Below are 72089 nucleotides of genomic sequence, written 5' to 3'. Positions count from 1 at the left end.
CCAGTTCTAACAGTTAGCATCACATGCAAGGACTCAGTTAACACTGTGCCCCCTGCCAGAACTGCTTGGTGCAACTACAGGAAGCCTGTGGCCATTCACTATTTCAGTCTGTTCTTGCTGTGTCTATCCTCCATTCACCAAGTATTCCAACTTTTTTTCCCTCAGACATTTGGCCACCCCCCAAATTTTTGAAACTTTGTAAAATAACATTTTATTGCCATGTTTCCTAGTAGAATTTTAATTTCTGCATTGGTTAACTCAGAAAAAACATGCAAGGAAGTTTTGTCCCAAACCATAGAACGGACAAAAATGGGCTCCTGGTTGTAAATACACATGGAGAAATAGGGAAAAATGGGGAGAGACTGGGGGGAGGGGTTTCAGGGTTGTATGGTTAGGTGAGGTGCCCTGAAAATACTATAGCAAGTGAAATATCAGTTGAAATTGCAGGACTCCATAAAATATAGAGACCCATGGGGACCCAACCAAAGCCTTTATACATATGTCTTCACAGGTGTCATATTCATCCTCTTCCACCACCTTCTGTCACCTCCAGCCATCCCTGATTACCTCTGCTCCACTTGCTCATACCAACCTTGGAGCCCCCAAATCCCATCTTCCCCTCAGAGCTCCCCAATGGTCACCACCCCCCCATTTCCATATATTACTTACACCTCCCTAAGTACTGAACCCCAAACAGCTCTGATGTCCACAAGTGCACCCCTGACTCCATTGGGCCATTTAGTTGCCTGCCCTGCAAGTCTGCCTTTGGACTGCTGTAGGAGAAATAACGGTCACACTATGGAAACTCATTATAGAAATATGCCAGATAAATCACAAAACCCCATATGACAAGTAGATATGAGAAAATAGAAGGACCTGAATTTTAATGAATTTTTACGAATTTTTACGAATTATTATGACTATACACAACAAATTGAAAGAAAGAAAATTAGCAAAAATACTTCAAGCTTAGCATCAACAAGACGGAATTCTCGGGGGAATTTATACCAAATATTAAGGAAAGAATTAGGACAATCGACCAATATTTGACTATAGAAACAATCAGAGAACCTCCACGGAAACTACTTTCCCACGTCCGCACACATAGCCAAGGATGGAAGTACCACGGAACAAGGATTCCTCAGGAACTAATGCAAAATTCAAAGTCGTGTTTATAATAGGAAATGTAGATGTCCCCCAAATGGACCCAATGAAAGTAATTACAGAGAAAACTATCCATAAACGACGGAGATATGACTAAAACTCCTGCAAAACAAGGACAACGCTTAAAAAGCAAGCGCAAAGAATAACCAGTAACGACCGAGACGAGCTTGATAGCCCATTAGAAAGGAAGGGATCTAATCTTAATCCACCCAAATTTTCATAATAAAAGGATCACGCATTAACGAGATATCCAATAACGGGAATAGTGACATCAAAAGTCCGAGCTCAGGGAAAAAACGATGTTTACAAAGGATCCATAATTAAAACATACAACGAAATTTTCACGGAAATTATGAAAAATGAGAAACTATAGTTATGCAAATTTTCAGCCCAAACGGTCCAGCCGTTGTAAAGTTATACCAATGATGGGAATATAGAAATCCGCATCATGTTTAATGACATGTGAGGGTGGCAATGCGAAGGGAACCGGCTGTCGGAACCGAGATCCGCACTTCGGCAGATCACGAAGACCAATTTCCGTCCAAATAAGGAAGAGCCCGGTCAAAACAAAGCATGGAAAGTGCAAAACAACCTTAGATCATGAGGGAAAAATCTGAAATAAATCACAGAAGCCCATATGAAAGATATAAACACCCACGCATATCATAAATCCCGAACAATTAAACAGAAACAGCGCCTGCATACGAACGACTATGGGAACGATGCACGTGATTACTGAATGTGCGCACGAACTTTTGCTAACTCGACGAATACCAGGAAATAGAACACAACTTTAGTACCATTGGAAAGGTGGGAATAAATGAAAATTTATGATACCAAGAACGTGAGAAACCATCCAGAAATGAATGAGATACAAGGACATGAAGTTAGAAACCTGATAACGCGCGGGAAGACAGCTTCAAGAGGTCCAGAGCCCTAAATAAAATACATAAAAATATGATATCTTCGAGGACGACCTACTATAACAACGAACAATACATATGGAGGATTAGGATGTGATAATACAAGGGGGAATCAGGGAAGATGAATGAAATCCACGAAAACCACTAAACTACGACGGACCATGGCAGGAATTTTAGGGAACGATATTCTAATGAAGTGGAGAGCTATAATACATTCGTTTGAGTAATTCTCGACTACTAGCAACTTTTTATTTCGGTTTTAAACCTGAACAATTCACTCATTTACCATTTCAAGTCTCATTTTAACTAAATGTCGCTGAATAAAAATGGAATAAATCAGCTGAAGGTCTCAGCGCAGCCACACGCATAGTAATGCGAAGTTTGAATTCAGAATGACCGAGTCATAGCAAATTTAATGGTAAATATGAGGAATTTGAAATAGGAAACTGCGACAAATGCAGCGCAGTCAAGTTTTAATTAACCATTAAAATAGCTTAGGCGAGGAAGGACAATAAGGATTCTAGGCGCAGTCTGACCGCAGTAGAGCCACAGTTCAGCGCAGTAAAGCGCAGTAGAACTATAGCATGAAAATTTCATTTTTTATTCAGTTTGAGAAAAATACACTGTAAATAAATCCTGTAAATAGGAGGTAGAGCATGAAAAAGGAAGGCGACCCAAGGAGTATAAAAGGGAGACCCTTTCTGCGACTTTTCGCCCCCCTCAGAGAAGTAAGAAAATAGAGTATTATTTTTCTCAAGCATTTCTGGTTGTCACTCCAGTGCGAAAAAGTGATATACAGTTAAGATTGCCACTGTAGTAAAAGGCAGCAATTAAGGAGAGAAATATTAAGTAGATATTTCAACAGGAGAGCTGGTTAACACTCCAGATTTCAAAGTGTAAACACAAAACAGTTATTTTGCTACTGTTAAAACAAGCAATAAAATAAGACAAAAATAAAACAAACTTAAGGGACACTCCAGACACAATCCAAATCCATTAACTGAGTAGAATCTTTGAAACTTCACCAAGTAGAAGATTTAAATTCCAAATTAAACAACGCTACACAGAATTACACCTAGACAAATTAAGAAATTTCAATAAAGGAACAGCTCTGCAGGGCTTGGTTTATCTGTAAGTCAATTCCCAGAAACTTTAGACTAACCCATAAAAATAGAATTAGCCAAAACACTCGGATTGGTACTATATTTACAACAAATAATACTAGTACACTTCCCCATCCTTACTAAAGAACCAGGGAACAGCTTGGTGGTGGTCTCGTTTGAACCTCCCAACTGACCTTCCTTCGTTCTCTCCTTCACTGCCCTCTCCATTCTCCTTTTGGGTTGTTGTCTGTTAAACCTGTAACCCAAGTTGCATATTCAGTTGACTAATGTCACGACCCAGCATATCCGTCACTTCCATCAACGTGTCCTAGTGCCACTTGGCACGTCCCACCTGTCAAAAACCCTGAACGAGGGTTAAAGTGCATGAGTCCGAATGCAGGCAGGGCTCAACTAGAGGGGATCTGAGAGCTCCGGTAGTGAACCGAAGCTTCTCCAGGAAGCCCAGGTCTGCTGGGTGGTACAAGAGGCTCTAAGAAGGACGCGGCCTCAGTGACTCAGAGGGAGTGCTGTGCCTCCGTTACGTCTCAGTTAGTCCTTTTATTTCATGTGTCTGAGGTATCTTGTAGGAAGGGGTCAGGAATCACTCATAGAGGGACTTGGGGTAACTTTTAGTCGAGATTAGAACTGAGGTACAAAGAGTTCTAATCTACAGGTATATATATAGAAGGAGGAAGAGAAGGACTTTAGTCAAAGTCTGAGTGATACTGACAAACACCAAAAGGTCCCAAATGATATCCTTAATGGGGAACCGGGGTGTCAGAGGGTGGAGTAGAAGGCTGGAGGATGAATGGGAACGAGAAATGGGTGAGGGAAGTTAGCTGACTGAATGGAAAGAAGACAACAGTCATACTATAAATGGAAGGTGACTAATTTGTGAGCAGGATTACCTGAGGATGTGGTTAGCTCCAAAGCCGGAGTTACATATCTGAAGGATTTTGGGTGACTCCACTAAATGAAATGGGAGGAGGAATGGTTTAGAGGTATGTCACACAATGCCGGAGATCCGTCGGGAGGTCGGAGCAATCTGGAGTCTCCAAATGTTCTGACTCGGGGCCAAGCTTCCGGGATGGGAGTGGCCAAGGTCGAGTGTGCCAAGATCCAGGCTGGAGCTGAGACAGTTGGGGAGGAAGGTGACATTGGAAAGTGGGGGGGTATGGTGTAGGGGATGGTGAGGTTGTTAGGAAGGTGTAGTGAGGTGGGAGAGTGCGGGGTTGGGATTCTGGGATATGACACCACCCGCTACCATCAACCAACCATCCATCTGTCCACCTGTCACCCTCATCCGCACTTCCTCCCCCACACATGTACCTTCCAATCAAGGTCACCTGTTCAAGTGGTTCATTGTTGTCCACCCACCAGCCGGATGGCTTGCTAGACAGCTGGATGGCCTTTTCTCTTTTGTCCACTTGTGGACTATTGTTCCTCCTTTGCTACTCATTGTTCTTGCTTGCCTTTTGTTGACCAAGTTTGCTGATATTAACTATTTGTCTATTTCTTCATTCATTAATATCGCACTTGATCCGCCACTCCTTCCGGGCCAGTGTCAGGGCATACACCCTGACCTAGCCCATACCTGCATCCACACCTGCACTCGCACCCGCACCCGTGACTGCACCCGGCTGTTGCGCTCCCTGCATGCACCCTGTGCTGGATGCTCAGTGCGGCCGGATGGCCCGGACCTCGGGTCTCGGGTCTCATGTGACTTCCGGATATCTCCGGAAGTTTTCGATGTATTGTGGCCACTGTGGGAAGATGAGAAGTTAACTTCCTTCTCATCTCTGACCCACAGTGTCACGACCCAACATATCCGACACTTCCCTCTACGCGTCCTAGTGCCACTTGGCCCGTCCCTCCCACTATCATCATCATCCATCCACCCATCCGTCCACCCGTCACCCTCATCCACACTTCCTCCCTCGCGCACATACCTTCCAACCTAGGTTGCCCGCTTCATTGTTGTCCACCCCCAGCCGGACAGCTTGCTAGACGGCCGAATGGCCTTTTCTCTTTTGTCCGCTTGTGGACTATTGTTCCTCCTATTGTTCCTTGCTTGCCTTTTGTTGACCAAGTTTGCCGATATTGATTATTTGTTCCTTTCTTCATTCATTAATATCGCGCTTGATCCACCACTCCTTCCAGGCCGGTCTCATTTAGTTACTTGTGTTTATAACGTGTGTAGGTTACACCGGATGTACCTCAGTTCGTATATCGACTTGGATTCCCCCTCTAAACTCTTATCCTCATCGTAAGGCTTCTGTCTGAAATTGGGACACCAACGTAAGAACGAAGCGCAGCGCTCCACCCGAGTCACTGAAGCTAAAAGTCCCACCCCTCTGACCTTACGAGCCTGGACGACTTCGCGTGCCTCACGGGTCACCCGGATACACTTCTGGCACGTTCCTGACACACAGTAGGCAAGTTGTATATACTTGCCTCTCTTATATATACCATCTCTGACCCACAGTAGGATTGTGCCCTGGATTGGGCTAGCTAGACTTGAGGCTGTGGGCCATAGGGGAGGGTCATGGGGACCCGGGAGTTGTCCCCTGACAGTCCTATTTAGTTACTTGTGTTTATAACGCATGTAGGTTACACCGGATGTACCTCAGTTCATATATCGACTTGGATTTACCCCCCTTGTCTCTTCTCCTCATCGTAAGGCTTCTGTCTGAAATTGGGACACCAATGTAAGAATGAAGCACAGCGCTCCACCTGAGTCGCTGAAGCTGAAGTCCCACCCCTCTGACCTTACAAGCCCAGATGACTTCACACACCCTTGCAGATCATCCAGATATGTGTCTGACACATTCCTGACAACTAACCCTTGACCCTGTTATGTCAGCTCTGCCTGGTCCCTGCCATTTATGGGCCCTCTGCCTAGACTTCCCATGTATCTGCAAATTAGGGCCCCAACATGCTACTGGGCACAGCACTCCAGGCTTGAGTCATACCTCCCTTTCGAATCCAGTCTTTGACAACAGGAGTCTGTATAAATGTTAGAACTGTGGGGCTGAATTGGTCCATTTCCATAGGTTTTGGGTGCAGGATAGGGGGTCAGCATAGGGATGATTCTATAGATAATGTGGCAGAGGTTGTGAGAGCTTGGTTTACAATAACATGATTGGGTCAGGTTTTGTTGATGATAGTTGTTGGATACTGACTATTTACATGGCATGGGATACTGTACTCCACAGAGCCCATAAGAGGCTAAGAATGGGAAAATCCCATTTCTATAATAATAAATATGAACTTTGATTTTTGTGCCACAACTGTGAGTGTCCACTGAATATGTTGGTATGCTTGTTTAAGCACTGGTGTAGCCTCACACTCCCAGTCCATCAGTACATGCCTACATATATTATTAATGAGGGGATTAAGGTTAAGGGTGGGGAATACAATCCTTACAACCAATCACAGGTGCATCATACATGTGAGGAGCCCAGGGAAGCATACATCTCCATCAGTTTTGATCACAGAAAAATTTATGTAAATAGTATTGGTGAATATAGACATGTCAGTGCTGCCTGTCTTCAGTAACTTTCATCATTAATTATGCTTCACACTTGATTGAACAATGGAAACCCCCCCCCTCTGCTCTGGCCATTTGCACATCACTGTGGCAGCATTGAGTGTCAAATCCTTGTAACAGAACAAAATAACAAGCACATAGAAGCTGTTACATAAATGGCCTTTGGGAGTTCATGAGCATCCATGGGTGTCCATGAGCACCCATGGACACCCATGGGAGTCCATGAACATCCACAGAAGCCCATGACCACCCATGGGAGGCTGTAAAAGTCATGTAATTTGTCAGAAAATCCATGGAACTCCATGAAAATCCATGAAAATCCATGAAATTTCAAAAAATCCCATGCAATCCCATGCAATCCCATGAAATTTCGTGAAATTCCATGAAATTCCATGAAATTCCATGGAGCCCATGGAGCATCTATCACTTTTCACAAGTTACTGCTTCAGACTAAGTGGTCAGGGGCGCTCACCCTGCAACAGGACCGCTGCTATGCATAGCCGCTATTTGTCCCACTGAGTCCTGCACGCTGGGACCTCACCACTTTCGGAGCTGTCCCTGACACCAACACTACCTCCGGGCCGACTCCAGTTGACTCTGGGTCCGATCCCAACCTCGTACCTTCCAGACCAGAGCTTGTGATGCTCCACACCTCTGGCTCCGGACTCCTGTACTGGAACCCCATTGCACCTCCACCTCCAGAACTCCGGTCACGTCTCCACCTCCAGACTTTGATCTCCTCCTTTGTCTTATCTCCTTGTATTCCTTATTGCATTTCATTTATTACGTCTTGCCAATATTCCGGACTTAGACTTCCAACTCCGGACCTCCGGAACTTACTCTGGACCCTGCAGTCTCTACTGTATGGTGTCATTTAATCCTCTTGTTGCTTCCTCCCTATTTGGACAGCTGCTTCCTTTCCACATTAGTCAGCTGTCGTTCCCCACAACCCCCTCCACTCCTTCCCCTCTTGGCCTTGCCCTTCTGGGAAGCACCATAGAGTTCCAACCCTTGACCCTTGGGGTTGTTCCCTTTGTCTCCTTCCAGTTCCCTTTGTTCCCTTTGGATTCTCTGACTCCACTCCTGTATTATTATATATACACTCTGTACATAGTTTCCTGTTCCCCTAGTCTGAAATCAATGACAACTAGAGTCGACGACTAGAACCAGAATCAACTGGATTGTCCCCCAAGAGACTCCCCCTGCTAACCTGAAATTAAGGACCACCTTAGATGGCACAGCACTCCACTTGAGTTGCTGAGGCCAAGGTCCCTCCTTCCTGAGTCCCTCCTCCACTTCTGGACAATATCGCTGTAACTGGGCAAGAGAGCTGCCCAGGCAAAAGAGTAGGGACCTGGGGGTAGTGTCTGAGTTGGGTCAGAAAGGGGGAAAGGATGGTTGGTGGAAACAGTGCCGATACTGTGCCATGGTCCAGGTGCTAGGAAACAATCAACAAAATCTCACTAAATCAGTACTCACTCCTGGTCCTTCTTGGACAGTCGTCAGGAGTCAGAGATACTGTATAAACTCGTACATCACCCTCTGGCATCACTAAACTTCAGTAACTCGTGAAAAGTGATAGATGCTCCATGGGCTCCATGGAATTTCATGAAAATTCATGAAAATTCATGGGATTCCATGGGATTTGTTGAAATTTCATGAAATTTCATGGATTTTCATGGAGTTCCATGGATTTTCTGACAAATTACATGACTTTTACAGCCTCCCATGGGTGGTCATGGGCTTCTGTGGATGTTCATGGACTCCCATGGGTGTTCATGGAATCCCATGGATATTCATGGACTCCCATGTTTCAGAGGTCTGGACCCTCAAGGGTAGTCACAGGCCCCCATTGGTTCTATGGACACCCATGGATGCTCATGAACTCCCAAAGGCCATTTATGTAACAGCTTGCTCTGTTACAAGGATTTGACACTCAATGCTGCCACAGTGATGTGCAGATGGTCAGAGCAGGGGGGGGGATTTCCATTGTTCAATCAAGTGTGAAGCAAATATTGCCATATTAATGATGAAAGTTACTAAAGACAGGCAGCACTGACATGTCTATATTCACCAGTACTATTTACATAAATTTTGCTGTGACCAAAACTGATGGAGATGTATGCATGTTTTTCCCTGGGCTCCTGTCAGGGCACACCTGCCCACCTGGCTCCACCCAGTGCCCTGCTTCCCCCTTTTCTTCCTTCTTCTCTTTTTTTATTACCCCTCCATCCTTCCCCTTTCTTTACTTTACTTTACTCTTGTTCTTTCTCTTTATCACATGGATGGCTTTCTCTGTATTGATGTACTACTAACCTGCAACCTGCATGCATGATGTGCCCGGTCCCAGGCATGCCAGATGACCTGGGTGCACTCCTGTTGTGCACCCACAGCAGATGTCCTTGGGATCTCCCATGGAGACACCTGGATGGTTGTGTGTCAAGCACACAGCGAGGAGGGCAGTGTCCCTGGACCTTTCCCCAGAAGGAGGCCAGAGGTAGAGAACAGGCAGAAGGACCGCAGCCTCAGCGACTCGGAGAGGAGTGCTGTGCCTATGTTCAGTAATGCTTAGGAGTCTGGTCCCCAACTTCAGAACAAGGGGGCGCGAACTCTGGGGGATAGTCTTGTCGATTTTGCACTAAGGTGCCATCAACTACAGTACAGGACTTATATACATAATAGAAGACAAATAGGGGAAAACCCAAGGGGGACTTACCCACTTGCTGGGTCGGTGAGCTCATGAGAGAATCGCCTTATCAAGCATTTTGGAGTGGGTAGGTGAAGGGTGGAATTAGTGACAGCTACTGGAGAGTAGGAAAACCTTTGCAGGGTGGATGGAGGTCCTAGGAGGTCCGTAGTAATATTGGGTAGATAGAAATATTAATAAACGTTTAGGATGAGGATAAGAGGTACTGGAGAAGGTACCGGAGATCGGAGGTGGAGGTGAACTGGAGGTGCAGGGGGAGGACGGACCAGAGGTGGACCGGAGCAGTGGCAGAGTGGAGCGGAGGTGAGGCAGAGTTGACACTGTGGCTGTGTGCGAGAGTGGCATGGCACTCTGCATGTGACCCTGGGTACATGTATATAAACACAGCCGAAGTGGGAACCAGAGAAGCAACCTTCTTCTCATCTTTCCCACTTCAGGCAAGTACCCTAACCTAGTTTAGTTTCTCTTTTAATAACAATACATCTTTCCCACTTCAGTCTAAGTGGCCAGGGACAGCTGTCCCATATCAGGCCCACCAGTATGCACACCCGATCCACCCCCTGCAAGGTCCTCAGCACTGGGTGCTATACCTGGGCCACCTTGACCCTGGACATGTCCCTGACAGCTCCTCACATGTATGATGCACCTGTGATTGGCTGTAAGAATTGTATTCCCCACCCTTAACCTTAATCCCCTCATTAATAATATATGTAACCTCATTATGGCATGTGCTGATGGACTGGGAGTGTGAGGCTACACCAGTGCTTAAACAAGCACACCAACATATTCAGTGGACACTCACAGTTGTGGCACAAAAATCAAAGTTCATATTTATTATTATAGAAATGGGATTTTCCCATTCTTAGCCTCTTATGGGCTCTGTGGAGTACAGTATCCCATGCCATGTAAATAGTTAGTATCCAACAAACTATCATTACACAAAACCTGACCCAACCATGTTATTGTAAACCAAGCTCTCACAACCTCTGCCACATTATCTGTAGAATCATCCCTATGCTGACCCCCTATCCTGCACCCAAAACCTATGGAAATGGACCAATTCAGCCCCATAGTTATAGCATTTATACAGACTCCTGTGAAGACATACAGTATAAAGGCTTTTGGTTGGGTCCCCAGGGGTCTCTATATTTTATGGAGTCCTGCAATTTCAACTGATATTTTCACTTGCTATAGTATTGTCAGGGCACCTCACCTGACCATACAACCCTGAAACCCCTCCCCCCAGTCTCTCCCCATTTTCCCTATTTTTCCATGTGTATTTACAACCAGGAACCCACAAACAGACCCACAGGAAAAGTCACATGGGCTAGGCAACAATGTCACCTAGCCCATGTGACACCTTTTCCAAGTTGTGAGAATGCACCTGGCTTCTGCCCACAGTCATGCTATACACTGGCACAGTCCACTTCCTTTTATAGTAGCTTAGCAGGGATAGGGAAACTCACCCTTCTTCTCAACTCACTCCCCACTAAGCCCCCTCAGTGAGTTTGAGGAACTAGTGCCCCACTGCCCAGAACACTGCACACACCCAACTCCAAGGTCAGGTTGCCCCTGGATGAGGGCTGAGTCCTGACAAGTTCATGCACTGTCATGGACTTCTGTGGACCTCCATAAACCTCCATGAACATTCATGGACATTCATGGACCCTTCTAATAACACTCCCATGGGTATTCATGGGTATCCATGGGCATTCATGGTACCCATGGAATTCCATGGAAATTGGAAGATAATGTTGTACATGGGCTTCCATGGGCTTCCATGGGTGTTCATGGCCCCCCATGAAAATCCATGGAAGCCCATGGAAGCCCATGGAAGCCCATGAAAGTCCATGGAAACCCATGGAAACCCATGGATATCCATGGAGCCCATGGGAGATATTACACTTTTCAGATGTTACTCCTAAACTTGTCAAACAACTTGTTACTTGGTGGGGGTGTCCCTTCTCATCAGGGGAGTCCCTCTTACCATACATGGAAATGTGCACTATAAGTGAGAAATTGCAGGGCAAAGGGGAAGAATAGAAATGCACCTCTATGGCGACACAGAATAGCAAGGAAAGGAAATACAAATAAAAGCAATGAAAACAATATCAGAAACAATAAAATGAATGATGGAAATAGTATCCCTCCTAATCGAGCATCCAACAACCTTCTCCCGCCGTCCGAATGGACTCTCATCGCTTGTAGCTTTCCAATGGTACTAATTTCATCCAAATCCATCCAGTGGTTCTTGAGATATGACTGGAATTGGGTGGCCACTAGATTGACACGTGTGGGAATCTTGACTGTAGGGCTGGAAATGCATCAGAAACATTGGTAAAAATGGGGAAATGGTAGAAAGGGTATCTGGGACCATGTATAAGGTGCATCGGGTACAGGGTGTTCATCAGGGTATCAGAATCGCGATTTCTGGGCTTGTTTGTATGGTAGTGGAGATTCCCACCTACATCGCGCTCTTCTAACACCTACCAAGTTAGCTGATGTGGATTGCCTCCGCTCCTTCGCCACCAACCTTGGAGCCTCCGTTTTCTGCAATCCCCTCCGACTCCCCCAATGGTCATCACCCCCTCATTTCAATATATTACCTATGCCTCCCTAAGTATGGAACCCTGAAGGTCTCCAGACAGCTCTGATGTCTGCAAGCGCACCCCCACTTCCGCTAGGCACTTAGTTGCCTTCCCTGGAAATGCAAGCAGGGGGGAAGGCTAGACCACAGTCAAGGGTCGCATCACCACTCTCCAGCTGCTCCCTCACCAAAGGGAAAGAAGAAGGGGGGGTGGAAAGGGCACCTAGGGTTTCAGACTCACTGTGACCCCGGTCCTGACTAACTCAACCTAAAAACCAACACTAGGTGGACCTCCCTGGAAGACAAGCTAGCAGTACTGCCTGCAAAGCACTGTCCCCAAGACTACAAGCACTCAGACACCACCCCAGGCACATGGACCTGGTACTTGGCAAAGCAGAGGGGAGAATCTCTGTATCATACTAGATCCATGTTGTATATAAACCATGGTCATCCTAACTAAAGTCCGAGCAATCCAACGGTGTTAGGGACAGACAGAAATGGACAGAACAACATAGAACAAAGAAAACAACAGAAAACATAAAAAATATATAGGAACGGCCACACAATCGATAAATTCCGACGATCTCCACAACGGCTGCACCAAATATCCCGATCTCAGACTCGTTCTACTCGTCTTGATGGTAGCTTTCCAGCGATACCAAGTGCGCCCGGATCGGAGAAGAATTGGGGGAGATATGGCGAAAATACTGAGAAATCGGCCCAGTAACAGGTCCAGGTGGGCCATAACCTGGTCTGAACAAATATCAAAAAATACAACGATGATAGGGGAGGTTCAACAGGCTTTGGAGGAGGTGGGGGATCGCGTGTCGGGTCCTAGGTAATGTCTGTAGGCCATGATATAGCGGTGTTGGGGTACTACCAGCTTTTCCCTCCTTCAATGCCTCCCTAAGTACAGAACCCCAAAGGTCTCCAGACAGCTCCGATGTCTGCAAGTGCACCCCCACTTCCACTAGGCACTTAGTTGCCTTCCCTGCAAGTCTACCTTCAGGCCGATTTTTCCTTTCCACTTCTGGGTTACAGCCCATTACCCTGCTAAACCCGGTAACCTGACTTGTCAGTAATATTCAGTCAGCTAACCTGTAACTCCGTTAGCTCTGCTCTGCCGGCCCCAGCCATTTACAGGCCCACCTTCTAGACTCCCCTTGTAACTATATATACATAACTTGTAGATACATTACACCTCAGTGATAAAATCAACTAGAGTTTTCCCCCTCTTTGTCAGAGACCAGGTTGAGATGAGGGAGTGTCTCTGTGATGGAGGGCTTCGGCCTCAGCAACTTGTGCCAGGAGCGCTATGCCAGGTAACACGTCCATGCCCTAACTTACTAAACTGGCAACCAGAACTGAAAGGGGTAAACTCTAGTCGATGTTATTACTGAGGTGTAACCTATGTACAAGTTGAGTATATATATAGTTACAACGGGGGCGGGTCCGCAAATGGCGGAGCCGAGCGGAGCGGAGTTAACGGGATTAGACATTAGCCGATTGAATATTACTGACGAGTCGGGTTATGGGGTTAACGGAATGGTAGGCGTTAACCCAGAAACGGAAAGGAGGGATAGGCCTGAAGATGGGCTTGCAGGGCAAGCGAGTGTATTGCCCAGCAGAGGCGGGGGTGCGCTAGCGGACGTCGGAGCTGTCTGGAAGCCTTTGGGGCTCCGTACTTAGGGAGGCATAGGTAATAAATTGAAAAGAGGGGGTGGTGACCATCGAGGGGTACCGAGGTGGTTGCGGAATGTGGGAGCTCCGAGGTTAGTGAAGAAGGAGCGGAGGTAGAACGGAGGGATCAGAGGGAGTGGAAGTCGATGGCCAGGGATGGATATGACACTCTTCTAGAGTTCCCTCTCAGTCAGTAAATTAGGGCACTGACATGTTACTAGGCACAGTGCTCCTGGTATAAGTTGCTGAGGCCAAAGCCCTCCATGTTACGAAAATGGGGCCGGAGGCACCCATTTTCGTCCATCCTAGGCGCAGGAAGAGGGGGAGGGGTAGAAGTTGAGTTCATTCGATTTACAGTAGATATAGCAGGTGTTGTTATAGATGTTATCACAAAGACATGATTTTGTTAATGATTGATTGGTTAAACTCTATTTATTTACATATCATGTGATTTGGGCGTGTGCAGGGCCCATAAGAGTCTAAATCGGGAAATTTCCCATTTCCATAACACTCCGTTACAGGGACATCATTGTTCGTCTTGGATCTGGTCTCTGACACAAGTGAGGAGTAGTGGCAGGGGCTGCATATATGATGCAAACCTGAAATTGATAAAGCGGGTTGCGCTTCTAGATGTCAGCTCTCAGTGACAGCTGAAGAGCCAAAATACTGGGGATAACCAGTGAGGATACAGTCTTATAGACCGTTTCTACACACCCAGAATGCATTGAAATAACCACCTCAGCCTAACAGGGCATATGGTCTAATGGCAGTACATGCTGAGTTCATGATCCAAAAGACTGGAGTTCGATTCCCAGTATGTCCAACTTTTAGGTTTCCCTAAAAAGACCATGGGTACAAATTCCAACAGAATGAGTGTGAGGGAAATGGACAGTTTATCAGACTGTCCAAAAATCGTTGAAGTGCAGTTCTTTGAGCTGGCAGTCAGCAGGGACTGAGGTGCCCTTGTTCTGGCTGGTATATAGCATATAGATATAGACTGTCTGTATCCTTTCTAGATGAAAGTGGGCAGTTTGTTCAACTGGCCCAGAATTGGCTGAAGTGTGGAGCGCTTCTGTGAGCTGGCACTCAGCAATGGCTGTAGTGCCATTGATCCAGTCTAAAACAGTTGGGAGATGGTCTTATAGAACATCTCTAGCCTCTTGATATGAGGGCAAGTGGGTGGTGAGGCCCACTAAAGCATCGGCACGATTTTTCATTGTGCATTTGTTCACAGTCACTAAGGGCTGTGAACCTGTGTACAAACCATGATTTGGAGCAGTTAAAGGGGTCGAATCAAGGCTGTGAAGCAGCCTTGAGCAATGAGAAACCCAACAGAATCAGGTATGGAAGAGACCTGGCACAATCCACACATCAGCAAGTTGTGGGGCTTCTCCAGCCTAGTCAGCCATCTAATGATGGCCTATAGAGGGGGGGCTGTTTGGCCTTCAAATGGGCCTAAAAGGGGGTATTTACTAGTGGATGTCCAGGACATCCTGGTGAAGAAAGAAAAGGCCTGATCCGTTCACCAGGACATCCCCAGGATGTCCTAGGATGTCCTGGGAGCAACACCAAGAGTCAAGGGTTAGACTCAATGGTGTTTCCCAAAGGAGGAGTGAAGGGCCAAGGCCCAAGGAGGAAGGAAGGAGGTTGGGAGTTGGGAATGGCTAGCTGACCGAATAGAAGGAAGCAGCAGCCCAAATAGAAATGAGGGAGAATAGCGGAATTGAATGGGACAATGCAATAGTTGCAAGGTCCGAAGTACTGTACCTGCATGACCAACTACCAGTCATGCATCACACTGGCTTTGTGGTCTGGCTGAAATGACAGTCATGTCACGCATCACGCTGGGGTGGTGGTTCATGTTAGAGACCAGATGTGGGATGAGGGTGATGTCCCCATGGTGGAGGGCTTTAGCCTCAGCAACTTAGACCAAGAGTGCTGTGCCTAGTTACACATCCATGCCCTAATTTACTAACTGGCAGCAAGGACTAAAGGGGGATAACTCTAGTCGATTTTATCACTAGGGTGTAACCTATCTACAAGTTATGTATATATAGTTACATAGAGGGTGGGCCCATGAATGGTAGGGCCAAGCGGAGCGGAGCTAATGGAGTTACATGTTAGCTGACTGAATATTACCAACAAGTCGGGTTACAGGGTTAGCGGAGTGGTGGGCTATAACCCAGAAATGGAAAGGAGGGATCGGCCTGAAGGTAGGCTTGCAGGGAAAGCAACTAGATTGCCCAGCGGAGGTGGGAGTGCGCTAGCGGACGTCGGAGCTGTCCAGAGGCCTTTGGGGCTCCATACTCAGGGAGGCATAGGTAATATATTGAATTGAGGGGGTGGTGACCATCAGGGGAGTCGGAGGTAGTTGTGGAATCCCAAGGCTCCAAGGTTAGTGACAAAGGAGTGGAGGTGATCCAGAAGGACTGGAGGTAGTGGAGGGTGATGGCCATGGATGGATATGACAGTTCAGCAGCCTATGTCATGCAAATTCCTGGCTGATGCCAGTGGCTATGCAAATATATTTCAAATTTCCTTTTAAAGTAACATGTATATTAGAAACGAAAAATCTCCATCTCTTCATCCAAATTGCGCACCTGCCTAACTCGCTTTCCACAGCCAGCTCTGGGGGCTAGAGGAAGGGAGCAAGATGATGTCATCAAGCACACTGCTTTCCTTTTGGGTCTGTTAGAACTGGGCGAGGGCAGACGATTCCGGAGGGGAACCAGAGACTTAGCAAGGAGGGACCTTGGCCTCAGTGACTCATGTGGAGTGCTGTGCCATTGCTGTTTGTCCATTTGGTCCTTAATTTCAGGAGCAGTGAGCAGGAAGTCTCTAGGGGGCATTTCTGGTCGATTTTAGACTGAAGGTCCAAAACAAGTATGTACAAGCACCTGTATATAATAGGGAGACAAAAGCACAAGGAAATCAAAGGGGGCCTGAATCGGAACAAAGGCATCCAAATGACAAAGGGATGATGGAAGCGGATCAGCACCAAAGGTCATAGGTTAGAACCTGTTGTACATCTGAAAGGAGATAGGGAGGGTGAAGCCCAGAGGGGCAGGAGGATGAGGTGAAGTGGGGATGATGACTAACTGGCTAGAATGGAGAGAAGCAGCAGTCCAAATAAGGATGAGGGGGAAACATGAAAGATACATTACAAGTGGTGAAAGTGCTGAGTATGATCCGTGGAGCTTGGAGGTTGCAGAGCTTACGGAGGTTGCAGAGGCAGGGTTGAAAGTCCAATGAATGTTGGCAATGGTGTTTACATAGTATGAGGTCACCAATGCAATGGCCTTAGGCTGAGGTGGAGTCAAAGTCCAAGGTCGGGACTAAGACAGGATCTTGGAGTGAAGGTACAGGCGGTGTCTGAGTACGAGGTGCGGGACTGCAGTGGAAGGTCATAATGTCAGGGCAATAGCCCCGAACCCCAAGTCACATGTAAATTAGATACATATAGTCACGTGGGCAAGCAGGAACCTCCGGGTAACTGCTTACACACCACCATAAAATACACTATCTTGTATCACTTACGGCCTTGTGTGCTGAGCCACCCTAAGACCTCACACTTTTTTAAGTGCAAGAGGTGTGTTTTACAACACAACCCACAACTCTACAATCTTAACATCTGACTCGGAAGCGCCTATGGTGCCTAAACACGCCCGCAAGGGCAAGGTCGCATCTGCAGCGACACTAAAAAGAAACGAGCGGTGTAGGAATATAAAAGTTACAACACTAAAACAACCAGAAACCATCACAAAAAATTGGATAAAAATCATACAACCTCCACGGACCAGAAATAAAAATAGGAATAAAATCATAACTCAACAAAATGAATTGAAATAAAATATCGGAAAAATAATGAAGAACAGAGTCGATGGATTGAGTATCTACGCGAACTTTCAAGTCTAGGGATTAAAAGATGGTTCAGAAAATGAAGAAAAACAGCAAATAAACTCACATGAAAACAAAAACAAGGTTTCCTGTATCAAATAAAATATTAGAAATTCGTGGTAACGTGGGAAAATAGTTTTACGAACGTACGAAACGAATGACAAAGAGAAATCGGAAGGAAATCAAGGCATTCATATAATGAAAAATGGTCGGGTACGAGGAAAAGATGAAAGAATTGAAAATATTTATATGAGGAAAATAGGGAAAAATATGAATCTTTGTCGGTCTTAAAGAGTTGAAGTATAGGTCTGTGTTCGAAAAGATTTCATGTTAAAATCCGAAGAATTGAGGGAGAAACGGATTTAACAAGATTAAAACACACTTGCAGAGAAGACTGGCTCAAACATCCTGAGTTTGTGGTTAAAACGGATGAGCTAGAAATGCGAAACTAAAGAGTTCGAGTCCAGGAACGAGGCATAATTTATCCAGAATTAATTGTAAGAAAATGGATGAGCTAATGCCAAAGCAATCTGGAGAACCTCAAAATTAAATCTTGAAAAATTCATATCTTCATAAATAATCCTCGTAGTTTACTGTTGTTTATACCGACGGAAAGCTACACCCTTAAGCTAACAAATAACCCCATGACATGTGACTTAGAATAAAGTGAGTAAACAAGGGTAAACAAGGTCATGATGGGTGTTGGGCAATGCAATTGGCTAATTCCCACACCAAAACTTCCAGAAAGTTCTAGAAGCAGAATGGGATGCTGATCGCTTACATAAGAGGATTGCTAAGCTCAATATAAGATTACTCAGCAATGTAAATAGTAAAGTGACATGTGAAAACAGAGCCCTTAGGAAAGGTATAAAAGACCGCATTTTCTGGTCTGACCCCTCTTCCTTCTTTACTCCTCTCCCCTACGTGCTCTGGCTCATAGGTCATAAGGGGTCCTAATAAAAATTAAGTTTTATTAGTATAAGTGTGCAGTTCAGATCACATCTGAGTAAAAGTGATCAACCCTCAGTAAAAAGTTAAGAAGAAGTTAAGAAATAGTGACGTTGAGTCAAGTCGGTTGGAGTCGCTCCGAGTTAAAAGTGACAAGACAGAGGTGAAACAACTGAAAATAGTAGGTCTATAGCGCGATTTTCATGTGGAACAATCAGGTAGACAAGTGAATTGAACCCTGAGAATTTCATACACACACAAATAATTAGTAACACATACAAATATCAATACACAAAGCAACCAAAACGCTACAGTGGTTGAGTTAAAGTACCAATACTAACATATAAGTATCAGAAGAAAGAACAGCCTTTTATAGGATTTCTGTTCTCCTCCTTCAGCGGTTTATAAAGAAACTGCAATCTCCCATCATGGGAGATTCAAACCAAAAGCCGTCGTCAGACGACGACGAGGATCAACATGATCCGGCATTAGCAACCACCTCAGGGCTGGTCCCTGAAGGTTTTAGAAACTTATGTGGAGTAAGTGCGGGGCAAAATACCCCCAGAACTCCACAACATACCGATCTAACCCAAGCTGGGGAAGATCCCTCACCTCCTCACGAGGTGATCGACTTGCGCAAAAAATGCGTAAGTGCCGAACGATCAGCCCAAAAAGCTGATTGGATAGAGTTGCAGGAAACTCCAGGGCCCCACTATCCCCTGGAGCCCCCCTCACGTCCCCAAGTCAAGCCCCAAAGGCAGACAAAGGGAAACAAAGGGAAGAGCCCCTGCGTCGGCTATCTGAAAAACTACTGGACTTGTTCCAGGTTCCGTCTGAATGGAGGACGGAAAGTGAAGATCAACTTCTTCTCAGGCTTTCAGCCTGAGAAGGTGCGAAAATACGCCCTGAGAGCAGGATCTCCCAGAGTGCGGAAGCTCCAAAAGAACTTCCACTGTTTACACTCCCACACACCATGCCAGACAAGGCAAGGTCGCCAACCTCGGAGGAGGTCTCCGAGATAATGAAGAGGAGGCGAACTGAAATGAGGGAGTTCGCTGAGGAAGCCTTACGTAAAAGTAAGGAAAAACCAGCAAACAAACCCCTCTATGAAAGGGAAGCACCCTCCACAATGGCCTCACCTAAACAAAGCGAGCGTGGAGTGTTCACTCCAAGAACCCATTCTGGAACCCCCAGAAGCGGAAATGTCAACTGGGGAGAGTCTCTGCTCGCCCAACCAAACTTCCTCCTGGAAAACCAGGAATCGCACATAATAAATGCGATAAACTCGATCCAAAAAAAGATCGAGGAAACGAACCATAATAGCACGGCTCGTCTAGAGATAACTCTAGAAAGAATGGCCAACGCAATCAACGCGTTGACTGAAAAAATCAGCGAACAAACAGATTTGCTGAAGGAAATAAATTTCTCACAAAAAAGTGAGGAAACAAATAAACACCCCTGGACCACGGTCCAGGACATAAATAGAACTCATGAAAAATTCACGAAAAGAACCACCAGTGAAAGCACACTGGAATATCATCAGCGACTCGACAGAGACGCTAAGGAGATCCTTCTCCCAAGGATAGGAGAAGACGATGCCGAAAGAAGGCATCGTTCAGAGATTAGGAGGAGAATTGGCACGTACCAAAGGTTCGGCCAAACGTCCACTTATGACGGACCTCTCGAACAGAGAGGTAACTCATTCACACCCTCTCAAAACAATGAGAGAATACAAATACAACTTCAGGCAAATTCGCCTGAAACCAAAGAAACGCTGCGAGGAAGACTTCCCCCAGCAAAAACCCCCCCAAAGGAGAGATCTCCATTGGATAGCGACCCCATGAAGGCAGGGGAGCAAGAAGAGTACCTGGAGAAATGGTACGAAAAGGCCATAAGAATGGCCGAAGTGAGAATACTCACTCCCTACCCAGAAGGAGTGAAACCAGAAGCCCTAAAGAATGGGCCGGCATTCCCTGACAAGAAATGGTCAGGGGAGAACGACATGGAATCGTTCTGGCAGTGGTTCACAGAACTACTGGGATTCCTTGCCTCGCAAGGATGCAAAGGTCCCCAATTTGACAAAGCCCACCTGGACTGCTTGATTCGTGGATTAGGGGGGCCCGCGTTTGACCTCGGAATTAGACTCCGAGACGAAACTCTCCTCAGAGGAGACAAGGGCATGTTCCTCGAAGTTCTCAACATATTGATGAGAACCTTCATCAAAGTCTCCGCTGCCTTGAACGCGACAAAGAAATACTGCAACGTCAAATACGAAGCGGAAAAAGGCCTAAAACAGTTCTACTTAGAACTGTCAAAAGCAGCGTCCCAGATGGTGACGCCGCCAGACCAGGCGTCCTTCAACACCAGGTTCCTAAACTACATTCCCCTCAAATGGAAGAGGGAAATGATTGCTCATGATAGAATCAGAGCAGACTTCTCCTCAAACGAGGAGATGTTAAAAGCAATATCTCATGTAGACGAGATAATTGACGGGCTGAAGATGTCTTCAGCCTACAAATCAGGTTATTATACCAGAACAACTACCACGGCAACCACAAGCTGCGGCAGAGCCCTCCCATCAGGAAAGAAGGCGGAAGAGCTGAAACCCAGATGGAAAGAGGATACATCCTCGAAAAACTCGAGGAAAACTGACCAAAAGTCAGTTCCAATTTGCGGCAAATGCGGCAAAATAGGGCAAACAAAAGATTGCCCAAGACACAATATAACGAGCGATGAAAAACCAAGGTGCATAGCTGCCATGGAGATCGCGAACTCAATGGATGAAGAGTCGAAAGGCTCATCAGATGAGAAACCAGAGAACAACTCTGGTAACTCCGAAGCATCAAGCTTCGAAGTAGAGGACCCATACGAAGGACCTCAATACTCACCCGACTCAGAGGGTGAGGAAGTCAACGTCGGGACCATAAGAATGGGCCCAATATCAGTCATCGACCACGATGACACAAATTATAAAATCAAACTGGCTGTAGCACACCAGTTAGAAAACACGGCAGACGAAAAAGTCGCCGAAGCCTTGGTGGAAGCACCAAGAAAAGACGCCTTGGGGAAATACACCAAAGTACCCAAGGAAAACAAGGACAAAGGGAAGAAGGACCAAAAGTCCATCGAAACCCAGTCCCCCTTGTTTGATGCAAAATTCCGCATCTCAAAAGACGTGGGAAAATACCCCGCAAACAGACCACTTTCAACGAAGAGAACGCTAACGGCTCACATAAAAATAGCAGGCATAAAAGCCTATGCGCTATTCGATAGTGGAGCTGAAACGGATGCGTTATTGCCGGACTTTGTCCACACGGTCCACATCCCAATTCTCCAATTGGAGAACCCAGTCGCCCTTCAAATGGGGACGAAAGGAACAAGATCACAGATTGTTCGGAACCAACGTGGACGTTGAGATCAATGGCCACGTAGAAAAACACTACTTCAATGTAATTAACATCGACAGATACGACGCCATCTTCGGCGCCCCCTGGTTAAACAAAAACCAGGTAAGCTTAGACTTCCAGTCCCACAAAGTGGGAATGGTGAACAAGGGCAACATAGATACCCTTGGAGTAAGCGAAGATCATGTGACAAGATCACACGGATGGAAAACTCGAGCAAGAGCTCGAGAACAACCAAAAAAGAAGCCCCCCTGACAGGGAGGCAGGATTGAAACACACCTCAGGGTAATCGAAAGAAAGTACCCTGAAGGTTGGCCCAATCCTAGTCTGGAAGGACTAGAACTTCCAGATGTACCACATCTGGAAGGTCTCTCCATGAACAACCCCGAGTTCGAAATACTCAGGGAGTGGTGGAGAGAGAAATTTGAAACCGTAATGGCGCCAGCGCCATTAGAAATGCCTCCCTTGAGGGAGGTGAACCATCGAATCCTGTTGAAGGATCCGAACAAGAAATTTCGGGAAAACACCCCGAGATGTCCCACAGCACTGCAGGAAGCACTAGCGACCAAAATAGATCGCTATGTAAAAGCAGGATGGTGGTATCCTGTGAACAGCGAGTGAGCATGCCCGCTACTGTGCATCTGCAAAGCAGATGGATCTTTGCGCACAGTAATAGACGCGAGGAACCGTAACTCAAACACGATCCTCGACGTCACACCAATGCCAGACATGCGACTGATCCAAGAATCAGTTGCCAGAGCAACATACTGATCCAAGATCGATATGTCGGACGTGTACGAACAAATACGCGTGGATCCAGAAGACGTCCATAGGACGACATTCTCCACGCCCCACGGGATGTACAACTCGAACACGATGCAGCAAGGAGACTGCAACGCTCCCTGCACCTTCCAGCGTGCACTGACCTGGGAACTACGAGGAGAAGTAGGCAGACGCCTACACGTCTGGTTCGACGATATATTCACCAGCACAAGCTCGGTGGGAAACCACAATAAAGCACTATTGTGGTTATTTACTCACCTAAAAGGGGCGAAATTCTACATAAGCCAGAAAAAATTCCAGCCATTTGCCCCAATCCTAGACGTTCTAGGAAGCTGAGTGGACGAACAGGGCATCCACGCTCAAGCGGATAAAATGGAAAAAATCCGCAACTGGCAAGAGCCAGTAGACCACACAGGAGTCCTAAGATTCCTGGGAATGGTAGAATATCTATCGATATTCATGCCAAACGTCAGCGGTTACACAGGACCACTGCAAACAATCTGCTCAAACAAGCAGACATTCAGGTGGACACCACTCCACCAGAAATGCTTCAACGAAATCAAACGTCTAGCATGCAGGGCTCCGATCCTGAAGCCCGTCCAGTGGAACCCACCGGAAAGCCTCTCAGAAGAAGAGAGGACCAAACTCCACGTCTGGGTCATAACAGACGCATGCCCAGCAGGCATGGGTGCATTAATTGGACAAGGCGAAAGGTGGCAGACTTGCCGCCCGGCCGCATTCATGTCCAAAAAGTTCACCAACACACAACGTAGGTACTTCGCCTACGAGCTCAAGGCACTGGGTGTCCTTGAAGCACTCATGAGATGGCAAGACGACCTCATGGGAGGCTGTGAATTCACAGTAATCACGGACCACAAAGCTTTGGAATATTTCAAAGCGAAAAACCACAACTCAGGGAGACACCTGAGATGGCAAGCCTTTTTCGCAAGCTTCAATTGCGAAATAAAATACGTGGAAGGCCACAAAAACAAAGTGGCAGATGCACTCTCACGATACTACGACTCGTCAACGGACGAGGATCTGCATTTCGACGATTATGTGTCGGTGGACATCCACCTGGACAAAAATGCAGAAGACATTATCCCCGACAGAATCGAGGAATACGAAGAACTGCTACTAAGCAGTACCCTGAGTAAAAACTCAGAGAGAAAGAGACTCGCAGCGATACGCGCGAAAAACACCCTAGAGGAAGCTCTAGGGGGGAGCGATAACCTAGAGGAAACTCTAGGGGGAGTGCCCAAAATCTGGAAGAAATCATAACTCCAGAAGAGAACCTTCGAAAACAATTCGAAGAAAAAGACCTCATTGAGGCAATAAAATCTGGATACTTGAAAAGCCAGATCCACCGGGAAATCCTAGAGAACCCGGGGAATTTCAAAAACTTCTCCATAAAAGACGGGCTGATAACCTGACTTGGAGAAGGAGGAACGACCCAAATAGTAGTCCCGAAAGGAAACTACGAAAGGAAGTCCATTTGGGGAATAATCCTCAAGAACATCCACGAAACACTTGGACACCTAGGATCCAAGAAAACAGTGGAAACCCTCCGTCGACACTTCTGGTGGAAGTCGATGAGAAAGGATACCCACAAGTTCTGCAGGTCTTGTGGAACTTGTCAAACGACAAAGAAAAGCACCAGGAGAAATCCCAGAATGCTTCACCCACTCCCGACCCCGGAGACACCATGGTCGTCAATAGCCATGGACTTCACAGGTCCATTCCCAACAAGCTTGGGATATGATTACCTCTGGGTAATCATCTGGAGGTTGACGTCCAACGTCCACCTAATTCCAATAAAGACAACAACAAACACACTAGAACTAGCATTCGTATTTCTTCGTGAAGTTGTAAGACTCCACGGTCTACCACACTCGATCATATCAGATCGAGACTCAAAATTCACATCAAAATTTTGGCGTGAACTACACCGAATACTCGGTGTACAGTTGAAATTCACAACTGCATTCCACCCGCAAGGCGACGGCCAAGCGGAAAGAATGATACAAAAAGTAGTACAAATACTATGCGCGATGGTTAGACCAGACCAACACGACTGGGCAGCGAAACTGTCGATGGCGGAATTCGCGATCAATGCGAGCTCAAACACATCCACAGGATTTGCCCCGTTCAAATTAATCTACGGCCATATGCCAAAGATGTGCCTAACAGCACCACTCTCGGACTACCCAGGAGTAAATGACTTCGCTCAAAAAGCGAAGGAAAACCTCATGGCAGCACACGACGCAATAATACATAATCGCGCTGCTCAAACAATCCAGGTGAATAAGAAAAGACGCCCAGACCTGCCTTTGAGAAAAGGCGAGCTTGCATACTTATCCATGGATAAGCTGAACCTACCCAAAGGCAGGGCAGGAAAACTAAAGCCCTTATACATAGGGCCTTACGAAATTCTGGAAACATTTCCAGAAACGTCAAACTACGTCCTCAAGTTGCCACCACAACTTGAACAACGCGGAATCCACCCAAGATTCCATGTATCCCGGCTCGTACCTCACGAGCCGAATGACCAGGAAATCTTCCCAAATAGGGAAGTAAACATATTCTACGATTTTGGGGAAGACCCCGATCGCGAAGCAGTAGTTCGCGAAATCCTAAACCACGCATGGGTTCACAACGAACTCTGGTTTAAGGTTAAATGGGAACTAGGGGACACCACATGGGAACCCCTAGGAAATTGCAACGACCTCGTCCACCTGGACGAGTACCTCACCTTACAAAATGTAAGGGAACCAGAAAAACTCCCCATCAAAGAAGACAGGGGACTCTCAGCATCACTACGCCCCCAAAAATGGAGGCGGAGGAAGTAAAGCCGAGGGACGATGGCCCACAGCCAAGAGCGTGAGAAAGTTCTGGGCAAGTAACTCGCCCGGACAGCCACACCATGTACGAGAAATCACATGGGCTAGGCGAGTAACCCGCCTAGACCACGTGAACCACAGGCTCATGTGCAAAAGAACACACATCTGCGGCGAATCCCACGCACACAAGAACGAAAACCCCTCCCACCACCACGAGTAACATAACGACGAAATGTCATTCTCTGGGGGAGGTAACCCTCGGTTCGATCCAAACAAACCACCAGATATCGAAATACGACAACCTGGGGAGCAAGACTCCCCGGAACAACAACAACACCAGGTGCAGATAAGCGCCATGGATTACACGACGCACGCAGCACAAATGAGTGCTGCGAACCAACAACCATCCGCGTTGCTAACAGGCACCGCATACCCCCAGCCTCCCCAAAGAGGCTTCCAACCATATGCGGTGCAAACTGCACCGATGGCGCAACAAGCACCATTCCAGGGGCAGCATTTGCTGCTGCAGCCCCAGGCATACTCCCCAGGGAACTTCCCTGGCCAGATCAACCCCTGGATTAGCCAATTCGGCCCAGGTCCAACAACACCCCAGCCAAATGCAGGCTGGGAATCAGCTATCGCGTCAGCGGTAGCTGCTCAGACAGGTCAGCTCCGTGAGGAGCTGAAAGAGATGAAGTCCCTCATAGGAGGGAGACAAGGGAGCGACAGCGGCTCCTTGTCCAGACCGTCCAAACGGGCATGGTCTGATAACTCGAGGGCATCAGAAGACGCCTGCGACCATTGCGCCCACTGGAGGCGCGAATACAACAGAGCATGAAGAGATGCTGAGGGCATCTTTGACTCTCTGAAAGACACAGAGAGAGAAGTCGATCTCCAAAAAAGGGAGATCGAATTACTGAAACGCGAGCTCAGAGAGGCACACGCACTGGCAGACCTCGCTGCCAAACCCATCATGATGGGGGCCTCTCAGGTCAGGGGGAGGGGATACGGTGCCGGGGCACTGACTATCCCGCCACCCCGTGGGCAGGCGACCCTGTCCGGGTTGCATAAGGGCCCGCCCTCAGAAAGGCAAACCCATGTCGAGGGGAAGAGGGAGAGCGGTAGGCAACCGACGGCAGACCCTAAAACGGGGACCACTGCCAGAGGCGGTGGGCCGCTGAGTACCTCAGCACCCTATGGGCAAGCTACCCTGCAGGGAAGTGTCCACATGCTATACGAGACCGCCAAACTCAACGAGTTCGGCAAAGTCGAAGCTCCAGTCGACATAACAATCGACCCCAACTTCCCCATGAGGAGAATAGCGGGGTCAGAAGCGGCGCATGATGCCACATACGCTTGGTGGACAAGCGTGAGTGGGAAAGAATTCGTACACTGGTACGAACAGGCCAAAGCCGCCTTCAAAAGCGGCAAGGTACACAGAACCCTTCGCGAAAAAGCGAAGGAAACCGAGAAATACTTCTTGGGACTCCCAAGTATCGCAAGACTCATGGAGGAATATAATTCCCCAGAGAATAAGGGAAAAATCTCCTGGGAAAGTCTAGGCAAAGCTGCCTACTTAAAGTCCCAGTTCAAACCACTCAGGACTCCTGAGGAACGTGCCGCAAGAACTGCAGAACGGGAAGCGAAAGCTTCCAAATACCGGGAAAGAGACGCAAGTCTCCGTGCTGGACAACCAGCCCAACGACCATCCTTCCCCACGGGAAGAATGGTAGACCTACCGTACTCTACACCTGAGCCAAGCAGCTCAGGAACACAACAACCTGCTCCCACCCAGGGAGCACCCACTTCGTCGAGCCCACAGCCCGACAATGTAGCCCAGGCTACGTCATCGCATCCGACACAGCAATCGGATGTCCAGATGAACAACCCGGAGGAAAACCCTCCTCCGGGGCAATGAATCCACCCTTGAGAGAAGGGAAAGTGACACGGTAATACGCCATCGAGGCACCTGTGAAAACACCTTCCCCCAACTCGAGGCCCCGCACACAATACTGTATGCGAGGAACCGCAAGTAACAATTGCGGAAATCTCCACTCCGTCAAAAGACCCACATCCACCACCGCTCGTGTGTAAACACCACTTACACATGAACCCTCACAGAACAAGTGAGGAACACCAAAGACATACAACCTTTGGGTTGAAATTCATTTTCGACAAACCCCACCATTTTTTCTCTTCTCTCCCTGCGATACCAATGTATCGCTGTTCACTTCAAAGTAATGGCCCACACTCATTCATTCCTTAAACCCCCTCTCTTTTCTTCACCGACATGTACAAAATCGCCCACTTTAAAGTGGCGACAACAAAACACTCATTGATAATTCCAAACTCAATGTAAATCAACTATTAAAACTCTGTTTTATTCACTATCAACCTTGTATGCGTTGCAAATGCAATGCAAGGGGGAGAATGTCAGGGCAATAGCCCCGAACCCCGAGTCACATGTAAATTAGATACATATAGTCACGTGGGCAAGCAGGAACCTCCGGGTAACTGCTTACACACCACTGTAAAATACACTATCTTGTATCACTTACAGCCTTGTGTGCTGAGCCACCCTAAGACCTCACACATAACTTGGCAGAGGTTTGACAGAAGAATGACAGGAGGAGAGTGATGAGAGGAGTGGGGAGAGGAGTGGAGGAGGAATGGTGTCAGGTCTGAAGGTGAGTATCAGAGTGGACAGAGGTAGGGTAGGAGAGGGACGGAAGGGTGGAGGTGACATGAGGAGTGAGGAGGAGTAAGAGGAGGAGGGTGGCGAGAGGAGTGATGTTCAGTCTGAAGGTGAATATCGGAGTGGACAGGGATAGGGTAGGACTCCGGAGGTGGTGAAGCAGAGGGTCCGGGAGTTGGATCGGGATTGGGTTTGTATGGATATGACAGGGTCACGCATCCAAATGGGCTTGTGGTTTGTCACCTGGTAGAGATTTTGTGTCATGCTTGGGATGCACTGGTAGTTGGTCACATGGGTACAGTAAGTCTGGAAAGTCCGAACTTGGAAGTAAAACTCCGGAATATTGGCAAAGGTAAATAAATGGAATCGGCTAACCAATACAATGGTTATAAGCGGAGGTGGGGTCAAAGGCCCAGGTCAGAGCTAAGACTGGAGGTCTGAGATGGAGATGCAAATGGGATTCTGGAGTGGAGGTCTGGAGTTGGGAGCATAGTTGCATACTTGTTTGGAAGGTGTTGAGGTTGAGATCAGACCTGGAATGGTCCGGAGTCGGACCGAAGGTGGTGTCAGAGCCAGAGGTGGGATAACCTCTTGGGAGTGTCAGGGTTTGTCCCTTGTCCAGAGGGGATGCAGTGAGGAGGTCCAGGGGTGGCACTGGAGAGTCTTCTCCAGCCACTAGTTCCTCAAAGTCACTGAGGGTGTCAAAGACATGGCGAGGAGGGGCAGTGTCCCTGGACCTTTCCCCGGAAGGGAGGCTGGAGGTAGAGAATGGGCAGGAGGACCGTGGCCTCAGCAACTCAGAGAGGAGCGCTGTGCCTACATTCGGTAATGCTTAAGAGTCTGGTCCTTAACTTCAGAACGAGGGGTGCAAACTCTGGGGGATAGTCGTTTGTCGATTTTTGCACTAAGGTGCCATCAACTACAGTACAGGACTTATATACATAATAAGAGACAAATGGGAACAAAGGGAAAACCCAAGAGGGACTTACCCACTTGCCAGGTTGGCAAGCTCATGAGAGAATCGCCTTATCGAGCATTGTGGAGTGGGTAGGTGAAGGGTGGAATTAGCGACAGCTATTGGAGAGTGGGAAAACCTTTGTGGGGGTGGCGGATGTCAGGGCACACCCGCCTGACCCAGCCCCACCCAGCCCCACTTCACCCGGTACCCCACCACCCAGTCTCCTCCTACCTCCTCCCCCTTCCTTCTTTCTTTCTTTCTCCATTTCACTTATTTCACTTTCTCTTTATTTTCTCTTTATTCTACATGCACAACCTTTCCCTGTATCAATGTACCATTGACCCACCCGCAGCGTGCTCATGACACGCCCAGCCCAGGCGCCTTGGGCGACCCCCCGCTATGTCCAGCTCGCGTGTTCACAGCGGACGCCCTCGGGATCCCCCACAGGGACACCTGGGTGACTACAGCTGTATGCGAGGATGACGTGGCACCCGTCATGTGACCCAAGCCGCATGTATATAAACATACCTGAAGTGGGAACCAAAGAAGTAGCCTTCTTCTCACCCTTTTCCACTTCAGGTAAGTAGCATAGCATTCCCCTTTTAATAATAATAACACCCTTTTCCACTTCAGTCTAAGTGGCCAGGGACTGTCTCCTGAGCCGGGCCTGCCAGTACACACGCCCGCTCCACACCCCATGAGACTTCTAGTGTCAGGCATCTCACCTGGGCCTCCTCTACCCTGGATGCATCCCTGACAGCGGAGGTCCTAGGAGGTCCATAGTAATATTGGGTAGGTAGAAATATTAATAAGCATTTAAGGTGAGGATAAGAGGTACTGGAGAAGGTACCAGAGATCAGAGGTGGAGGTGAACTGGAGGGTATGGCAGATGTGTGGGGGGAGGATGGACCAGAGGTGGACTGGAACAGTGGTGGAGTAGAACGGAGGTGAGGCAGAGTTGGTATGGATATGACAGAGGGGACTTGCCCTGGGCTTCACAGGGACGCATCTGGGGTTGAAGGGGCCCAGGTGTAATGCCTGGCACTGAGGCCCCCACGGGGTGCAGAGTGGGCATGCGTACTGACAGGCCTGATGCGGGACAATGGTCCCTGGCCACTCAGACTGAAGTGGGAATCATGAGAAGAAGGCTACTTCTTCAGTTCCCACCCCAGGTACTTTTATGTACATGCGGCTTGGGTCACATGAGGTTTGCCACGTCACCCCACATACAGCCATAGTCACCCGGGTGTCCCTGAGGGTGTGTGCTGCATGCGCACATGCTGGGTTGCACCATGAGGCTGTCTGGGTCGTCTGGGACTAGGTGTGTCATGCGCGCGTTGCAAGTGGGAATTCAGCTACAGTCTCCAGAAAACAGAAGGTAGCACTCCAACTCACTCCCCAAAAGCTAGGGAAGAAAGAGAAAGGGGGCTGAAAGGGTGTTGCAGTAAGAACAGGTCCATATATTCAATGGGAAGGGGGGGGAATTTCAGGGAAATATATAACTCTGGTAACTCTTGCTTATCTTCTTTCCGTGGTGGATTTCCCTAAAGCCCTTTACCAATCGTCTGGCCACTCACAGCACCCAAGTACACAGACTTCAAAAGTAGTGGGAGGGGGGGAAATCGCCTATTCCGTTTCAATCGCTATGTACATATATCCATACAGCAAACATACAATTTGTGAAAAGAGTCCGAAATATATGGGTTTGGCTGAGCTAAGCCTCCACCAACAACGGCAGTAAGGTTCAGCTGCCATTGGCTTAGAATAAAATTCCAAACAACAAAAGAAATTGAAAAGGAAAACACAAACTTCCTCATACCACTCCATACACTGCGTCAAACCTCCGTCCCTTTATTGCATCCGACTCTCCTTATCCATAGCTTTCTAACGATACGGATTTTTAAAATTTGGTGGAGATTTGACTGAGAACAGGAATTCTCAGAAGCGGTATACATATCTCGATTATCTGTGCACAGGGAAACTTGGTCCAAATAAAATGCCATAATTCCAAGACTCCTCCAATGACTTCTTCAGAATTTATATCATTTGACTAGCCCATATTTTCATTGAGACTAGCTTGCACATGAGCATCTGAACAGTTCATATCGTCCTGTGACTCCTGTCATGCCCAACAATCAGAATATCTCCACAACTGTCATATCCATCCACGGCCATCGACCTCCACTGCCTCCGATCCTTCCGGACCACCTCTGCTCTTTCTTCACTAACCTCAGAGCTCCCGTATTCCGCAATCACCTCCACCTCCCTCAATGGTCACCACCCCCTCTTTTCAATATATTACCTACACCTCCCTAAGTACGGAGCCCTGAAGGCTTCCAGACAGCTCCGACGTCTGCTAGCGCACTCCTGCCTCTGCTGGGCAATTCACTTGCTTGCCCTGCAAGCCCACCTTCAAGTCTATCCCTCCTTTCCGTTTCTGGGTTATCGCCTGCCATTCCACTAACCCCGTAACCCGACTTGTCGGTAATTGTCAGAGACCAGATTTGAGACGAGGGAGAGTCTCCGTGACGGAGGGCTTTGGCCTCAGCAACTTCTGCCAAGAGCGCTGTGCCTAGTGACACGTCCGTGCCCTAACTTACTGACTGGCAATCAGAACCGAAGGGGGGGGTAACTCTAGTTGATTTTATTACTGGGGTGTAACCTATGTACAAGTGGGATATATATATGGTTACAGCGAAGACGGGTCCGCAATTGGCGGAGCTGAACGGAGCGGAGCTAACGGGGTTTAAACATTAGCCGACTGAATATTACCAACGAGTCGGGTCACGGGGTTAGCGGAAAGGCAGGCGATAACCCAGAAACGGAAAGGAGGGATAGGCCTGAAGGTGGGCTCTGCAGGGCAGGCGAGTGTATTGTCCAGTGGAGGCGGGAGTGCGCTAGCGGACATCGGAGCTGTCTGGAAGTCTTCGGGGCTCCATACTTAGGGAGGCGTAGGTAATAAATTGAAATGAGGGGGTGGTGACCATTGAGGGGTACCGAGAGGATTGCGGAATACTGGAGCTCCGAGGTTAGTGAGGGAGGAGCGGAGTTAGACCGGAGGGATTGGAGGAACCGGAAGTCAATGGCCGGGGATGGATATGACAGTAATATTCAGTCAGCTAATGTTTAACTCCGTTAGCTCCGCTCCACTCGGCCCCACCATTCATGGGCCTGCTCTCGCTATAACTATATATACTTAACTTGTACATAGGTTACACTTCAGTGATAAAATCGACTAGAGTTGATCCCCCTTTAGTTCTCGTTGCCAGTAAGTAAATTAGGGCACAGATGTGTAACTTGGCACAGTGCTCCTGGCTTGAGTCACTGAGGCCAAAGCCCTCCGCCATGGAGACAATTCCTTCGTCTCGATCTGGTCTCTAACAACAACCACTGAACCAGTTAGGGTGAAATTCACCACTGAGTCTTTGGGAAATTTTCTGGATTTAATGACCCCAAGATCATCCTCTTCTGTCAACTTATGACCCTGTTCCCATGGTCGCAGTCAAGTGCACAGACTTCACACATGAGGACATCTCAGGTTGAATTTCTCCACCAAATCTCAACCAATTCCTTTGCGGAAAGACTCTTTCGGTTCGTATGAAAACCCTCTTTCCTCTTTTTCATTACTCCCTCCTACGATTCCTTTTTCCTAATAATGTACAAGGGCGGGAGCCCAATTTTGATGTTTTTGCTGCGTAAGGTTCCATGAAATTGAGCACACCCGTTATGCACTCCTACAGCATCATGGGTGGGTCAATAATACATAGATATGGGGAAAGGTTGTCCATGTAGATAAGGATAAAAGAAAGAACAAAAGAACAAAAGAACAAAGGGACAAAAGGAAGAACAAGAAATGAGGAACAGTGATGAGGGGTGGGGAATAGAGGTGAGCGGGATACCAGGTGAGGGCACATGGAGCCAGGTTGGGTGGGTGTGCCCTGACATCAACCCCCTGTGAGGCTGCTACAAAAGGGGCCTGAGAACTGTGCAGTTGTTGAGTCTTTCCTGAGTTTCCATATTAGGCACCATGGGAAGATTCTGGGTGAGCTGCTTGCCCAGAACATTCCCACGGTTGTGGCTGTGCTGGTTTCTGGGCAAGTCGCTTGCCCAGAACGTTCCCATGGGTTTGCGTCCCTGTACTATTGCGGAACAGCGGAGGAAAAATGGGGAAAAATGGGGGAAGGGGTGTCTGAGGGTGTGTGGGGTCAAGGGCTGTGCCCTGACAGTCAGCAAGGAGAAGGTGATGGAAGGGAAGTGGGGCTCCAGAGTCAGTTTCGGAGTTCCAGGAGCCCAGAGCAGAGGTTGGGATTGTACAGATGTCCAGGGATGCGTGTGCTCGCACAGGTTGCTCCGATAACCTAGCTGTGATTAAAGCTGGGGGAAAGGAATGTCCCCATCTTAGAGTCAGCTATATACATGTAGAGTCCGGCAATAAGGAAACCAAACAGATCACCGATAGAATCACATGATTGTAGAATAATGCCGGAGATGATCCGGGCTACTGGGGCTTAGGTAATCGGAGTAGACAGGAATTGCTGGCATACTTCCCACATGTATATGCGCAGCCAGCATAGGGTCCAGGGTCATTGCTGATTGTTACAACCTGGCATTCCCCAGAGTCAGACGACCTCCTCCCTGACCTTTTCCCATGCCTGAACACTCCCTGCACACTCCGCTCACCACCCATCACTGTCTAACTACTCCCCACCACATCTCAACATCTCCTCCCCTAATTGTCATTGAACGACTCAGCGGCACAGAGTGCCACGACCTCTTGTTCCACATTTCGCCGCACCTGGTTATCATGCAGTGAAGGTCACGTTGACCTTCACTGTCTTAACCACGTGCCCCTTTGTTTGTTTTCCTTCTTCTTTCTTCCACCCACAATCTCTGCAAGATCTGGCAACTTACTTTCTATTCAGTTCCCTAGTGCTTATATACAGCCTGTAACCACCGCTTGTACAGTAGTTCGAAATCAACTAGAATCCTCCCCCTAAGCTTACCTCTGACCTCCACCTTCTGAAGTATCGGGACCACATCAAGAACGAGGTGCAACGCTCCTCTCTGAGTCGTTGAAGCCAAAATCCCAGCCTGCTCGCCTAAGTAGCCTTGGCCTTGAGATCGGTGAGGTTGATCCTCGGTCATGAGTAGGATGCCTGTATCGTTAGCAGCCAACATCCGGTCGCTGGCAGCTATCATCAGCAAAGCTTCGCACGGTTCTGACAGTATTTTGAACTCCCCATCGCTCTTGATGCCCTCACAATGTCACGATGTACGACTCGCTCACAGGTCCGGAACACTGCAGCAGGACCTTCTACAATGCCTTATAGAGACTACAGCTCTAGTAGGCCATTTGAAAGAGGTAGGATGGAGAGACATTTTGAGAGTTTCACAGCAGGCAATGATTACTACCTACACTCCTCAACCCTGATGAGGCGATGCTGAGACGCTAGCAAAAGCGACTCTGACGACGACTTTGAGGATGGTAACGAGGGCAAGGAAACAGCTCAGGCTCTGCCACTGTTAGATCGGGTGGATTCGGACGACTCCGGAATGGAATCGGAGACTTAGCGTGGAAGGACCTTGGCCTCAGCAACTCATGCAGAGCGCTGTGCCATTGCTGGTTGTCCCAGGGGTCCCTAATTTCGGATCTAGCAGAGGGGAAGTCTAATCAAGTCAATTTCGGACTGAGGTTACAAGTTACTATGTACATTGTATATAAGGAGGGGTCCGGAATCAAAAGGAGCAAGGGTACTCCGAAAGCAGACAAAGGGAGCTGGGAGGAACAACACCGAGGGTCAAGTGTTTGACTCAATGGTGTTTCCCAAAGGAGGAGTGAAGGGCCAAGGCCCAAGGAGGAAGGAAGGAGGATGGGAGTGGGGAATGGCCAGCTGACTGAATAGAAAGGAAGCAGCAGCCCAAATAGGAATGAGGGAGAATAGTGGAATTGAATGGAGCAATGCAATAGTTGCAAGGTCCGACATAAGTCCGGAAAGTCCGAACTCGGAAGTTAAACTCCGGAATATGGCAAATGTAATTAAATGGAATGAGCTAACCAATACAATGGGTATAAGTGGAGGTGGGGTCTAAGTCCGAGGTCGGAGCTAAGACCGGAGGTTCCGGAGACGGAGACACAACTGGGATTCCGGAGCGGAGGTCCGGAGTCGGGAGCATAGGTGTTGCGTGCTCATCTGGAAGGTGTCGAGGATGAGGTCGGACCCGGAATGTTCCGGAGTCGGACCAAAGGTGGTGTTGGAGCCGGAGGTGGGATAACCTCTTGGAAGTTGGCAAGGAGGAGGTGGCAGAAGAAGTAGGACTCTGGAAGTCAGGTTCGGAGTTCCGAGAGCCTGGAGTGGAGGTCGGGATTGTACAGATATGACAGCCACCACCGGTGACAGAGAGAAGGACATCAGACGCTTCAGCTGAAGCAGCCACTGCGGCTACCCAAGACAATGGTGAGGATGACATCGAAGAGATCAATCCTGAGGAAGTCGAGCTGAAGGATAAAGTTAACTTCATGCTCACCAGAGCAATCTCGGAACTAACCTGCACTACCCACAGCATCTGCCTGATCATTCCTAAACCTCCACCACCAGCACCACCTCCTCTGCCTCCATGCCATGAACCTCCCTGTGAAAAGGTCCCCAAACCCGACCAGTTCAATGGATCAGACCCTAAAAAACTCTGCACATTTTTTGTCCAATGCAAAGTAAATTTCAAAACTCGAGCTCACACCTTCCCCGACAAATCCGACAAGGTGTTGTATGCAGTGTCATACCTAAAGGGCCTGGCCCTCAACTTGTTCGAGCTGGACCTCCTCCGCAGTCATCGCCTAGGTCGAGAACCACGATGGATGAATGACTGGGCAAGGTTTGTGCACAAGTTGGAGCGCAATTTCAGCCTGCATGACCCTATCAGCAAGGCCAAAGAATTATTATTCAACCTCACGATGAAGGATGGGCAGCAAATTGGTAAATACATGATCAAATTCAACCACTATGCGGGTAAGTTGGATAACTTCGGCGAAGGGGCACTCTGCACCATGTTCTATCGCAGATTACCTGATCAAATTAAGGATGAGATCACTTGTTTTGGTAAGCCCATGTTGTTGTATGACTTACGAGACCTAGCCGAAGATATCGGCGGCCGCTACTGGAATCGTAAGGTTCAGACCACTCACAATGCTAACGACAAATCGCCACATAAACCCTCTCCTGCAAAACACCAACACCCTTCCGACCCCCCACTCAACCCTAGTAACAAAATGCTGAAGGACAAGGAGTCCAATGGCAAACCAAAACCCGACCTTGCTGCAAAACTCGGCAAAGATGGCAAGCTCACAAAGGAAGAGTGCCAATGCTGCTTCGACAATAAGCTTTGCACGTTCTGCAGAAAGGCCGGTCACGTAGCTAAGGACTGCTACAAGGCTGGCTCTAGCTCTTCCACGGCTAGAGCAGCCAAGGTGGCAATGCCTGAACCGGAGTCAGACTTGTCGTCTGACCCAAAAAATTAGCCAGCAACCATCTGGACCATGCATGATCAGATGGTTGTGGTCAACCAGTTCATGCGCAGAGGGAGGTACGCTCCCAGTCCGATTCCCCAGAGCTCTCCTGAACCATCGCCAAATGTTGTTCTGCCAGCGGACACATTGGTTCCCATTTCTAAAGACACACCAAGTAATCCCAACCGCCAGGCTCCTTTGATCGAGTTGGTCAGCCCTGCGGCATTTGTCCATGCTGCCCGACTCAAAGGTTCTGTAACCTTCAGCCTGAGCATCCCATCCCAAGCAGGCGAGCTGCGCTCATCCACCTTGTCCGAGCCCACTGACCTCAATGCCATACCGAAGGTCTATCACAAATTTGCTGATGTGTTTAGCAAAAGCAAGGCTAACACTCTGGTGCCACATTGTGAGTTCGACCTGAAGATAGAGCTAGAGGAAGGTGCTCACCCCCCATTGGGAACCTTGTATTCCCTATCCCTGACTGAACTTGAGGCTCTTCGAGCATTCCTAGATGAGCACCTTGCAACCGGCTTCATTAGGCCGTCTTCATCAGCTCACACTGTGCCGGTGCTCTTTGTCTGCAAAAAAGATGGTTCACTCCGTCTTTGCATGGATTTTAGGGGCCTCAATCAAATTACAAAGAAAGATAGATACCTGCTGCCTCGCATAGCAGACCTGCTAGATGTGCCAAGCTGAGCGAAGGTCTATACGAAACTCGACCTGCAGCACGCCTACCACCTTGTGCGCATCACCGCTGGCGATGAGTGGAAGACCTCATTCTGAACCCACTATGGTTCCTATGAGTGGCTAGTCATGCCATTCGGGCTTACAAATGCACCTGTGGCGTTCCAGCGGTTCGTCAATTCTATCTTCGCCGACCTCTTAGATGTCTGTGTTGTCATATACCTGGATGATATCCTAGTGTACTCTGAGGACGAGGCCTCCCTTGAGGAGCACGTCCAGGAAGTCCTCCAAAGGCTTTGACAGCATGGCCTATTCGCCAACCCGAAGAAATGTGAGTTCCATACCAAGACTATGGAGTACCTTGGGTACATACTTTCTCCTAGCAGACTTGCCATGTCCTCAGAGAAGGTGAAGGCCATTCAAGATTGGCCTGAGCCCCGTAAGGTAAAGGACATTCAGTCCTTCTTGGGATTCACTAATTTCTATCAGCGATTCATCCACGAGTATTCCGATATTGTGGTACCACTGACCCAGCTCACCCAAAAGGGGGCTCCCTGGGTATTCACCGACAATTGTTGTTCAGCTTTCCAACTTAAGGATGCCTTCACTTCCACCCCCATTTTGACCCATTGGGTTCCTGACACGCCACTCATAGTCGAAACCGATGCCTCCGATTACGCGATTTCAGGCATTATCTCTATCCGCTGTGTGGATGACAAGATACGCCCTGTCGCTTTTCATTTGAGGACACTGATGGCACCGGAACTCAACTACGACACCCATGACAAGGAGCTTCTAGCGATCTATGAAGCATTCTGAGGGTGGCAGCACTATTTGGAAGGTTCCAGTACCCCTGTCGATGTGGTTACTGACCACAAGAATTTGGAGTACTTCTGCACCACGAAGCTCCTAATGCGCTGCCAGGCCTGTTGGTCGGAGTTTCTCTCCCAATTTAACTTGGTTGTCCATTTCCGCCCAGGAAGACTCGGCACGAAACCAGATGCATTGACTAGACACTGGGACATCTACCCCAAAGAGGGGGATAGGGACTACGCTCACGTAAACCCCCAGAATTTCTGACCAGTGTTCACACAGGAGCAGCTCGCATCCTCCCTAAGAGCTACATACCTCACTGAACCTGTACTATGAGCAAGTTCCCTCGTCGACGTCGATGCCATCCACAAAGACATCCTAGCTGCCCTCCCCACTGATCCCGCCATTGCCGACTACCTTGCCAGCCTGATCCCAGAGGACTCTCGTTGGTCTCGAGACATAGATGGCCTATTATGGCTAGACAACTGAATCTATGTCCCCGATGCCAACGACCTCCGGCTTTGCATCCTGAGGTACAAGCATGACCACCCACTCTCTGGACACTTTGGACAGAACCGAACCGTGGATCTGATCCACCAAGAGTACACCTGGCCAGGTGTACACACATTCGTCAAGGACCATGTGTCCTCCTGTATGGCATGTGCCCACACCAAAGCCCCACGACACAAGCTGTATGGCTTGCTTAAACAGCTCCCTATTCCTGAACGCCCATGGCACTCCATATCAATGGACTTCATTGAGCACCTTCCTGACTCCTCTGGCTTCATGGCTATCTTGGCAGCTATTAAAGCAGTGCATCTTCATGCCAACGACTGATACCATAACAGCCCCGGAGTTGGCGAAGTTGTTCCTCCTCCATGTCTTCTCCAAGCACGGCATTCCTTCCCACATAACCTCTGATAGAGGTTCAGAATTCGTCTCCCACTTCTTCTGCTCTCTTGGCAAGGCCTTGGACATTCGCCTACACTTGACCTCAGGTTACCATCCCAAAGGCAATGGTCAGACCGAATGAATGAACCAAACACTGGAGCAGTACCTGCACATCTATTGTAACTACCAGCAGGACAATTGGTCTGAGCTCCTGCCTCTGGCGGAGCCCGCCTACAACAACACGCTGAATGCTACAACCGATGTTTCACCGTTCTTCGCTAACAAAGGTTACCACCCGAACCTTGCCATACACCCCGAGCGAGATCTGACTTTGGCGTGAGCCCAGGAATACTCAGTCGATCTTGACTCTCTCCACCAATTTCTATGGGAGGAAATGAACCACACACAGCAGCGCTATCAAGGCCCTGCAGATGCCTGACAGCTACCTGCTCCCCTGTTCGACATTGCCAGTTCCGCATTCATGAAGGCCAAGTACTTCCACACCACTAGGCCTTCAGCAAAGCTCACCAATAAGAACCTTGGGCCATTCAAGATCATTGCGCAACCAGGTTCTCACTCTCATACCCTCCGCCTCCCCAACACCATGAAGGCTGTGCACCCAGTCTTTCATGTCTCCCAACTTGAGCCAGCTGTCCCCAACTCCATCCTGAACTGCACGCAGCCGCCACCACTGCCAATCAAAATCGATAGCAAACTCAAGTATGAGATCGCCAAGATCCTTGACTCTAAAATCGATTGTCGGCAAAGCTGCAAGCTGTTGTATCTCGTACGTTGGGACAGTTACAAAGGGACAACAGAAGAGACTGAGTGGCTCCCTGCAACCGAACTTGGTCATGCTTCAGACCTCATTGCAGACTTTCACTCACAATACCTGGATAAGCCAGGACCAACACATGCCTAAGACATGGAATGGAATGGATGGATTGCATTAAGGATCATGTAAGAACAAAGTGGAGTAGGAGTCAGAAGTGGACATCACGGGCCGATCAACTCTAGACCCCACCTGTCAGGGGACGACTCCCGGGTCCCCATGACCCTCCCCTATGGTCCACAGTCTCTGGTCTGGCCAGCCCTATCCAGGGCACAATCCTACTGTGGGTAAGGAGATGTATAGATAAAGGCAATGTAGAATACACTTGCCTACTGTGGGTAAGGAGATGAGAAGGAAGCTAACTTCTCATCTTCCCACAGTGGCCACAATATCAGCAAAACTTCCAGGGATACCCGGAAGTCACATGAAGGGTAGGAACTGGGCCTGGAGCATGCGGTGCGCAGAGCATGCAGGAAGCGCGGCGGGTGGATGCGGGTCCGGATGCGGGTCCGGGTCCGGGCTAGTCAGGGTGTGTGCCCTGACACCACCACGCTCGCCTCCCTCTCCCCTGCTTCCCTCACCTTGTGCCTAGCCCTCGCCTCCATCAGTCGCCTCTCCTCAGTGTCACAGACGTGTTCCAACAAACACCCCACCATGGCGGTTAGACCAGAGATCGCTTGATGGATGTTGCAAAGCACAATCCTGTCCTTGTCATTGACCACCTTGTCCTCCTCTGATTCCACATTGTCTACATCCATTGTTGACCCCTCTCCTTTCAGCACCTTGATACGAGGTCGCTTCATAGCCTGAGGCATCCCTGCCCCGCATACGCTGTAGGAGAAATAATATTCAAAGAATAAAACAATGATCTATCAGAATAGTCAACAAACAGGTGACAAGTTCAGACATTTAACAGATCTCATGATCTTTATGAGACTGGACAGACATTAGAGGATCATTATAAATTATCTACACCCATGTAGCATGAGATTTAATCTACTACAAGCATGCCTAGAACCTGGCATAGGTGTAATATTCAAAGAATATATCCCTACAACAAGAAAATAGCACATAGACGGCAGAATAAGAAGGAACATTGGGAAAGAAATGTGAATATCTCGGGAACCAGTAAACTTTTGACTGTAATCTTTTTACCATCTGAAAGGACTGTTTCTAAACTTTATCCACAGTTTTGTTTCATTCTAAAAGCTTCAGAACTGACGGAGATATCGCTCAAACGACGAAACACCTTATAATTCATATATATCTATTTGCTAATTCTTATAAAAAGTAATGTGACTCAAGGGAAATATATTGGCGCCCGGAAGTCTGGCGGACCGAATACCATATGACAGAGTATTCCCTGGCGCGGGCGGACAGTTTTTGATCGCATCCGAAGAGGAGAAAATGCTAAAAAACCGGATCTTGTATATTTTCCCATGATTCATCAAAACTTTTTGATTTTAAGCTCAAATAAATCGGAACAACGGAATGATTGATGATCTGGATCTCGGATCATAAGCATAAAGTGATTCAGAAGTCCGCGGATCAGTTAATTAATTGGGAAAGCTCTAGAACATTAGTAATGATGTGGCTTCACAAAAAGGGGTGAATTAGAGAACAGTCTAGAAAGTTCCTTTATAGCCGAGTCATTTCTAAAGATAACCGTTCGTAATTAAGGCGGTGTAGAGCATAGCTTTAGCGCTACAAGATCCCGCTAAGATCGGCCCAAAAGACAAAGAACTGAATTACTTATTGCTGAGTCATGTCCTAAGTCCATTATTAAGCTTACACAGCCCAAGCCCCTATATCATTCTAGAACTATCTATAATACAAATGTAGCACATGTAACTAGTGCGAGGCGTGGGAGTAGAGAGGCCTCTGAAAAGCATAAAAGGCCGCCGCTTCTGCCCCCTCTCAAACCTCAGGTAGAAATAAAAGTTTAATTCTCCTCACCAGTGGTTGGTTCGTTTGCTCCAAAAGATAAAAGCAAATATTAGTTGTTAGCTAATATAAAACTAACACGTCACTCTAAGCGTGAGTTAGGGTCAGTTAGACACAGCTGAACAAAAGTGTCATAGTGAGAATTAGTGAGAATTTGGTGGAGGGACTTCTTAATTGAATAATCTCTCAGCAATACTTGGTTATCACACCACAGGAGAAAAGTGAGCGATCCTGAACCTGCTAGATAACTAGCACGCACTCTAAGCGATAGAAAGAGCAGTTTGGTCACTCCTGTATTGAGTAACATTTATTGCGGAATTATTTTATTAGTAGTTTTCCTTCAGTAAATTATCAGGAAAATCATGTCCTACTGAAAAGTGGTAAATCTAGGTGTAATATTGACTAGAAATCATAGTAAAGTCAATATAGAATTTTATCCATAGACGATCTATACATCAGGTGAGATCGTTGGGGGGTGTTTATTGTTGTTTAGACAGTGAACAATTATATATTTGGCAACCAAAACACAGTCAGTACGCAAATCAGCACAAACTCTAATATCATTATTGGACATAGGAAACTGGTTACATAAGGTGATCCAGCTCCACTCCTTCAACGCACTTCTGCCTGGACTTCTGACATGCAGTGCAGACGCCATGATCACTGTTGCCTTTAACGCACTCCACACCTCTCTTCACACAATGTTTGCAGGGTGGTAGTCCTTCTCCCACCACTGATGTAGCAGCAGGACGCTTTGATCAGGATGATCAGTAAAGGTTCCTGGAAAAGATCACACTAATTGGGGTACTCACCTTGCCTGCGACCACATCTGATGCCCTCAATCGCCTCTCCTCCTCAGCGGTGAGGCGTGCAGCCTCAGCTCAAGCCCTGGCCACCTCCTCTTGTTGTTGGGCCTCACAACACGCAATCTCAGCTCTGTGACACTGCAACCTCTCCACATGCTTCTGTTCCATTAGCTCCACATCGTCATCGGACTGATCAACGACGTCCTCCTTGCTCCACATCCTTATATCTGCTGGGTTTTTCTTGGGAGCCATGAGGATGGGAGATCAGAATGTTGTGGTGGTAAGTTCGATCACTGTGCCGGTGGAACCAAAGTTTCAGGCTCAGCTGAACCGATTCCCACACCAGTTCCTTGGGACTTCAAGGGTTCAGTCCTAAGAGGGGGATACTGTCATGACCTGGCGTTCCCCAGAGTCAGACGACCTCCTCCCCAACCTTTTCCCATGCCCAAACACTCCCCACACACTCCGCTCACCACCCATCGCCATCTAACCACTCCCCACCACATCTCAACGTCTCCTCCCCTAATTGTCATTGAACGACTCAGCAGCACAGAGTGCCATGACCTCTTGTTCCACGTTTCGCTGCACCTGGTTATCTCATGGTGAAGGTCACATTGACCTTCGCTGTCTTAACCATATGCCTCTTTGTTTGTTTTCCTTCTTCTTTCTTCTGCCTGCAATCTCCGCAAGATCTGGCGACTTACTTTCTATTCAGTTCCCTAGCACTTATATACAGCCTGTAACTATTGCTTGTACAGTAGTTCGAAATCAACTAGAATCCTCCCCCTAAGCTTACCTCTGACCTCTGCCTTCTGAAGTATTGGGACCACATCAAGAATGAGGCGCAACGCTCCTCTCTGAGTCGTTGAAGCCAAAATCCTGGCCCGCTCACCTAAGTAGCTTCGGCCTCAAGATCGATGAGGTTGATCCTTGCTAAAGCTCAGTCATGAGTAGGATGCCTGTATTGTTAGCAGCCAATGTTCAGTCACTGACAGCTATCATCAGCAAAGCTTCACACAGTTCTGACACTGATCCCTGACAACAGATATGACAGCTGGTGTAAGGGATTAACCTTACTTCACTATAATTCCGATTATAGTGATGCTATTATTCCTTTATTTATTTGTGCTGAGATATGTAAATTACATATATATACCTCAGAGTAGTTGTAAAGGCCCAGTAGCTTTTTACCTCTACCCCATTGAATATACAGCACATTTAAGCTTATATTTAGATGGACTAACTGAGGCCTGAGGTGAACAGGGGAATGGAACATTACTGTCCCCAAATAAGTAAGCAACCCTTCAGCTGGCCACTGTCTGGAGGGGTGTCCAGACTGTTTCCCACAGTGTCAACACACTTTGCATAGTTGGATAGCCCCTTCAAATAGCTTCCAGAATATATAATTTGAGACTAAATTGACAAGCAAGTTATTGAGAAAAATGCAAAATACTGTTTTGGATGCAAGTCTTTGGGATAGTGCTGGGCCACTAAATTTCAGTGACAGTCATCGAAATTCCTGGGTCACTGATATCCCAAAGACTCACATCCAAAAAAGTATTTTGCATTTTTCTCAATAACTTGCTTGTCAATTTAGTCTCAAATTATATATTCTGGAAGGGGCTATCCAACTACACAAAGTGTGTTGACAGTGGCCAGCACTGTGCACAGACATGAGGTGGACAGCCACACTAACCCAAAGACTTGTGTCCAAGAAAGTATTTTGCATTTTTCTTGAAGGTTTATTGGTCAATTCAGTCTCAAAATATATATTCTGGAAGCTATTCAAAGGGGCTATCCATCTGCATAAAGTGCATTGAGACTGTGGGAAACGGTGCTGACACCCCTTCAGACAGTGACCAGCATTGTGCACAAACATTAAGTTGGACAGCCACCATCAAAAGACTCACATCCAAAAAGTATTTTGCATTTTTCTCAATAATTTATTGGTCAATTCAACTATGTAAAGTGTGTTCAGACCATGGAAAACAGTCTTGACATCCCTCTAGACAGTGGTCAGCATGTGCACAGACCATGGGATGGACAAGTATGGCATTCCAGGACAATTTGCAGCCACTGAATCAAACTGAATTAGGACATCTGAGGATATTTGCAACAATGAATGAAACTGAATGGCCAGGATGTCCTAGGATGTTTATAGTGAAAAAGGCCTTTTAGGCCCCATGCAAATGTCCTGAGGTCCCCCTATAAAGGCCCACATAGTGGTTGTCCAAGGTGCAACCTCCGGTTCGGCATTTCCCAAAATCTTGAGGCAATCAGAAAGTCACTGAACCAGGGATCAAACTCGATATTACACAAAGGGGTGTAAATATAAAGATCTCTGCTCCTACTATCTACAAAGGTCTCAGCTTTTATACGGTTCTGGGGTCGCTTATCGCTTACAGTCGCTCCTGCGATGTTGACGACTCGCATCTACGGATTAGGGATTAGTTGTCAGAACCCGTATATAAATACTAAAAGATAGGGGAGAATAAAAATTGGGCTTAAAACCTGCACTTACGACAAGGTCTAGTCGTTCTTTTGGGCTGAAGAGCTCGCCTCGGCCGCTTCTCCAGCGGTGCCATCTGATTGTTCCGTCTGTAGTATTGTAGTCTGAAAAAGAGGCCACACCAGGATTCGAACCTAGGACCATCCAACATATATTTGGAGGTGTTAACCACTACACCATATGGCCGGTAGCCATAGGCCTGTTCTCTAGGAGTGACCACAACACTCCCCCTTAGACCATGCGACATTGGCAGGCAAGGTCCCAGGTGAGGCACTCGGCCTTTAACAGACGTAAGGAGAGGGGCAGAGTGCCTGGGCTCATAACCTATTGTAGTCTGAAAAAGAGGCCACACCAGGATTCGAACCTAGGACCATCCAACATATATTTGGAGGTGTTAACCACTACACCATATGGCCAGTAGCCATAGGCCTGTTCTCTAGGAGCAGATGGTCTGACCACAACATGTAGGGCCGCCATTGAGAGGTCATTCATGTGTCCGATCGTGCTCGAGAGTGAAGGGGAGGCCGGTGTCACAAAGCTCGGAGGGGAAACGGATGGCACATATTCCGCGTTCACAAAGAGATTGTTGGGGTCGATCGTAGTGGTATCTGTGTTCGCGAATGGGTAAGGAGTTGGGGTTCCTCCGCTAGGTCCCTCATTGTCGGTGCGTCGTTCAATGGGCCTCGTTCCAACGTTACGGTATTTGTTGCGTCCGTGCACACCGCGTCGGGTGTAAGGACCCCCGCGGTGGGGCGGTGCCCGCTCTCGGTTGGAGTAGGGGGATGTAGGAGGGAGTGGTGGGCGCGTAAACCTGCTAGGGGAACCGGTTTGCCGACCCCCACATTCTACCCAAAAAGGCTGTCTACTCACCGCTCTTCCCTATACATGTGGACTACTATCAATGCCCGGCTATTCTTCACCCTGTCTCGGCCGAACTTCAAATTTACTTCGGTGGGGCGACAGTTCTTGTGGCTGGTCAACAACCATTGTTTCGGTTGTTGCTGTGTGACTACGATCAAGGCGCAGCAAACTCCATGCTCGCCACACGATTCCCTGCAACTGCATCCGCACCGGTTAGTAAGCTCCGCGTTGCAATGCTTCTCAGCCACCTCGGGAAAACAGTCACATTATGAGACTGTGACCATTTTATCCGAACGACGCAGCAGGTCATGTCAGGTAGAAAACAATAGTGTCCAATGCAGAAGCTTCCATTACGAACAACTGCATAACGTTAATTAGAGATGGCCAAGAGTCTCAATTTTGGCGCCCGTTGAACACTCGCTGCAGGCCAGGCCATGAACTTCGGCGTTTAAGACTAGGTTCGCCGCAGCCCGAGGGGCTGATTTCATTAGCAGACGGAGTTCCACAAAACCTTGAGGGGGAGAGCCCAATTCGGGACGGGTTCTTCTCTTGGCAGTCACCTGTTCCGTACACTGTGCCCCCTTCGCTAACCCTAACGAAATCACTACGGACTCCAGGCACACCTTTGATTTCCGTTCTCCATGCATGGCTAATTATTCGGAGGGTTTTCGGCGTACCCTGCATCCAGTCCACTAGATAGCTGGCATCCCAATGGGCCTTGCTACGGACGGCATTACGCTCAGCTGACGCCTCAGCTGGTGCAGAATGGTTGACCCGGCCTCAGATGTAAGTGCGTGTTCCTTGAGCCAGAATTCCAGCACAGCAGACACAAATCGGACTGTTGATCGTTCAACATGAAGCTCCTCACCATCTTTGCCCTTACAATCACCTCTGCATTTGCTCACGACACTAGAGTATTGTCCGCTGAGCAATTGAAACGTCGAAAGGTGTGTTAAATATGAGGATTTCTTCTCCATTCCCTAATGGTGTTCGCAGCTTGAAGTGGAAGCACGCAATGTCGCAGCCAGGAAATGCGCCCCTGCCGTGCGCGCATTTGAGAATCAGCGCCGCCACATTCGCCGTGACCTGAAGCATTTATCTTTGGACCTCCGTGGAGGAAATTTTGGTGCTCAACGGGAAAAGAAGATCAAGAATATAGACCTTGTCCAGCGCACGTTGGTATAATGCACTGACAAAATTTATAGAAAACCTGTGTTATGACTCCTGAAGTAACAGAAGGCCCCTACTTTGTGATGAATGTCTGTGTTTGTTCTCTACCTGCCGGTTTCCAGGCTAAAGCAATCCACGGATCGGTAGGAACTTGTTCGTCAAAACGTACGCGAGAATCAGCGGGGCGTTCCCCTTCCGCTCGACATTGGAGTGATAGACATCACTTCCTGCAAGCCACTACCTAATGCTTTTGTAGAGATCTGGCATGCCAATGCTACAGGTGCGCCAAAATTGCTTTTCATCCGTCCTCCCCACCTACTGACCCTTGTGACCAGGCTTCTATTCTAGCTTTACTGCGGAGTCAACGGGTGGCAGCGGAAATACTGGGACGCCTCCAAGCAATAGCACAGTACTGGTTCTGGTGGCGGAAACTCTGCTAGTACAGCCATGAGCGATGAGCTTAGCTTCGTAAGGGCGGCTGGCCTGCTAACAAGAATGGCATGAGATGTATACCGTATATCCTGGCTTCTACACGGGTTGAACTATCCATATTCACGTAAGTGGCACTGGGTGATACACCGGATTCTGAATTCACTGCTGACATTTTGCATTCCAGACTGCAGTCCAGACAAATTGGACCAAGGCGGCAAACGAGTATGTTTCCCACAATCGTGCCGGGGACCTGTCTTGATCCCTAAATTTTAGAACGATCGAGTCAACGGAAGGAAACCTTCACATCGGCCAGGTCTTCTTCGATGAATCCCTCAACGACAAAGTCCTTGCCCCTATTCCCTATGTAATACCACTCAGTCTCACACCGCCTATAACGCGGACGACTCTATCCTTGCAGAGGAGAACACGGGCGGATACAATACGTTCGCAAGATACTCTTTCTCCACCGCTAACCACTGGATGCCCTGAGGGTAGGTAGCGATGTTATAGAAAGGTCATACATAATTGACTCATCATGGACCTCTGCTAGTAGCCTCGATTTACATACGCGAGTTTCATTTCGTTGGCTTCAATATATAAATCCTGTGTTGAAGCAGCCGGGTCTATAGATAGCTAGTTGGGCCATTTGTTTTGGTCGCCCTGATAACATCTTAATCATAATCCGTTGCGACTGCATGCGCAGCGCGATGCGGATGTATTTGTTAGAGATAGCAGCCCAACGCCACGGTACAAACGTTATTGGGATTTGGGGCGCTAACCCTTTACGCTTTGGCCCTCTTCAAAGTTTCATCTCAGTGGCGTATACCACGTCGTCATGTGCATAAGGACAGGACTCACCCAGGCAGCCGATACACGGTACTACTGATATAGGTATCGCGCTGCTCAGACCGTAGGCGCAGATTTACAGTATTTAGAAGATCCTGCCAATGTTATTCCGGTGTTCTGTTCGCTCATATCCTATTGAACAATGCGGGGATGCGGCAGTGCTTCACAACAATTACATATGCGGTGGCTGTTGGAGGAACCTGCTGTTGAAGCACAAGCGTGTGACCGATCACCTGGCCGGTCCTCACGGTCACATGTTTCCTGTTTCTTTTCTTTCTTTCTTTTTTTTTTTGGTGGAACCCCTGTAGCTTCGCGGTACATCACTGTATTTAGGGGTATGTTTCCTGTTTCTATCATTTCGGATTTTATTATTATTTTCTCTGATAACTTTCATGTGTATCTACAGCTACGGACCTTAGGTAATCTTCAGTTCTCTAACGCTGTTAAGCTTGAGACTGAGCTACGGACCTTAACATTTTCTCAGTGGCATGGCAACTTTTGAGCATTGCATCATTGATCCGGTGTGGGCATAGACTTCCCAGCCGTCTGACAAGCTACAGCTAACCATTGATCATCCGTTCAGTCATGCATGTACTACATACCTTGGGACGACGTCCTGACAACCCCCCCCCAAGGTTGATTGCCTCCACTTTCGCCGGCAGGTGACCTCCGGACTCTTGATAAAAGAGTTGGTATAAATAATGGTAAAGACATATGTACTTCGAGGTCGTTCTTCCAACACGCTCTCATATCAAAGATTGGTTGTCGTGTTGCTTGATTTCACAGACGACTGTTGCTGCAATTTGAGGTCCACGACATTAGATTGGACTTGTATTCTGGATACAGGAACATCGAAACTGGGGAAACAATGAGGGAGTTGTGCCAATTGACATCACACTAAGTGGTTTCGGTACCCCCCAAGCAGGGTCTTGTTTAGCCCTAGGACTTCCCCAACACTTTCCCAAACCGGGGAGCAATGTTATGATCTAACTCAAGCTGTTTTCTTTCTGTTGGCCTCTCATCGCTAACCTATCGGCTGCGCGGCCGCGGGTCGCATCTATCTCACATCCACGATGCTTGACGACGACCAATATTCGAGTCAATTATCCGAGCAATTGAGTCATGATGTGAGATACTGGCAAGGCCTCTTGCACGTCAATACGGCAGGCATGAGGGGAAAATAAAGTGCGAGAAACTGCTTCTGAGGGAGCCTCACTCTTCCCCGCTCTATTAAATAGTAATGTTTTTCTCTACAAAGGCACTTGCACTTCCTTCGCTCGTTTCTCTCGCCGTAGCTGGCCCTACGGGACATAACGCCATCTTTAGGAGGGCTTCAGGGACTCACTCGGCTAGGCAGCCTGCATGCACTGTCAACAGTGTATCTAGCGCCTCTGACTTGTCCGACTGCACCTCCGTCGTGATTGAAGCTTTCACTGTACCATCTGGGAGTAAGTGGACTCACGTAGCCTATGGATATAATCTGATGGTCCCCGCAAGAAACTATAACTATTAGGGTAGACACTCTCAACCTTCCTGGTCTATCCTCACTCGGTGCTGAATCAGCTTTCGCTGCCTAGGCAGCGCCGGGCGCAGTCGTCTCACAGACCGGTGCTATCACATTCGCTAAGACGACAGGTTAGTCGCGGTATTTACAATCCGAATTACCTTAGACGGCTTACATCCATTAGCATCGGGACCTCTCTTGACTATCGCCACCACAAACGTCACTTATGATGGCAATGGACACAACATCAATGTGAGTGGTATCATTCGTAGCATGAAACTACTAGCCAATGTTCCGCCTCGGTGCAGGGAAATGGCTGGCTATATTGGGATGGCAAAGGTGATCAAGTCTTTATCCTTCCGTATTCCCACCTCTAATTTTATGTTCAGGAGCAATTGGTGAGGGGAAGCCGCACCCTCTTGTCAAGTGAGCCAACTTCGCTGCCGTTATAGGTTCGTTAATGGTTTGTGGGATTTAGGCTACAGGAATATGGAACCTTTCAATCGTTCACTGTCCTCGATTCGCCTGCGCATGCTATCTCTGTTGGCACGACAGGTCCCAGCACAATTCAACACGTTACCGTGGATAACTGTGAGCCACCATACAGTTAGAGGAGCATCGGAGGAATCCCTAATTTCCGTGTGTAGCTGCGGGTAACAAGAATAAATTGGGTGTTAACACGGATGGTTTTGACATTAGGTCAGTGACTGCTTGGGGATCCTCCCGGCGGAAGTCTGATGAATGAGGCCTCTGCTTCCCTCAGTGCAAGTGATGTTACCCTCTGTAACAATACCGTCATCAACCAAGTGTGTATTCGCTTACGACGCATTTGATTTAATCCATCGCTTACTCACCTCTCACAGGATGATTGTGTTGCCATCAATAAGTCAGTTTCTCCCCTTCTCAAGCAGTTTCCATTCAATAAATACTGGGTTTTCTCCCGTCTCATAGCGGCAGTAATATTCTCGTACAATACATGACCTGCGTCGACGGCCACGGCTTGTCGATTGGCTCAGTTAGTTCCGGTGATGTAGGGGTGGTTTTTTATGCACGGAATCAGGCACGAATAATCTATTTTGTTGTTCCTTCCCCTCATACCGTAGTCCGTCTCAAACGTCATATTCCGCCAAAATACGGTCATGAACAGCGCGAATGGACTCCGGATCAAGGTCAAAGCCGACGCTGAGAATAGTTTCGTTTCGAATGTGGTGTATGATGGGTGAGCAAATAGGTGCCTTCCATCCCCTCGCCTCGCTGCAACTGATCTGCCTGGGTTTCAAGCAATATCGCTTCGAATATTTCCAAATACGGCTTCATCCTCACCCAGAGTTATCCAGAAGGTGCGTTTCCGATGCAACAGTGAACGGTCGACCATTATTCCTGATTGTAAGGTGTGCTTCCTGTTAAGTGAATAGTTTTCGGTAAGGCAGGCACAAAAGCCCCCATTACGTGTGTGGTCTTTATTTCCTAGTCAAGTATATGTTGAAATCATGCTTCCTGCAGAGGAATTTCCTTTACGGGATCGACAAATTCCGTATCCGTCGCCTCAAAAGCCTACAGTGTTGGAGTAAACTGTGGCAATTGTCAAGGTGTACTGGACTTCACCGGGTTGCAGGCCACAGGAGGCCGAGGCAGGAAGCTCGTGGCACAGGGTGTCCAGGTGCGTGTATACATTATGATGAATCAGAGAGGCTAATGTATGATTTGATGATCGCAGATCCAAGGTCTTGGCCCAAACTGAGGCCTGAAAGATAGGTTTGCATTGGGTACCGTGGAAGGCACTCCAACTACTTCAGCACCGCTGCTGTTCTGTCTTTCATTTATGTATATCCAAGAGCACTGAACGGATTTGGGATCTATTTATTTGTTTTACTTTGTGATTGAAATGCAGCATCACTAAGGATGAAACAATAGAATGACATCGGACTAAATATGTCCAACATATCATCATGCCATTGGTGGCTGGGTGAGACAATATCCTTGGTATCATCCTGGTCATTCTTTGTAAGGAGTGGTAACCCCACCCCTTATTTCCCTTTCCTTATTTCCCTTCCCATTGTATCAATAAGTATAAACAATGTATATACAATAGTGTGGGAATGTTGGAAATTTCCTTAGCCCTTTCCTTCCAGCACTGTTGTGTATGTAACTCCATGTCAGCCTGGCACACACCCCGGACCCGGACCCGCATGCATGCTCCACCCCGCATGCTCTGTGCACCGCATGCTCCGGGCCCCGGTTCCCACCCCTCATGTGACTTCCGGATATCTCCGGAAGTTTTTGCCATATTGTGGCCACTGTGGGAAAGTGAGAAGTTAACCTTCTTCTCACTTTCTTACCCACAGTAGTACTGTGCCCTGGGATGGGCTGTTACAGGTTAGGCTGTGGGCCATAGAGAGAGGGGTCATGGGGACCTGGGGGTCATCCCCTGACACTCCATTCAAATTCATATCATTGACAGCCAAGGACTGAGGCTCACCCAGGGTTGGCACCTACACTAGGCAGGTGTCAGGGCACACCCACCTGACCCCATGCCGCACCCTGCACTGTACTGCCCTACTCCACTCCCCCCCGCTATCACTCCCCATCCCTTCTTTCCCCTTTTCCCCTTCTCTCTCTATTTCTATTCTATGGTCGATTTCCCTTTTCTCCATGTATCACTACATACCTAACCCCACTCCCCTGATCGGTGCACATGCCATGTGCACTCCCACCCACTGAGCAGCCACCTCCGGGATCTCCCACAGAGACACCCAGGGAGGTGCGGCTGTGCCCGGAGATGACGTGGCTTCCTCCACATGACCCTAACCACTTGTATATAATAGCACCTGGGGTGGGAACAGAAGAAGCAGCCTTCTTCTCAACTTCCCACTTCAGGTAAGTACTGTAGCTTCTCCCCCTTTAATGATAATACAACTTCCCACTTCAGACTAAGTGGTTGGGGATGCTCACCCCATGATGGGATCACCACTATGCACAGCTGACATCTGTCCCACTGAGTCCCTTTGTGAGGTCTTAGGGTGGCTCAGCACACAAGGCCGTAAGTGATACAAGATAGTGTATTTTACAGTGGTGTGTAAGCAGTTACCCGGAGGTTCCTGCTTGCCCACGTGACTATATGTATCTAATTTACATGTGACTCGGGGTTCGGGGCTATTGCCCTGACATTCTCCCCCTTGCGTTGCATTTGCAACGCATACAAGGTTGATAGTGAATAAAACAGAGTTTTAATAGTTGATTTACATTGAGTTTGGAATTATCAATGAGTGTTTTGTTGTCGCCACTTTAAAGTGGGCGATTTTGTACATGTCGGTGAAGAAAAGAGAGGGGGTTTAAGGAATGAATGAGTGTGGGCCATTACTTTGAAGTGAACAGCGATACATTGGTATCGCAGGGAGAGAAGAGAAAAAATGGTGGGGTTTGTCGAAAATGAATTTCAACCCAAAGGTTGTATGTCTTTGGTGTTCCTCACTTGTTCTGTGAGGGTTCATGTGTAAGTGGTGTTTACACACGAGCGGTGGTGGATGTGGGTCTTTTGACGGAGTGGAGATTTCCGCAATTGTTACTTGCGGTTCCTCGCATACAGTATTGTGTGCGGGGCCTCGAGTTGGGGGAAGGTGTTTTCACAGGTGCCTCGATGGCGTATTACCGTGTCACTTTCCCTTCTCTCAAGGGTGGATTCATTGCCCCGGAGGAGGGTTTTCCTCCGGGTTGTTCATCTGGACATCCGATTGCTGTGTCGGATGCGATGACGTAGCCTGGGCTACATTGTCGGGCTGTGGGCTCGACGAAGTGGGTGCTCCCTGGGTGGGAGCAGGTTGTTGTGTTCCTGAGCTGCTTGGCTCAGGTGTAGAGTACGGTAGGTCTACCATTCTTCCCGTGGGGAAGGATGGTCGTTGGGCTGGTTGTCCAGCACGGAGACTTGCGTCTCTTTCCCGGTATTTGGAAGCTTTCGCTTCCCGTTCTGCAGTTCTTGCGGCACGTTCCTCAGGAGTCCTGAGTGGTTTGAACTGGGACTTTAAGTAGGCAGCTTTGCCTAGACTTTCCCAGGAGATTTTTCCCTTATTCTCTGGGGAATTATATTCCTCCATGAGTCTTGCGATACTTGGGAGTCCCAAGAAGTATTTCTCGGTTTCCTTCGCTTTTTCGCGAAGGGTTCTGTGTACCTTGCCGCTTTTGAAGGCGGCTTTGGCCTGTTCGTACCAGTGTACGAATTCTTTCCCACTCACGCTTGTCCACCAAGCGTATGTGGCATCATGCGCCGCTTCTGACCCCGCTATTCTCCTCATGGGGAAGTTGGGGTCGATTGTTATGTCGACTGGAGCTTCGACTTTGCCGAACTCGTTGAGTTTGGCGGTCTCGTATAGCATGTGGACACTTCCCTGCAGGGTAGCTTGCCCATAGGGTGCTGAGGTACTCAGCGGCCCACCGCCTCTGGCAGTGGTCCCCGTTTTAGGGTCTGCCGTCGGTTGCCTACCGCTCTCCCTCTTCCCCTCGACATGGGTTTGCCTTTCTGAGGGCGGGCCCTTATGCAACCCGGACAGGGTCGCCTGCCCACGGGGTGGCGGGATAGTCAGTGCCCCGGCACCGTATCCCCTCCCCCTGACCTGAGAGGCCCCCATCATGATGGGTTTGGCAGCGAGGTCTGCCAGTGCGTGTGCCTCTCTGAGCTCGCGTTTCAGTAATTCGATCTCCCTTTTTTGGAGATCGACTTCTCTCTCTGTGTCTTTCAGAGAGTCAAAGATGCCCTCAGCATCTCTTCATGCTCTGTTGTATTCGCGCCTCCAGTGGGCGCAATGGTCGCAGGCGTCTTCTGATGCCCTCGAGTTATCAGACCATGCCCGTTTGGACGGTCTGGACAAGGAGCCGCTGTCGCTCCCTTGTCTCCCTCCTATGAGGGACTTCATCTCTTTCAGCTCCTCACGGAGCTGACCTGTCTGAGCAGCTACCGCTGACGCGATAGCTGATTCCCAGCCTGCATTTGGCTGGGGTGTTGTTGGACCTGGGCCGAATTGGCTAATCCAGGGGTTGATCTGGCCAGGGAAGTTCCCTGGGGAGTATGCCTGGGGCTGCAGCAGCAAATGCTGCCCCTGGAATGGTGCTTGTTGCGCCATCGGTGCAGTTTGCACCGCATATGGTTGGAAGCCTCTTTGGGGAGGCTGGGGGTATGCGGTGCCTGTTAGCAACGCGGATGGTTGTTGGTTCGCAGCACTCATTTGTGCTGCGTGCGTCGTGTAATCCATGGCGCTTATCTGCACCTGGTGTTGTTGTTGTTCCGGGGAGTCTTGCTCCCCAGGTTGTCGTATTTCGATATCTGGTGGTTTGTTTGGATCGAACCGAGGGTTACCTCCCCCAGAGAATGACATTTCGTCGTTATGTTACTCGTGGTGGTGGGAGGGGTTTTCGTTCTTGTGTGCGTGGGATTCGCCGCAGATGTGTGTTCTTTTGCACATGAGCCTGTGGTTCACGTGGTCTAGGCGGGTTACTCGCCTAGCCCATGTGATTTCTCGTACATGGTGTGGCTGTCCGGGCGAGTTACTTGCCCAGAACTTTCTCACGCTCTTGGCTGTGGGCCATCGTCCCTCGGCTTTACTTCCTCCGCCTCCATTTTTGGGGGCGTAGTGATGCTGAGAGTCCCCTGTCTTCTTTGATGGGGAGTTTTTCTGGTTCCCTTACATTTTGTAAGGTGAGGTACTCGTCCAGGTGGACGAGGTCGTTGCAATTTCCTAGGGGTTCCCATGTGGTGTCCCCTAGTTCCCATTTAACCTTAAACCAGAGTTCGTTGTGAACCCATGCGTGGTTTAGGATTTCGCGAACTACTGCTTCGCGATCGGGGTCTTCCCCAAAATCGTAGAATATGTTTACTTCCCTATTTGGGAAGATTTCCTGGTCATTCGGCTCGTGAGGTACGAGCCGGGATACATGGAATCTTGGGTGGATTCCGCGTTGTTCAAGTTGTGGTGGCAACTTGAGGACGTAGTTTGACGTTTCTGGAAATGTTTCCAGAATTTCGTAAGGCCCTATGTATAAGGGCTTTAGTTTTCCTGCCCTGCCTTTGGGTAGGTTCAGCTTATCCATGGATAAGTATGCAAGCTCGCCTTTTCTCAAAGGCAGGTCTGGGCGTCTTTTCTTATTCACCTGGATTGTTTGAGCAGCGCGATTATGTATTATTGCGTCGTGTGCTGCCATGAGGTTTTCCTTCGCTTTTTGAGCGAAGTCATTTACTCCTGGGTAGTCCGAGAGTGGTGCTGTTAGGCACATCTTTGGCATATGGCCGTAGATTAATTTGAACGGGGCAAATCCTGTGGATGTGTTTGAGCTCGCATTGATCGCGAATTCCGCCATCGACAGTTTCGCTGCCCAGTCGTGTTGGTCTGGTCTAACCATCGCGCATAGTATTTGTACTACTTTTTGTATCATTCTTTCCGCTTGGCCGTCGCCTTGCGGGTGGAATGCAGTTGTGAATTTCAACTGTACACCGAGTATTCGGTGTAGTTCGCGCCAAAATTTTGATGTGAATTTTGAGTCTCGATCTGATATGATCGAGTGTGGTAGACCGTGGAGTCTTACAACTTCACGAAGAAATACGAATGCTAGTTCTAGTGTGTTTGTTGTTGTCTTTATTGGAATTAGGTGGACGTTGGACGTCAACCTCCAGATGATTACCCAGAGGTAATCATATCCCAAGCTTGTTGGGAATGGACCTGTGAAGTCCATGGCTATTGACGACCATGGTGTCTCCGGGGTCGGGAGTGGGTGAAGCATTCTGGGATTTCTCCTGGTGCTTTTCTTTGTCGTTTGACAAGTTCCACAAGACCTGCAGAACTTGTGGGTATCCTTTCTCATCGACTTCCACCAGAAGTGTCGACGGAGGGTTTCCACTGTTTTCTTGGATCCTAGGTGTCCAAGTGTTTCGTGGATGTTCTTGAGGATTATTCCCCAAATGGACTTCCTTTCGTAGTTTCCTTTCGGGACTACTATTTGGGTCGTTCCTCCTTCTCCAAGTCAGGTTATCAGCCCGTCTTTTATGGAGAAGTTTTTGAAATTCCCCGGGTTCTCTAGGATTTCCCGGTGGATCTGGCTTTTCAAGTATCCAGATTTTATTGCCTCAATGAGGTCTTTTTCTTCGAATTGTTTTCGAAGGTTCTCTTCTGGAGTTATGATTTCTTCCAGATTTTGGGCACTCCCCCCTAGAGTTTCCTCTAGGTTATCGCTCCCCCCTAGAGCTTCCTCTAGGGTGTTTTTCGCGCGTATCGCTGCGAGTCTCTTTCTCTCTGAGTTTTTACTCAGGGTACTGCTTAGTAGCAGTTCTTCGTATTCCTCGATTCTGTCGGGGATAATGTCTTCTGCATTTTTGTCCAGGTGGATGTCCACCGACACATAATCGTCGAAATGCAGATCCTCGTCCGTTGACGAGTCGTAGTATCGTGAGAGTGCATCTGCCACTTTGTTTTTGTGGCCTTCCACGTATTTTATTTCGCAATTGAAGCTTGCGAAAAAGGCTTGCCATCTCAGGTGTCTCCCTGAGTTGTGGTTTTTCGCTTTGAAATATTCCAAAGCTTTGTGGTCCGTGATTACTGTGAATTCACAGCCTCCCATGAGGTCGTCTTGCCATCTCATGAGTGCTTCAAGGACACCCAGTGCCTTGAGCTCGTAGGCGAAGTACCTACGTTGTGTGTTGGTGAACTTTTTGGACATGAATGCGGCCGGGCGGCAAGTCTGCCACCTTTCGCCTTGTCCAATTAATGCACCCATGCCTGCTGGGCATGCGTCTGTTATGACCCAGACGTGGAGTTTGGTCCTCTCTTCTTCTGAGAGGCTTTCCGGTGGGTTCCACTGGACGGGCTTCAGGATCGGAGCCCTGCATGCTAGACGTTTGATTTCGTTGAAGCATTTCTGGTGGAGTGGTGTCCACCTGAATGTCTGCTTGTTTGAGCAGATTGTTTGCAGTGGTCCTGTGTAACCGCTGACGTTTGGCATGAATATCGATAGATATTCTACCATTCCCAGGAATCTTAGGACTCCTGTGTGGTCTACTGGCTCTTGCCAGTTGCGGATTTTTTCCATTTTATCCGCTTGAGCGTGGATGCCCTGTTCGTCCACTCAGCTTCCTAGAACGTCTAGGATTGGGGCAAATGGCTGGAATTTTTTCTGGCTTATGTAGAATTTCGCCCCTTTTAGGTGAGTAAATAACCACAATAGTGCTTTATTGTGGTTTCCCACCGAGCTTGTGCTGGTGAATATATCGTCGAACCAGACGTGTAGGCGTCTGCCTACTTCTCCTCGTAGTTCCCAGGTCAGTGCACGCTGGAAGGTGCAGGGAGCGTTGCAGTCTCCTTGCTGCATCGTGTTCGAGTTGTACATCCCGTGGGGCGTGGAGAATGTCGTCCTATGGACGTCTTCTGGATCCACGCGTATTTGTTCGTACACGTCCGACATATCGATCTTGGATCAGTATGTTGCTCTGGCAACTGATTCTTGGATCAGTCGCATGTCTGGCATTGGTGTGACGTCGAGGATCGTGTTTGAGTTACGGTTCCTCGCGTCTATTACTGTGCGCAAAGATCCATCTGCTTTGCAGATGCACAGTAGCGGGCATGCTCACTCGCTGTTCACAGGATACCACCATCCTGCTTTTACATAGCGATCTATTTTGGTCGCTAGTGCTTCCTGCAGTGCTGTGGGACATCTCGGGGTGTTTTCCCGAAATTTCTTGTTCGGATCCTTCAACAGGATTCGATGGTTCACCTCCCTCAAGGGAGGCATTTCTAATGGCGCTGGCGCCATTACGGTTTCAAATTTCTCTCTCCACCACTCCCTGAGTATTTCGAACTCGGGGTTGTTCATGGAGAGACCTTCCAGATGTGGTACATCTGGAAGTTCTAGTCCTTCCAGACTAGGATTGGGCCAACCTTCAGGGTACTTTCTTTCGATTACCCTGAGGTGTGTTTCAATCCTGCCTCCCTGTCAGGGGGGCTTCTTTTTTGGTTGTTCTCGAGCTCTTGCTCGAGTTTTCCATCCGTGTGATCTTGTCACATGATCTTCGCTTACTCCAAGGGTATCTATGTTGCCCTTGTTCACCATTCCCACTTTGTGGGACTGGAAGTCTAAGCTTACCTGGTTTTTGTTTAACCAGGGGGCGCCGAAGATGGCGTCGTATCTGTCGATGTTAATTACATTGAAGTAGTGTTTTTCTACGTGGCCATTGATCTCAACGTCCACGTTGGTTCCGAACAATCTGTGATCTTGTTCCTTTCGTCCCCATTTGAAGGGCGACTGGGTTCTCCAATTGGAGAATTGGGATGTGGACCGTGTGGACAAAGTCCGGCAATAACGCATCCGTTTCAGCTCCACTATCGAATAGCGCATAGGCTTTTATGCCTGCTATTTTTATGTGAGCCGTTAGCGTTCTCTTCGTTGAAAGTGGTCTGTTTGCGGGGTATTTTCCCACGTCTTTTGAGATGCGGAATTTTGCATCAAACAAGGGGGACTGGGTTTCGATGGACTTTTGGTCCTTCTTCCCTTTGTCCTTGTTTTCCTTGGGTACTTTGGTGTATTTCCCCAAGGCGTCTTTTCTTGGTGCTTCCACCAAGGCTTCGGCGACTTTTTCGTCTGCCGTGTTTTCTAACTGGTGTGCTACAGCCAGTTTGATTTTATAATTTGTGTCATCGTGGTCGATGACTGATATTGGGCCCATTCTTATGGTCCCGACGTTGACTTCCTCACCCTCTGAGTCGGGTGAGTATTGAGGTCCTTCGTATGGGTCCTCTACTTCGAAGCTTGATGCTTCGGAGTTACCAGAGTTGTTCTCTGGTTTCTCATCTGATGAGCCTTTCGACTCTTCATCCATTGAGTTCGCGATCTCCATGGCAGCTATGCACCTTGGTTTTTCATCGCTCGTTATATTGTGTCTTGGGCAATCTTTTGTTTGCCCTATTTTGCCGCATTTGCCGCAAATTGGAACTGACTTTTGGTCAGTTTTCCTCGAGTTTTTCGAGGATGTATCCTCTTTCCATCTGGGTTTCAGCTCTTCCGCCTTCTTTCCTGATGGGAGGGCTCTGCCGCAGCTTGTGGTTGCCGTGGTAGTTGTTCTGGTATAATAACCTGATTTGTAGGCTGAAGACATCTTCAGCCCGTCAATTATCTCGTCTACATGAGATATTGCTTTTAACATCTCCTCGTTTGAGGAGAAGTCTGCTCTGATTCTATCATGAGCAATCATTTCCCTCTTCCATTTGAGGGGAATGTAGTTTAGGAACCTGGTGTTGAAGGACGCCTGGTCTGGCGGCGTCACCATCTGGGACGCTGCTTTTGACAGTTCTAAGTAGAACTGTTTTAGGCCTTTTTCCGCTTCGTATTTGACGTTGCAGTATTTCTTTGTCGCGTTCAAGGCAGCGGAGACTTTGATGAAGGTTCTCATCAATATGTTGAGAACTTCGAGGAACATGCCCTTGTCTCCTCTGAGGAGAGTTTCGTCTCGGAGTCTAATTCCGAGGTCAAACGCGGGCCCCCCTAATCCACGAATCAAGCAGTCCAGGTGGGCTTTGTCAAATTGGGGACCTTTGCATCCTTGCGAGGCAAGGAATCCCAGTAGTTCTGTGAACCACTGCCAGAACGATTCCATGTCGTTCTCCCCTGACCATTTCTTGTCAGGGAATGCCGGCCCATTCTTTAGGGCTTCTGGTTTCACTCCTTCTGGGTAGGGAGTGAGTATTCTCACTTCGGCCATTCTTATGGCCTTTTCGTACCATTTCTCCAGGTACTCTTCTTGCTCCCCTGCCTTCATGGGGTCGCTATCCAATGGAGATCTCTCCTTTGGGGGGGTTTTTGCTGGGGGAAGTCTTCCTCGCAGCGTTTCTTTGGTTTCAGGCGAATTTGCCTGAAGTTGTATTTGTATTCTCTCATTGTTTTGAGAGGGTGTGAATGAGTTACCTCTCTGTTCGAGAGGTCCGTCATAAGTGGACGTTTGGCCGAACCTTTGGTACGTGCCAATTCTCCTCCTAATCTCTGAACGATGCCTTCTTTCGGCATCGTCTTCTCCTATCCTTGGGAGAAGGATCTCCTTAGCGTCTCTGTCGAGTCGCTGATGATATTCCAGTGTGCTTTCACTGGTGGTTCTTTTCGTGAATTTTTCATGAGTTCTATTTATGTCCTGGACCGTGGTCCAGGGGTGTTTATTTGTTTCCTCACTTTTTTGTGAGAAATTTATTTCCTTCAGCAAATCTGTTTGTTCGCTGATTTTTTCAGTCAACGCGTTGATTGCGTTGGCCATTCTTTCTAGAGTTATCTCTAGACGAGCCGTGCTATTATGGTTCGTTTCCTCGATCTTTTTTTGGATCGAGTTTATCGCATTTATTATGTGCGATTCCTGGTTTTCCAGGAGGAAGTTTGGTTGGGCGAGCAGAGACTCTCCCCAGTTGACATTTCCGCTTCTGGGGGTTCCAGAATGGGTTCTTGGAGTGAACACTCCACGCTCGCTTTGTTTAGGTGAGGCCATTGTGGAGGGTGCTTCCCTTTCATAGAGGGGTTTGTTTACTGGTTTTTCCTTACTTTTACGTAAGGCTTCCTCAGCGAACTCCCTCATTTCAGTTCGCCTCCTCTTCATTATCTCGGAGACCTCCTCCGAGGTTGGCGACCTTGCCTTGTCTGGCATGGTGTGTGGGAGTGTAAACAGTGGAAGTTCTTTTGGAGCTTCCGCACTCTGGGAGATCCTGCTCTCAGGGCGTATTTTCGCACCTTCTCAGGCTGAAAGCCTGAGAAGAAGTTGATCTTCACTTTCCGTCCTCCATTCAGACGGAACCTGGAACAAGTCCAGTAGTTTTTCAGATAGCCGACGCGGGGGCTCTTCCCTTTGTTTCCCTTTGTCTGCCTTTGGGGCTTGACTTGGGGACGTGAGGGGGGGCTCCAGGGGATAGTGGGGCCCTGGAGTTTCCTGCAACTCTATCCAATCAGCTTTTTGGGCTGATCGTTCGGCACTTACGCATTTTTTGCGCAAGTCGATCACCTCGTGAGGAGGTGAGGGATCTTCCCCAGCTTGGGTTAGATCGGTATGTTGTGGAGTTCTGGGGGTATTTTGCCCTGCACTTACTCCACATAAGTTTCTAAAACCTTCAGGGACCAGCCCTGAGGTGGTTGCTAATGCCGGATCATGTTGATCCTCATCGTCGTCTGACGACGGCTTTTGGTTTGAATCTCCCATGATGGGAGATTGCAGTTTCTTTATAAACCGCTCGTTTCTTTTTAGTGTCGCTGCAGATGCGACCTTGCCCTTGCGGGCGTGTTTAGGCACCATAGGCGCTTCCGAGTCAGATGTTAAGATTGTAGAGTTGTGGGTTGTGTTGTAAAACACACCTCTTGCACTTAAAAAAGTGTGAGGTCTTAGGGTGGCTCAGCACACAAGGCCGTAAGTGATACAAGATAGTGTATTTTATGGTGGTGTGTAAGCAGTTACCTGGAGGTTCCCGCTTGCCCACGTGACTATATGTATCTAATTTACATGTGACTCGGGGTTCGGGGCTATTGCCCTGACACCCTTGCACCGGGACTTCGCCGCTTTTGGAGCTGTCCCTGACAGCAGGTCACCAGCCTCTATTAAAATAGAGGCTGGTTTTGCTTGATGGCTTATTGAATGTCTGGTCTACTGAACAACTACTGAATTACAGAAAAGGGTCCAACCTGTACCGTTTTGAGCATTTTCGTGTAATAATATCAGAATGATTTGTTTATTTTTATTTGCATCTCAATCTAGACTGCTTGCTTGGACACAGGAGAATCTAGTCTAATAGAGGCTAGTGACCTGCCTAATGGGAGATACAGTTCTAGGTCTCATCCAGCTCTGAGTATGCAAAATGAGAATATGGTTCTAGGAACACTGGAGAGCTTCTTGGAAGGTCAGGTGGAGTGGAAATACTTGGCCTTTACATTGTTAGACACTGGTCCAGGGTCAGCACTGAGGGTCCCCATTGCAGGTCGCTATAGGTCACAATGGCCATGATGCTGTGAACAAGGCCCAAGGGTAGGGCATTTGGCCTCAGTGACTCTAAAGGAGCGCTGTGCCCCCTAGCTGTCTCTTGGCCCTCATTTCAGACTCATTGGGGTTGCCTTGTTGGGGTCAGGACTTAGGAGGTCATGGTCAAATCAATATTAGAGCTAAGGTACAATAAAGTATCATACAGGATATATATAGGGAGAAAGAATGAATGGAAGCGGACCTGGGCCAAAGGCCGAAGGGTCTGGAAGCAAATATGAATAGGGAACAGAGTTGGCCGCATAGCGGCTGGCAATGACCATGGGTCAAAACAAACAATAATAGATAAACAGGAAAGAGCATAGGGCTGTGATAGTGGCAATGGTATTGTAGCGGTGCTGGACTCGGAGTTGGGCTGGAGTCGGGTGTGGGAATGATAGCGGCCCAATGAGGGCCAAGCGAGCGGAGTAGGAGGAGTCATGCTGGGCACAGTGCTGGAGGTGGACTCAGGGTGGGGAGGCTGGTGTGGCTGGAGGGGAGTCAGCCAGGTGCAGGGGAGCCTAGGGGCACATGGGGAAGTGAGCAGGGAGTCCTCAGGGAGGACAGGGCTAAGGTCGGGGCTTGCGCTCACACTTGCACAGTGGGAATGGGCTCGGGTGGCATTGGGATGGGCAGGGAATGGGGCAGAATGCACAGCCATGACATACATAGACTGAAGTTCCTACCTCGAAAGCTGGGGCAGGACTCTGATGGGAGTCTGCCAGGCCCTGATAACGGATCTGAGCATGGTGCATTTCCTTGCGAAGGAAGTGGTGGAGGGAGTCGAGATCCACCAAGTACTCTTGGGCGAACTTTGAAATTAATGAAAATGCATGGAAAGGACAAATCGAGTTTTCCGGATCCAGATCTTCCAACCACGATCCTGGATGACGACCAACATACCCAAGTTTGACAATGGATTGCATAATGAATGCCTTACCTATGCATTAATGAAGGTCCAGGTTCAATTCAGAATCGTGCAAGAGATTTGCGAGGTATGATAATGACCAAACGCGCTTCTACCTCTAGATACTTAGGAACTGAGCGATTTTTTTTCCACCCATTGCTATGAGTGCTTTGGGGCTTACAAGAACCTCAGAAAGATGATTAAATGGATGGAAGATCTTAATTTCGAGGGCTAGTATGTTACTGCACTATGGCCGGTATGGAAGGTGCAAAACCGAATTGAACTGCAAGTTATATTCAGCACTAATACGATTGCTACGGCAGCAAATAGCATCAGCGTAGGATCAGGATGGGATTCCATCGCAGTAACACTCTGGGGATAAGCCTGGACGGACGGACATACTCATCCATCGTCCAATCACGGATCCGGTTGTAGTTGCAATGATGTGTGCGATACTACACCCATTCTCATTCACGAGCTTCAATGGGTGAGTGTTTGCAAAAGGGAGCACATGTAGGATGGGACGCTCCATCGAATTCCGCAAAGAACTATGTATACACTGATGGGCAAGCGGCCTCATGCCCCACACCTGTACTGGAACGTTCGAATTTTTCTTTGCAATACATGATGATTGACCCTTCGCATGATTTCCCCAACCCGTTACCAGGACTTCTAATCATTGGCTTAATACATGCCTACATGCAGTACTCCGTGGGGCTCATGGCTCAACTCCAGTCTCTATTGCCCACCAATACTATCCTTTTCAAGTCTGAGGGGTGGTGTATACTTCCTGCAAGATATTGTTCTGCTTTTTGCTACTGCTAGAAGGGTCTGAGGCATTTGGACTACCCACAGCTCATCCGTATAATCCCGAAGGTGAAATTATTTCCTGCATGCATAGACTCATGGATCAGTTGATTGGAAGTCCTTCAAAAAAAAAAATACTGCACTGGCAAATCATGAGGGTGACGTTCTGTAGGTGAGGAGTCTGCGTGCTTTTCGGGTTACTATGACATGATTGTGCTGCATGATATGGAAAAGTGTTTCCCTGGTCAATGCTTCTTCATGTGTATTCGATCCCGACCTTTCATGCGAGCAGACAGGGATGTTGACACTGATACCCTTACATCATGACCTGACCTCGACTCACGAATCTTTTCTCTGGGGCAGGCGCCCACTGCGACACATTCAGGCTCATACAACAGTCCTCAGTGTGAAGAAAAATGCTGCTCATTTCGCATTCACACAAAGCAATACTGATCAGTGGAGTGGTGTGGATATCTGCATCGGAGCTTCGACATATGCACATGTTCTCGGGATTCATTTTCTGAACAAAATTTCCCCTCCCCTCTCGTTCCCGAGAAGCTCTTATTCCCGTGGTGACTGCTCCAGCATATCATATGTCATCAACGGTGTAGCTTATCGAAAGCTGCTAGTGCCACGGGGGCGACAAAAACATTACTCGATTAAGCTAGCACAGCCCATCCAATCACTTCACTGCAACAATTGGCGATAGCGGCCCCGTTTGATGATTCGCCAATGTGAGAGGATACCGTCGATGACCGCTTGCTGCCTCTGAACTGTGCCCCTGGGACATTCCTGCCGTCCTTATCGGTAAAATAGCTTTTGGCTTGTGATTACAGGCCAGTGACACGATGTGTTTGCATTGACAACTCCCCTAACTTTCAACATCCCTTCCTTTTTTTATCACTAGTGCTGTCCCTGCATGGCCCTGAACTGATGCAAAGGGCTTCCACACCATGTATCCTTTCCCCCTCCCTTCCCACCCCTTCTAGAATTCGAATATTTCGTTCCTGCTGCACAGCATGCAACAGATCGTTTTTCTTTCCTTTCGGGTCTCCTTCACGGAGATTCGATCTTTTTTTCTTTTTTTCTTTCCTTCTTTCGCTTTTGAAGAGTTTTGATTTTGGTCCCTGCCATGCCATGCCACCAGCATGAGAACCACCGCTATCAACCTCAACGTGTTCGGGATTCACCATTTTATATTACCTTGCTTGCAAGGTCTCTTGCATGTCCACAATTCGTGGGAATTCTGCAAATGTATTGACCGCTTTTCTGCACGTGTCCTTTCCTCCAATGGATCTTCCTGGCTCATTTGTCCCACAAACTCTGTAGCGCAAATTTAGGCCCCAAAGGTGCTGTGCACAAGATCCTCTGTAACCTAGGGTCACCATGACAATATGACATATAATTCGGACCACTTTCACTATAGTACCGCTCAGGCAGTAAGGCAAGCCACCTGGCCCCTCTGCAAACAATCGATTGTTATCTTGAGTGCTTGTAGCTAAAACTGTTACAACTATGTTAACTCAGACTTCAGACACCCAGTCGGCTCCTGTAAGTACAAGTTTGGCTCACTGCACATTCGTCTTCACTCATTATTCCAATCTCAGTTCGAAACTCACGTGCATCTCTCCAGATGCGATTGTACACTCTAGAAACCTTTCCTATGTGCAATCCACACATGTGCGACTCTCAGACGCACACCTGTGCTGATTAAGCTGTTCTCACTCGAAATTCACATGCCCGCACGCACCTAGAAATGCGCGCTTGTACCCACTCCGCTTTCTTCTCTGTGTTCACAGCTCCCCAGGCTCAGACCCACGACTTTTGGGCCTTCCACACACATCTTCCACGTCCCCCACCTGCTTTTTTTGGCAACACACATGATATTTGCGCCTGCGCACACTGAGAAACTCGTGCCAGCACATCCTAGTCCAGCCACATGCAATATTCACGCGCTGATGGCACTCTACCTGTGTATTTGCCCTCCAACACTCTCTCTTGCACACAGCTGTGGAAACTCACCATGTACTGGCTTGATGGTAGGGATATGATTCTGCCTTGGGGCGGTGAGGAATACTGGGAGACACCTGAACACGATGAGGTGATAGAGAAGGCTCACAATGCGATAGGAGTCCTTGCTGACAATCTCAAGGCTTCTGTTGTTTTGGGTGATTGCACACAGTGGTGGATTTCTGCATGTGAATATATCAATGCTGTCATTGGGATCGTGCATCGCGAGGCTTTGTGGAGTTATAGGGACGAGGGCGTCAGGTATAACACATGTAAGGATGTGTTTGAGTGGCTGGACACCATTTACGCTGAGTGGACTTCTATTCCTATGGTCCGCTTGTATGAGCTTGCATGCGAGTGCTATCTGAAGTCCCTTCCAACAGATCTCATTGTCCCTCTAGCCTTTGCCACATTTCACCCATCCCTTTCCCCTCTTCCCCTTGATCTTGTGGCCGACTCTGCACAAGCCAACGACGAGCCAGAATCGGATAAGAAAAACAAAGGTGGGAAAAGTACTTAGTGTGCTCTTGCCACCACAGGCGGCATCCACCAATCATACACCAGTGTAAAGTGGGCATGAGACAACATGACACCAGTTGGTTTGATGGGGTATAGGAAGTGCAAAGTGCATTCGTTTAATCGGATAAAGCTAGGGGAATGAAGAGCATTGGCAAAGCTAACTGGTGGTGGGTAATGGTGAATGTAGCGTGCTCATGGCAGACAAAAAGAAAAGGGAAAAGAATACCCGTGTGCAGAAAGATATTACCAGTTTGAGGGAAAGATCGATGATGTTGGCAGAAAACATTCCTGTTCCGCTAACTTCACATGCAAAAGCCTTATCATAAGCAAGGTCAGGGCCAAGGGGGTGTCGGCATTTCCCGGTTGAAAGGTATGCCGGGGGGGGGGGGTTCATGATGGCGTGAAGATGCAACTTCATGTACTTACACAACTGCAGTATAACGTGTAAAAATGCCATTCTACTAGTTAATTCAGGCAAGAAGGTCACAGCAAACGTGGAATTACACTTCGATTACACTACTTTTGGGCACGACGCCGCTTCTTGGGCTGGTGGTCAGGACATTTCCAGTTTTCCTCTGCCTGACGCAGGTCAACACACTCTAAATGAAACTATCAAGTATTCCAAGTAAGAGAGTAATCTTGTGTATCATGTAAATAATAACGTACCCAGCCATACTCGCACCCAATATGAGCACACTTAACCGTTTGCCCTGCTGCTATCTCATTCTCGGATGGCGATTCACCACAGCAGCATCCACCAAAGATATCCTCTTCTCCAACAACTCGTTGCTGGCAGCCAGATCTAGTCCTTTGCTTCGTACCAAAATGGGCTTTGAGATAAGTTAGTATGCAATGTTGAAGGAAAGAGTTGAAAGGACTCATGCCCGAAATCGTAGTTTGCAGGGGACGCTGGACAGGCGCTGGGTACATCCTCTGGATCAGAGATTGGCTGATCACCCGATTCCCTATCCTCCAAGTCAGGGCTCCCTACGTTGGCCTGGAGGTCCACAGGTGCGTGGTCCATATCTTCGAGTGTCATGGCTCTGTGAAGCCTGATAAGCGCTATCATAGTTTCGAGAGTTAACGGGATCGGTTACTCACTCAAGGACTATCCGAGAGCTATGAGCCTCTGATATGGCGAGTGTGGTGGGCTGGCTGCTTGAGCCGATCGTCCATCTACTTGATGACCTCTGTAGGGATGGGGATATCTTCTCCCATCTCGCTCTCATTCTTGACATTTCCTCTGTGGAAATTGCATAGTCCAGTGAGTAGCGGGCTGAGTTAGAAGGATGGGATAACATCAAGTGCTCATCCATATTGTATTTCCACACAACCGCCTTGCATAATGGACATTCCACTGGCACATTTGAGCATGGCGAGTGCGAAGTAGATTTGGATGCGGGTGCATATCTGAACGACGAGGTTGGTAAGTGGTTACACTGAGATGCATGTAGATCAATTCAATAAGGTTGGCGAGCCTTGATTATGAGTTTAAAGGTACATTGGCCAGAGGGACGAAGACAAAATCCACATGGTTGATCTGAGCGTGCCAATCGGCCATCATAAAGAATGTGTGCGCCCATGTGCGCCAATAGGCCAGATGACTTATTGAGGTCCAAGGAGACGTTGCATAGAGGACAGAGGTTGCCATGGACGTCAGATATTGGTCGATCATTGCCTGGGAATTCCCCAGCAAAACAGGCACTGTCGTCTTCAGCTGATATTAGCATCCGCAACCCCTGACTGAATCGTCTCAGGCTTACCAACAGGATTCCTGTAAAGAAATGTAGGAGATACCTTTGCCTTTGGTAGGTCAGACATTCCTTGGAGTCCACAGATGCTCAACAGTGATGCCGCTAGCCCCTGAAGTTCTGTTTTTGTGAAGATAAATGTTGCACGACCAGCCACATCATCTTGCTGGATAGTCGGATTAATGGGATGAAGGTATGCTCCCTTCATCTTACTGCTCTCCATTTCCAGTTTCCAGTCTTTCCATGGCCAGTCCTCGTTGCCCTCATAGGTCGTCTTGCTTTTCAGTGTGAGAATGTGGAAACTGACCTCAACAACGCGTTCAGAGAGCATTGTCAAAGGTATGGCTTGAGTTCCTTGCCCATCGATTTTCAATGCAGATATCTGAACCACAGCCAGGAATGGGGTGTTTTCAACAATGATGAGGGTCACTGCCGGATCCCCAATGCAAAGTGTGTCACCGAAGCTGCTGTCATCAGCATCAGCGTCGCTTGTTGCGCTGGTAGGTGTAACTGAAAATCGGGTGAGCCCAGCAATTCGCTTCTGCCAATCTAGGGATCCTTTTTGATGGACAATACTCTGTAACAGGGCTTTCAATGCCTGTGCTTTATGGATTGTCTTCTCTTCTCCAGTTTTTTCGTCACAGATTGAGAGGTAGGATGAAATACGTGTATGGTCATCGGTAATGTCCCCCAGAATGTCCTCCAAGTCAAGCCCAGCATCGGGTCCGTCTCCTATAGGATTGGCTGTGTCTTCCAGCCCCCTGTTCACACCAGTCACAACGTCCAGAGCGCCTGTGCTTGACCCTGAAGACGAGATGACCGTAGCATCTCCGACATCATCCTCATCCTCCCTTTCAAGATCATCATTGCTTGCAGCAGATGGATTTATATCGAGTTTCACGATTAGGTGTCCAAATGGTGAGAGCATATCAATCCCTCCGTGAGTAGCAATGTTGTTGATTTGTCCAGCAATTTTACTGTCAACAGTCATAGCAAGTGAACGCCCATTCATCCAACATGTCAGGGGGAGTACATATTTGATGCTCACGTCCCCCTTCCAGAGTGCTGGTGTGATATGGTCAATACGCTGCGATTCCTTTTCCAGTTCTTGAAGGGATGGTAGCCTCAGACGCTGTGGACTCCGGTCCCATTCCGGATGGTGAGCAAGTATGTTTTGGATTTCAGTTACATGCAACAATCGGGTTGATAGCTGAAGTGTATCAGCATTTGCATCATTCCCAATCATTGTGCGTAAAATACCAAATGCGATCTCGAGGCGATCTGTTCCAAGGAGAATGATATAGAATTTCCCATCTTGATTGTAAGTTTTTTCTTTCGCTATGCAAAAGAAAACATTCTTGACGGCAATCTGGATGTCAACATAGAGTTGTGTTGGCATAAATCGTCCCTTATTTGGATTTGCCCTGAAGAGGACCAGGAGCAAATGTGCGGCAGCACTGAGATGTTCAAGTTGCTGCCAAAGACTAAGTGTTATGTCGATATAGGGTCGCACAAACAAGAAACAAACGTGACCAAAAAGGTAGAGAGCACAACACTGGGCTGTCCTGATTGGATCCTTGTCATCGGTAATTAAGGGAAGCTCCCAGATGGCCTTCAGTAACTCAATAGCCTTCGGTACATCTTGTTTATCAGCTGGGTTCAGCAAAGCCCGGATTGTTGTGAATGACAACCCATTTTGACGAAGGTGTTTCTCGAGGATTTGCGGAGTGATGATTGTGTCAAAAACATTGAAACCCACTGGGTGCAGGGTGAGTGTGCGTAATCTCTTGAAGAGATGCTTATAGTCCTTATCACAGGTTATGTCATGTTTACCAACAAGATGGTTGAATAATGGAAGGGGGGAAAGTAAGGGATAGATGGGGGATGTATCGGAGAGGGGTTCCTTCAGTGTGATCTGGGCAAGTGCGGCCCCTCGACACGATTCACCATCAGATGCAAGACTGTACAGTGGACCCTTCAAGTCGTTCCTGCATGCCTCGATAACAACTTCAATTAATTTGGCATGGCTGCTAGCGTTCTTGCGCTTGCATGTGGGCGAAATTAGAATCGGACGGGAACCATATATCCTTGCAGATGATGACAAAGAGCCCACGGCTCCAATGGTAGCCTATAATGAAATAAATATGAGATCATTTGACTATCTTTGTTACTCACCTCCACTGCCAGGTGTACCGCTCCATCCCGGACCCCTTCAAATAGGTGATCGGCTTCATCAGCACTCACATACTCAAGTGCAAACCCACTACTATGCTCACGGCATACCCCAACAATGTTATTGGTGGATGGATCATACCGCGAAACTTCTTCAATCTTGATCTCATCAAACATGAGAATGTAAGCCCCAAGAATGTCATTATGCTGCTTGATGTGATCCCCACTCCCAAAGGTCCTGGCAACCTGTGAGACCGAGAGGTTATGATGAAGTTCATGGGCAGTTGGGAGTCCGGTTGAGATGCGGAGTGGCTCTGTTGGTCGATTGTGCTGAAGTGTGGTGACAGCAGGGGTGCCAAGGGCATTGTGTGCAATGCTCGCCAATCGGGTGCCTCCCAGCCGAAGAAACAGTAAGCCCAGTTCCATTTCTTGCTCAGTGAAGGACCTAGCTGCGTACACCTTCTTTGCCGCTTTCATAAAGAGCTCCATGATTCTGTGCACACCCATCCTCCTCTTCAATGCTACTCGCATCACAGCATCGGCCTGCTTGACATCCCCAGATGACACAATCATGAGCAAGCGTTTATGCTCATCAATTGCCCGTGTCTTTCGTCCTAACTGCACATTGGCATTGAATGCCAGAAGCTGATGCATTGCCAATTGCTTCTGTGCCTTCACCAAGGCCTGACGGAGGGTACCCCATGACCAAAGATGATGGTTTGCAGTTTGTGGTGTCCCATTTTCAATATGCTTTCTAATTCCCTTTACTAGCTTGGAATCTGCTAACATGCGGCATTCATGGCAAGTTGAATGATTGCCAGGTGCGACCCTGTGGCACTTCCGAGAGCGAAGGTATAAAGTGTCATTCTGAATCTCGAGATCCCA

General features: G+C 48.2%; 4 protein-coding genes, 2 non-coding genes and 1 pseudogene across 7 annotated transcripts in view; 4 read left to right on the top strand and 3 right to left on the bottom strand.

Annotated features, from left to right (window-relative positions):
- Positions 1-14463: 14463 nt before the first annotated feature.
- On the top strand, positions 14464-14537 carry EI90DRAFT_t229 (annotated as a pseudogene). Its single transcript has one exon. The product of its transcript is annotated as a tRNA-OTHER (tRNA).
- Positions 14538-45332: 30795 nt separating this feature from the next.
- On the bottom strand, positions 45333-45405 carry EI90DRAFT_t228. Its single transcript has one exon. It is a non-coding gene; the product is annotated as a tRNA-OTHER (tRNA).
- A 157-nt stretch (positions 45406-45562) lies between these two features.
- Positions 45563-45635, bottom strand: EI90DRAFT_t227. Its single transcript has one exon. It is a non-coding gene; the product is annotated as a tRNA-OTHER (tRNA).
- Positions 45636-47288: 1653 nt separating this feature from the next.
- On the top strand, positions 47289-47598 carry EI90DRAFT_2937926 (Intradiol ring-cleavage dioxygenase; the record flags this gene model as incomplete). Its single annotated transcript, XM_039055192.1, has 2 exons — positions 47289-47339; positions 47398-47598. Coding segments are annotated over 2 exons (252 nt in total), but the record flags the coding sequence as incomplete, so codon positions are not given.
- Positions 47599-49768: 2170 nt separating this feature from the next.
- Positions 49769-51773, top strand: EI90DRAFT_3131353 (polygalacturonase; the record flags this gene model as incomplete). Its single annotated transcript, XM_039064383.1, has 16 exons — positions 49769-49976; positions 50026-50042; positions 50106-50163; positions 50217-50284; positions 50341-50371; positions 50422-50458; positions 50511-50623; positions 50680-50731; positions 50796-50838; positions 50896-50918; positions 50984-51062; positions 51136-51251; positions 51314-51372; positions 51448-51481; positions 51536-51692; positions 51750-51773. 16 exons carry the CDS (start codon positions 49769-49771, stop codon positions 51771-51773), a joined length of 1119 nt encoding a protein of 372 aa, XP_038910742.1.
- A 15002-nt stretch (positions 51774-66775) lies between these two features.
- EI90DRAFT_3131348 (uncharacterized protein) lies at positions 66776-67342 on the top strand (the record flags this gene model as incomplete). Its single annotated transcript, XM_039064382.1, has 2 exons — positions 66776-67265; positions 67302-67342. 2 exons carry the CDS (start codon positions 66776-66778, stop codon positions 67340-67342), a joined length of 531 nt encoding a protein of 176 aa, XP_038910741.1.
- A 1652-nt stretch (positions 67343-68994) lies between these two features.
- Positions 68995-72089, bottom strand: part of EI90DRAFT_2937911 (uncharacterized protein) — a gene marked incomplete at both ends in the record, with an annotated part of 3206 nt that continues 111 nt past the window's right edge. The window contains 3 exons of the mRNA XM_039055190.1: positions 68995-69732; positions 69811-71160; positions 71208-72089. The exon at positions 71208-72089 is cut by the window's right edge and continues 111 nt beyond it. Of these exons, the coding sequence (XP_038910740.1) occupies positions 68995-69732; positions 69811-71160; positions 71208-72089 (2970 nt within the window). The remainder of the gene's footprint in view (positions 69733-69810; positions 71161-71207) is intronic.

The sequence above is a fragment of the Cantharellus anzutake genome (genome assembly GCF_015039405.1).
Source record: "Cantharellus anzutake strain C23 chromosome Unknown EI90scaffold_75, whole genome shotgun sequence".
Lineage (NCBI taxonomy): Eukaryota > Fungi > Basidiomycota > Agaricomycetes > Cantharellales > Hydnaceae > Cantharellus > Cantharellus anzutake.
This window is presented reverse-complemented; position numbering and strand designations above follow the sequence as displayed.